General features: G+C 47.4%; 2 protein-coding genes across 3 annotated transcripts; one reads left to right on the top strand and one right to left on the bottom strand.

Moving 5' to 3' along the window:
- Positions 1-3,437: 3,437 nt before the first annotated feature.
- LTO1 (LTO1 maturation factor of ABCE1) lies at positions 3,438-16,661 on the top strand. 2 transcript variants are annotated; one of them, XM_040410331.1, is made up of 6 exons: positions 3,438-3,576; positions 5,784-5,889; positions 9,022-9,092; positions 9,877-9,994; positions 16,195-16,289; positions 16,322-16,661. In XM_040410331.1, the coding sequence occupies exons 1-5, from the start codon at positions 3,524-3,526 to the stop codon at positions 16,261-16,263; spliced, it is 417 nt and encodes a 138-aa protein (XP_040266265.1). In that variant the 5' UTR covers positions 3,438-3,523; the 3' UTR covers positions 16,264-16,289; positions 16,322-16,661. The 2 variants fall into 2 exon arrangements, with proteins under 2 accessions (XP_040266265.1, XP_040266264.1); XM_040410330.1 differs by having other exon boundaries at positions 16,195-16,657.
- Positions 16,662-35,725: 19,064 nt separating this feature from the next.
- Positions 35,726-53,281, bottom strand: CCND1 (cyclin D1). Its single transcript, XM_040409270.1, has 5 exons — positions 52,928-53,281; positions 51,774-51,989; positions 50,759-50,918; positions 43,935-44,083; positions 35,726-40,451 (listed from the first exon to the last, which is right to left on the bottom strand). Exons 1-5 carry the CDS (start codon positions 53,117-53,119, stop codon positions 40,293-40,295), a joined length of 876 nt encoding a protein of 291 aa, XP_040265204.1. The 5' UTR covers positions 53,120-53,281; the 3' UTR covers positions 35,726-40,292.
- Positions 53,282-72,089: the final 18,808 nt, after the last annotated feature.

Consider the following 72,089-nt stretch of genomic DNA (forward strand, 5'->3'; position numbering starts at 1 on the left):
CTCTCTGTGATCTTTTCACTACAAAATCACAGTGAGATAAAGTTGTCACATTGATTTTGTAGTAAAAAGGTCACAGAGAGGCACGGAGCATTGCTGCTGTCCGGAACGGGACTTGGCTCTCTGTCACGCAGAAGATTAACCGCACGGCATCCGCTCGTGTGAAAGAGCCCTAAGGGTGCATTCGCATCACCGTTTAGGAGAAGAGAGAGAGAGAAAAAAAAACAGGATCCTGTAAAAAAAAAACAAAAAAAAACGGATCCTGTTGCATCAGTTGTCATCCGTTTGAGCCATTTCCATCTGAGATGCATTTTTTTTGGGCTACTTCCACATTAGCGGCAGCCTTCTCCGGCAGGCTGTTCCGGCGGGTGAACAGCCTGCTGGATCCGTGCAGCCGCTAGTGCACGCGTACCGCCGAAGGTCCGCTCCATGCAAACATGCCGAGAGGCGGCCGGAATAAAACTACGGCAGTAGAAACTCCCAAAAAAGTGACCCCATTTTGGAAACTACGGGATAAGGTGACAGTTTTAGGCCTCATGCACACGACCGTATTTTGTTTCCTTGTCCGTTCCGTTTTTTTTGCTGATAGGATGCGGACCCATTCATTTCAATGGGTCCGCAAAAAATGCAGACAGCACACCGTGTGCTGTCCGCATCAGTATGTCCGTTCCGTAGCCCTGCAAAAAAAATAGTGCATGTCCTATTTTTTTCTAGTTTGCGGACAAGGATAGGCATTATTACAACGGATCCGCAAAAAAAAAAGGATGCCATACGGACGTCATCCGTTGTTTTTTTTTGCGGATTCGCAACATGGTTATATGGGAAAATAATAGCATTCTGAATACAGAATGAATAGTACAATAGGGCTGGAGGGGTTAAAAATAAAAAATTTAACTCGCCTTAATCCACTTGTTTGCGCAGCCGGCATCTTTTCTGTCATGTTTTGTGAAGAATAGGACCTTTGATGACGTCACTACGTTCATCAGATGGTCCGTCACATGATCCATCACCATAGTGATGGATCATGTGATGGACCAAGTGAAAGTTTGATTTTTGATTATTATTCTGTCCCATTACTTTTGGTCCCGTAACAAGTGGGAGGCACATATGCAAACTGTTGTAATTCCTGCACCGTTCACCTGATTTGGATGTAAATAGCCTCAAATTACAGCTGACAGTCTGCAGGTAAAGCACATCTTGTTTGTTTCATTTCCAATCCATTGTGGTGGTGTATAGAGCCAAAAATGTTACAATTGTGTCTATGTCCCAATATTTATGGACCTGACTGTATGTCATCATCTATCAATTCCCTCCGGGCAGCTCCCGGGTCCTTCCACGCCAAGCTTCTTCCAGCTATGCCCCCATGTATACAGTGCTGCTGAAGATATAATTTCTGAAAGACCAGATATAGTGGGTGAATCCATACAATGATTAGATGCAAATGTATAAAACTGACTCGTACTACTGTCTACTGTGCAGAATCTATGGTGTATTTCTAGGAGATGCAGCTTCACACTGCTCCTCCTGCAAGCATTGACAGGGAGAAACCTATCACAAGCAGGAGGCAGGGGAGACAGGCTGAAGCTGCATCACATATAAATGCACTGAGACCCTGCAGTGTGAGGGGAGAGCAGTTGTAAGTCACTGATCTATCGCTTGCTTGACAAGTGCAGTGTGATCAGACTCTGCCCATATAGGCTTGATTGGGAGAACCATATCAGAGGAAAAAACCCGTAAATCCACTAAAACAGGAGCAGACATGAATAGTTAATAACAGGCTGTGCTGCACTATATAGGAAAAATACAGATTTGCTTGTGTGTGTTTCTAAAACAAGGGTATGAAAGTCTTGTAAACTAGTAGGTATGCCTTGCATATACCCTATTTGGGTGGTTAACTCTGTGGCTGGCATCCAGCTGGAAAGGACATTTCTGAGGAGCATTTTGAGGAGACCCCCCCCCCCCCCCAAACAGATCTGAATGCTCCTCCTCCATTTTGGTTGGATATGAAGCACAGTATACAGTTATACACTGTAGGAGCTGTACGGCCGAACCTCTTGGCGCCCATTAATGTAACCCTTTCTGTTCATATAGTATATGGCTTTAGGTGAGGTGCACTAAGCAGAGTGTGTGCAAGAACTACATATCCCAGCAATTCCTCTACTAACGAGCAGCAGATGAGAGGAGACTGGTGGTACCCGAAGGACAGAGGAAGGTCAGGTGGATTGTGGTCGGCCACGTTTCTTCTATCCACATGAACCTAGACAGAAAAAAAGGAAGTGGATTACTATTAGATCACTACAGCCCCGATGGATGACCATTAGCCCCGAGGCAGGAATAGTCCCCTCTGCAGAGTATCACTGCCCCAACATCAGCACCTCCCCTGTCATTCCAAATGCATCGCATCCGCCTCCACACAGAGCATCCCGCCAGCTGCAGCACATTGGCCCCTGTGTCCCCTCCTCCCCCAGCTCCTAGCACATTGGCCCCTGTGTCCCCTCCTCCTCCTCCCAGCACATTGGCCCCTGCGTCCCCTTATCCAGCTGCCTACACATTGGCCCCTGTGTCCCCTCCTCCAGCTCCCTACACATTGGCCCCTGTGTCCCCTCCTTCAGCTTCCTGCACATTGGCCCCTGCATCCCCTTCTCCAGCTCTCAGCACATTGGCCCTTGTGTCGTCTTCTCCCCCAGCTCCCTACACATTGGCCCCTGTGTCCCCTCCTCCAGCTCACAGCACATTGGCCCCTCTTCCAGCTCCCAGCACATTGGCCCCTCTTCCAGCTCCCAGCACACTGGCCCCTCCTCCAGCTCCCAGCACATTGGCCCCTGTGGCCCCCGCCTCCAGCTCTCTGCACACTGGCCCCTGTGGCCCCTCCTCCAGCTCCCTGCACATTGGCCCCTGTGTCCCCCTCCTCCAGCTCCCAGCACATTGGCCCCTCTTCCAGCACTTTGGCCCCTCCTCCAGCTCCCAGCACATTGGCCTCTGTGGCCCCTCTTCCAGCACTTTGGCCCCTCCTCCAGCTCCCAGCACATTGGCCCCTGTGGCCCCTCTTCCAGCACTTTGGCCCCTGTGTCCCCTCCTCCAGCTCCCAGCACATTGGCCCCTCCTCCAGCTCCATGCACACTGGCCCCTGTGTCCCCTCCTCCAGCTCCCAGCACATTGGCCCCTGTGGCCCCTCTTCCAGCACTTTGGCCCCTGTGGCCCCTCCTCCAGCTCCCAGCACATTGGCTCCTGTGGCCCCTCCTCCAGCTCTCTGCACACGGGCCCCTGTGGCCCCTCCTCTCGCTGTAGCATTACCTCAACACCCGGAAACCAGCAGCTCCTGTTCTCGCCACTAACAATAAACCTCGCCCCTTGCCGACCGTCACGTGACGTGACAACAATCCCATTCTAGCGCGTTAATACATCGAATGTATCGGCTCCTGTGAGGCTTTGGTCACGTGAGGAGGTCATGTGACTCATCTCCGCTCAGATTTGTGTTCCCTCACAACTTGGCTCCGGGATATTCGTTCCTTTTAGGAAATCTTCCATGATGGAGTCTGAAGACGATCTGTTCGGGGGGATTGTGATGTCTGAGGAGAGGCGAGTGTCTGTGTGATGATACAGGGGTGCTGTATGCACGGATATGGATAGTAGGGGCTCCTGCACTGTAGTGTATGGACCCGGGGCACTCACAGGGCCTAGCCGCATGCTTATGTCTAATAGACTTTAAGTTTTGATTTCTCACAACTTTCAAGATCTCTGCTTGCTGTCAGTGGGTTGAGACATTTGTTGTTTACTGCAGAGGCTGAAAACCTTGCACAAACCTCATTTCTTGAAGCTGAGGGTTTGCTACAATTACATCCTAGGCTATTCTACAAGCAGATCATACATTTCACCTGCACTGATGCATTGTAACAAACTATCAGAATAGGATGTGCTGCTGATGTGTTTAGGTGGGATGTAATTGTAGCAAACCCTCAGCTGTGAGGAGGAATAAAAGATCCGAAAGGTTTCCTCTGGTTCCTACCTCCTGGCCCGACTAGACACACAGGGAATGACCATTCAGCCAACTAGGGAGACCCAGGAGACTTCGGAGGACCCGTCCCCTCCCCTGACATCTCTGTTTTAGTAACTACTTGCCTCCCCCATGTAATACCAATTTTGGAGCATCTTTTCTTACGGCTCTATGTTGTGGCATTTCTTTATTATTCCTGCTAGAAGTTATGAAGGAATTGCCAGCAGCTTGTAGTAAAGGTACAGAGGGGTGTACCTGCTCAGTCTGACACCAGCAGCACTGATTGGACACAGACGCTACTGGTAACACCCAGCAGTACCTTTACTGCAGACTGCTGGCGGTTTATCTGTAAACTTCTAGCGGGAATAACACAGGGATAGCACAACATCGCGTCATGAGAAGAGATGCTCCAGAATTATTATTACATGGGTAATGCAAGTAGTAACTAAACCAGACATGTCAGGAGAGGTGACAGGTCCTCCAGCTTTGGGGGCCTCTCTTCCAGACCTGCGCAGAGGTGCGGACTTACCTTCTCCCCGCCACTGGGTTCTGGCTCCTTTGATCCCATTGATACATACTTTATCTGCTCACCACTGCTGGGTTCCGGCTCCTTCGGTCCCCCACTGCCATAACGTGCCCCGGTACCTGCTCATATACATCATGTGTGCTGCGGCAGTCCATGTGCCATGTGACCCAGTGACGTGATGCGTGGCAGTGTCACTTGAGGCCCCCATCAAACCGGTTGTGTATGAGCGGGGACCGTAGCTTGTCAATGGTAGTGGGGAGCTGGTACGTCTGCAAAGTGGATGGTATTTAAAGGGGTTTTCCGAGATTTTTTTTTAATTTTTTTTTACTGATGACCTGTCCTCAGGGTAGGACATCAGTATGTGATGGATGGGGGTCTGAGACACGGGACTCCTGCCGATCAGCTCTGAGCGCCGCAGCCTTCTCTTTGCTATTCCTAGGCCAGTGACATCACATTTATCGGTCACGTGGCCTAGGAGCAGCTCAGTCCCATTGAAGTGAAAGCGGCGCTCACAGTAGCGCTGCTGCCTTCACAAACAGCTGATCGGCAGGAGTCCCGGGTATCTGACCCCCACTAATCTGGAGGATAGGTCATCAGTAAAAAAAAATCTCTGAAAACCTTTTTAGATAAATCAGTTTCCATAGTGGATTTCACCCTTTGCAAACCACATAGGGGAAAGCCTATGTTAGTGCTATGGAGACGAGCATCTCTGTAGTACAGGCATCCTCAAAACTGCGGCCCTCCAGCTGTTGCAAAACTACAACTCCCAGCATGCCCGAACAGCTTACAGGTATCAGTCTACAGCAGGGCATTGTGGGAGTTATAGTTTTACAACAGCTGGAGGGCCGCGGTTTGAGGGTGCCTGCTGTAGTAGATGATGGGAGTTGTAATTTGTCACAACAACTATTGCTGACAAGATATTTCTCTGAACTTGATAACATTTTCTAAATTCCTATTAGGGAGTCAATAGAGGAGGGGGGGGGTCGCTATAAAGAGCATGTCCATGGATGGCCCTATCGATGTCACCGAGCACCTTGTAGTGCTTCATTTCACCTGTGGTGGTGCTGGTGGGTTTCATTAGTTTCATCACAGATTACCACTGATACCTGGGGTCTCCCCCCACCTGGTCAGGATATCGAGGCGTCTGCAGCTACCGTTAACCCATTGCATTAGAACAGGGTTAGTCTGGTTCTATTCACCCAGCCGGTCATTAGTGCACAGACCCGCAGCACATTTAATCTTGTCGTCTCCATGTGATGCCTGTAGGTACCACGGGGAAGGATACGAAGAAGGCTTTGCCGAAGGAAATCGCATCGGTGAGACAGAAGGCAAACAGTACGGAGCCGTGTATGGGGCGAAAATGGGATCTGAGGTAAAAATCTCCATAGGATTGTCGCAACTTCAGTGTGGCGTATCTTGTATTACATACATGCTATAGTGATTCCTCGTCCTCATACAGTGAAGGAGATCGCTGCGCGTAAATGCGCGGTCTCCTTCACTAAATGAGCAGCCGACTGTTGGGAAGGAACGCTTCCTTCCCGACAGTCGGCTGCTAAATCATCTCGTGTAAATAGGCAAAGAACATTGCAGCCCTCCAGAATACCAGTGAAAAGCCAGCAACCTGTTCACTCCTGTGCAGTGCGACATTTCAGACGGCCATGGCGTTTTGCGGTCTGCAAATTGCAGATCCGCAAAACATGGATACCGGCCGTGTGCGTTCCACATTTTGCGGACCGTACATGGCTGGCACTATGATAGAAATGACTATTCTTGTGCGTGATTTCGGACAAGAATAGGACACGCTCTATCTTTATCGCAGGCCGTGGAACAGAAGTGCGGATGCGGACAGCACACTGTGTGCTGTTGACAACTTTTGCGGCCCCGATGAAATGAATGGGTCCGCACCCTTCTGCAAAATTGCGGAACGGATGCGGACTCATTCATACGGTCATCTGAATGAGCCCTAAGATTGTTGAAAAAAGCCCGAATGTGGGACTGAAACGTCGCTCTGAACAGGAGAGAGCAAATTGCTGGATTTTCACTGATATTCTGGACGGCTGACGTAATGTTCTTTGCATAAAGTGATGAGGTCAGTAGGTCAGTGTGGGCTCATGAGTCATGCTGGGTATGATTGGGCGTGACTCGTCCCTTTTGTCATCGAGCCCTACTACTCCCATTATCTCTGAATATCTACTGTCTATCTATAGTATACATATACGTGGGGCGGCCGCTCACACCTCAGGTGACAACTTCAGGAACCTGCACTTTTCACTCCCGTGGTGCATGAGCTCATTATTTCCTCAATTGCCTTTGGTCTTGTGACTCGCAGGTTTAGTGCTTTGACACCAGACGCCGATATCTCGTCAGCACATCTTGTTCCCTCGTCCTGCAGCTAATTACAGCTTCTCCATGACATCCGTGCCTTACCCCGGGCTAACGAATGCTGCGTGATTAGCTCTCCCCAGATCTGGGCCTCAGAGAGCTCATAGATCAGGGATGGCCAACCTGAGGCTCTCCAGCTGTTCCAAAACTACAACTCCCAGCATTCCCAGACTGCCTACAGCTAGCAGCCTACAGCAGGGCATGGTGGGAGTTGTAGTTTTACAACAGCTGGAGAGCCGCAGGTTGGCCATGCCTGTCATAGATGATTGTATGTCTCTGTATAGAAGTGTCCATCTATCCTATCTATCTAATCTATCTCATATCTATCTCTCTCATATCTATCTATCTATCTATCTATCTATCTATCTATCTATCTATCCAGGGGTGGCCAACCTTACATACACAAAGAGCCTAAAAAAAAAAAGTATGACTACCAGGAGCCACAGGCTATACATTTACATACAGTTACCGTATTTTTCGCCCTACAAGATGCACCTAGGTTTTAACAAAGAAAAATAAGATTAAAGAAATAGATTTTTCATCTGATCTGAGGTCTGCTAAAAATATTTTTTCTTATTGTTTATTAGCAGAGAAAAAAATAAATATATTTTTCATCAGACCTCAGACTCCTAAATCGGATCCCCAATCCTTATCTGACCTACAATAAGATCACCAAACCTCATCAGACTTCCAAATCAGACTCCCAATGCTTGGATCAGACAACACAAATCAGACTCCCAGTGTCAGACCCTCAGTGCTCAGATCCCCCCCTCATGCTCAGATCTCCCCCCCATGCTCAGACCTGACCAACCCATGCTCAAACAAGACCGCCATGCTCAGATCTGGACCCCCCATTGCTCAGATCTGGACCCCCCATTGCTCAGATCTGGACCCCCCATTGCTCAGATCTGGACCCCCCATTGCTCAGATCTGGACCCCCCATTGCTCAGATCTGGACCCCCCATTGCTCAGATCTGGACCCCCCATTGCTCAGATCTGGATCCGCCCCCCCATGCTTAGATCAGACCCAAATTCTCAGTTCTATCATTTAAAAAAAATCTCTTCCTCTCCTTCACTGGGCTCCTGCTCGGTCGGGCACCTGCTACTCTGCAGGTCTGACACGCTCTCCACTGTGACCTGATGAGCACAATGTCAGGTCACAGTGCGTGTCTCCATTTACCACGTTCTCACACTGTGTGCATCAGGACGTAGTGGAGAGTGAGCTGGAGCTGCAAAGTAGTTCCTGATCAGGAAAAGAGATCTGAGCCTGGGGTGGAGAGGGGGGCTTCCTGGCTTCACAGCTAGAGCCTCACTTGAAGTAGCAAAGAGCCGCATGTGGCTCAAGAGCCACAGGTTGGCCACCCCTGTATCTATCTATCTATCTATCTATCTGTCTACCTGCACTAAAATTCCTTTAATCCGGTATTCATGGGATCAGAAATTCCAGTTGATAAAATATCCTAGATTATTGTCCATAGAAAAATATATAAAATTTACTAGAGATCCTTCTGGAAGAAAGGTAAAAAAAAAACACCTAAATGTTAGTACAGTCAGTATATGGCATGATAATATGAGGACCGTCCTAATGCGTTCCCTCCAGGTAGATTTACCAGAGATCAACCTGCGGCCCTCCAGCTGTTGTAAAACTACAACTCCCACAATGCCCTGCTGTAGGCTGATACCTGTAGGCTGTTCGGGCATGCTGGGAGTTGTAGTTTTGCAACAGCTGGAGGGCCGCAGTTTGAGGATGCCTGGATTACACAATAGGTCAGATCTATGCTGGATTATCAGACTTTCTGGATTAAGAGTTCTACTGTGTGAATTATATATACATACCTATGTAGAAAAAAAATTTGCGGACAAGAATAGGCAGTTATATTAATGGCTGTCCGTGTGCATTCAACAATTTGCGCAATGGCACGGACGCCATGCGTGTTTTGTGGATCCGCAAGTTGTGGACAGCAAAACACAGAACGGTCGTGTGCATGAGGCCTAAATGATATGAACTACAGTACAATACATGCATCGAGTAGTTCAAATCCAATTCAGATGTAGCCGAAAAATGTGTCTGTCTCTAGCGTTAGTTGTGCCTTTGTAATTTCCCGTTTTCTTCCATTTACAGCTGGGTTGTTATCTTGGATTTGCTTCCACGTGGAGACTCCTCCTCTCGCCCATCACAGATGAAAAACAGAGGTTCGCACCCTTTTTGTGTTATTTTATAAAATGCAAGGTGAACGGTAAGAACCCGATTGTAGCCGAGCAGAAGACTGAGCAAAGGAAACCAGTTAGGTTTCTTAAAGGGGCCGGCTGTTCCAATACTTAAAATAATAATCTATCCCCAGGATAAGAGTCTGAAAGGCGGGGGTCTAACAGGCGGCACCACAGATCACAAGAATGGGGTCTTGTGTCCCACCGTAAAAATGCAGTGACAGTTGAGCACGTGCACTGCCATTCATTCATTCTCTATGGGACTGCCGGAGATAGCCGAGCACCTTTCCCTGCTATCTTCAGCCATTCCTTAGAGCAGGGATCTCAAACTGCGGCCCTCCAGCTGTTGCAAAACTACAACTCCCACAATGCCCGGACAGCCTACAGGTATCAGCCTACAGCAGGGCATTGTGGGAGTTGTAGTTTTGCAACAGCTGGAGGGCCGGAGTTTGAGATCCCTGCCTTAGAGAGTGAATGGAGCGGCTGGGCACACGCTCGGCCTTCCACTCCATCGGGACGGGAATGCGGGACCCCCGTTCTCAGGATCCGACCGCTGCATAGGGGATAACTTTCAGATGAAGAGGTAACACACAGGCTTGAATTGCCTTTCCATTCATACCGTGGGCCCAGCACTTGGACCCTCACTGATCAGACACTTTTTGTATTCTCCTGTGGATAGTGCTGATGTTTTACTGTAAATCGCTCTAATGTCGTATTATTTCATATTTATTTTTTTCAATTCTCATTTTATCTTTACTATTTTGCTCAGCAAAAAAATAAAGACCCTCGACTCCTTGATAAAAATGATTGAGAGCTTTCCATCAGATGACCCAACTAATGAGACGCTCCAGGAGGAACTCTCGAGGATCCGGGGCAAAGTGAAGCAGGTTAGTTCTGCGGGCCAGAATCAGACTTCCACTGGCCCACACCTGGACTCCCAATTTTTTTTTTAAACAGGTCAAAATTCTGCGCTGATTAATTTTCGGATAGATCTTTAGGCTGGATTCACGCACATGTTAGCTGAAGGTCTATGAGAAGGACGCACGCAATTAATTTTTTATTTTTATAATGGTATTTTTTTTGTGTCCATATCCAGCATGTTGTAGTAGTGATGTGTGTTTTTATTTTTTATAAAAAATTTTTTAGCCATTTTGCTATACCCTTCTCTATATAGGGAGGGGGGCATCCTGAAAAAACAGATGTGAAGATAAAATCGCCACTGGAAAACACATGCATTTTTATGTTGTTTTTTTTTAAGCAGCAAAAAAAACACCAGACTATGGCCTCATGCACACGACTGTATGTATTTTACAGTCCACAAAAAACGGATCTGCAAAAATACGGATGACATCGGCATGCATTCCATATTTTGTGGAACTGAACAGCTGGCCCCTGATAGAACAGTCCTATCCTTGTCCGTAATGCGGACGATAATAAGACATGCTCTATTGTTTTGCGAAACCGAAATACGGAAACTGAATGCACACGGAGTAACTTCCTTTTTTTTTTTTTTTTTTGCGGACCCATTGAAATGAATGGTTTTGCATACGGTCCGCCAAAAAAAATGAACGGACACGGAAAGAAAATACGTTCGTGTGCATGAGGCCAATGTGTGAGGAGGCCCTGAAAGGCGGTTTTCTGTCCCTGCATAGACATAGAGTTTAAGAGGTTCTCCGCTTATCCTATTTTGATGACCTATCCTCAAAATAAGTCATCAATATCAGATCATTGGGGGATGACTGCCGACATCGAGCTGTGATCATTACAGCTCCTCCGTCCCATTCACTTCAATGAGACGGCTCTGTCCGAATCAAGTGAAGAAGAGGGAGCCATCCCATTGAAGTGAATGGGACGATGCTGCAATGTCGATGGCAAGCAGGTAAACAGTGAGGAGAACACCGCGCTCGTACGTGTTCTTTTCATACAGCTGATCGGCAGAGGTGTCGGCAGTCATCCCCCAACGATCTGATATTGATAAGTGGGAAAACCCCTTTAGGCTAGGTCTACACAACGACATTTGTCGCACCAATGTCGCGCGACAATTTTAATAATGGCAGTCTATGGTGTTGCGCTGCAACATACTGCGACGCGACAGTCGCAGAAAATTAATTCAAGAGGGATTTTTCTGCGACTGTCGCGTCGCAGCATGTCGCATGTTGCAGTGCGACACCAAATGTTGCAGTGTAGTTGTGCCCTAACTGTCGCATGACTTATTGTCGTTGTGTAGACCTAGCCTTAAAGGGAACAAGGTTGTAGCCCTATAAATCCCTACCCACCACGATGGATGACAAGTAAAATCTGTGGGTCCCCCCGCATAACTTAAAAAATTAAATTTGCAAAACTCCTGTGCCAAATGCTAATTAAAGGGGGTTTCCAAGTGTTTTCTTACTGAACCTTTTAGAGACCAAGTGCCCAAACTGGAACCCAAAACCCGCTTATTTATTGCAAAGTGCCAACACGGCAACCTAATCTGAATAGCAATATAGTATATCTTCCACGTACTTTATAATTTAGCTATAATACCTGCCTACATTCAGTGCGCTGCCTGTGCTGTTCATAGTGCGCCCTGCGCTGATGAATGGCAGGAAAAGTCTAAGGCATATGGGTACAACATAGACCTTTTCCAGGGTGCAGGTGCCTACAGAGTGGGCTCTGAGTGCCGCCTCTAGCACCCGTGCCATAGGTTCGCCACCACTGACTTATCCTCTGGTTGGTGGAGGTCTGACACCTGGGACCCCCGCCGATCAGCTGTTTGAGGAGGCAATGGTGCTCGTAGCAGCGCCGGGGCCTTCTCTCTGTTCACCAAGCACAGCGCTGTAGACCATGTGACTGCATCTGGACCTCCCAAGTGTCTGACAGAATCGGCGCAATTTTTTTTGTGTCATCCGCAGGTAACCTGCGCATGCACAGTGGCTTTTTCCTTTTTATGACCAGAAGAATCAGTTTGTTTTGCACTTTCGCCGGTTTCCATGTAATTTACAGAGTCAGCGGTGGCCAATCAATGACAGTTGATGAACCCAGCCGTTAGGGGGAGACCTGCGCATGTGCAGAACAAAAATGTATCCCTTTGCATGCAAAAGGTAAGAGACCGGCATGTGGCGGTTTTCTGCCACATTAACTAACACTTCTCTTCAGATAATCTAGAGCAGGGGTGTCAAACTCAAATTCATCGGGGGCCGCATCAGCAGTTTGGTCACCCTCAAAGGGCCGGAAAACTTAGTTACTTGGCTTGGCCCTTGGGGATCTCGGACGCCACTTCCACACTTTGGCCGGGGGCTCGGTGGAGCTGATGAGGTGTTTTATCCTAATGAGAAAGATTTCATAATAAGTATTTGGAGAAGGTGCAGAGGGATAGCAGAGCAGGGGGAGGCTGGTGCTGCTACTAGGGGGTCATACTTGGGGGAGTAATAAAGCCCACCATAATGCCCCCCCCCTCGTGCCAGTAATAATAGCCCCCTATGCCAGTAATAGCAGCCCCCCTGTGCCAGTAATAGCAGCCCCCAGTAATAACAGCCCCCGGTAATAACAGCCCCCTGTGCCAGTAATAACAGCCCCCAGTAATAACAGCCCCCAGTAATAACAGCCCCTAGTAATAACAGCCCCCGGTAATAACAGCCCCCTGTGCCAGTAATAACAGCCCCCAGTAATAAGAGCCCCTCTGTGCCAGTAATAACAGCCCCCAGTAATAAGAGCCCCTCTGTGTCAGTAATAACAGCCCCCGGTAATAAGAGCCCCCTGTGCAGTAATAACAGCCCCCAGTAATAACAGCCCCTCTGTGCCAGTAATAACAGCCCCCAGTAATAACAGCCCCTCTGTGCCAGTAATAACAGCCCCCAGTAATAACAGCCCCTCTGTGCCAGTAATAACAGCCCCCAGTAATAAGAGCCCCTCTGTGTCAGTAATAACAGCCCCCAGTAATAAGAGCCCCTCTGTGTCAGTAATAACAGCCCCCAGTAATAAGAGCCCCTCTGTGTCAGTAATAACAGCCCCCAGTAATAACAGCCCCTCTGTGCCAGTAATAACAGCCCCCAGTAATAAGAGCCCCTCTGTGCCAGTAATAACAGCCCCCAGTAATAAGAGCCCCTCTGTGTCAGTAATAACAGCCCCCAGTAATAAGAGCCCCTCTGTGTCAGTAATAACAGCCCCCAGTAATAAGAGCCCCTCTGTGTCAGTAATAACAGCCCCCAGTAATAAGAGCCCCTCTGTGTCAGTAATAACAGCCCCCAGTAATAACAGCCCCTCTGTGCCAGTAATAACAGCCCCCAGTAATAAGAGCCCCTCTGTGCCAGTAATAACAGCCCCCAGTAATAAGAGCCCCTCTGTGCCAGTAATAAGAGCCCCTCTGTGCCAGTAATAAGAGCCCCTCTGTGCCAGTAATAACAGCCCCCAGTAATAACAGCCCCTCTGTGCCAGTAATAACAGCCCCCCCTTTGCCAGTAATAACAGCCCCCCCTTTGCCAGTAATAACAGCCCCCCCCCTTTGCCAGTAATAACAGCCCCCCCCTTTGCCAGTAATAACAGCCCCCCCCTTTGTCAGTAATAACAGCCCCCGCCAGTAATAACAGCCCCCCTTTGCCAGTAATAACAGCCCCCGCCAGTAATAACAAACAGCCCCCCCCTTTGCCAGTAATAACAAACAGCCCCCCCTTTGCCAGTAATAACAAACAGCCCCCCCTTTGCCAGTAATAACAAACAGCCCCCCCTTTGCCAGTAATAACAAACAGCCCCCCCTTTGCCAGTAATAACAAACAGCCCCCCCTTTGCCAGTAATAACAAACAGCCCCCCCTTTGCCAGTAATAACAAACAGCCCCCCCTTTGCCAGTAATAACAAACAGCCCCCCCTTTGCCAGTAATAACAAACAGCCCCCCCCTTTGCCAGTAATAACAAACAGCCCCCCCCTTTGCCAGTAATAACAAACAGCCCCCCCCTTTGCCAGTAATAACAAACAGCCCCCCCCTTTGCCAGTAATAACAAACAGCCCCCCCCTTTGCCAGTAATAACAAACAGCCCCCCCCTTTGCCAGTAATAACAAACAGCCCCCCCTTTGCCAGTAATAACAAACAGCCCCCCCTTTGCCAGTAATAACAAACAGCCCCCCCTTTGCCAGTAATAACAAACAGCCCCCCCTTTGCCAGTAATAACAAACAGCCCCCCCTTTGCCAGTAATAACAAACAGCCCCCCCTTTGCCAGTAATAACAAACAGCCCCCCCTTTGCCAGTAATAACAAACAGCCCCCCCTTTGCCAGTAATAACAGCCCCCACCAGTAATAACAGCCCCCCCTTTGCCAGTAATAACAAACAGCCCCCCCCCCTTTGCCAGTAATAACAGCCCCCACCAGTAATAACAGCCCCCACCAGTAATAACAGCCCCCACCAGTAATAACAGCCCCCACCAGTAATAACAGCCCCCACCAGTAATAACAGCCCCCCCTTTGCCAGTAATAACAAACAGCCCCCCCTTTGCCAGTAATAACAGCCCCCGCCAGTAAAAGTATTGTACATAATAAAAAAAATTAAAAAAACACATACTTACCTCCATGTCAGTGATGCGATGCAGGCCTCTTCCGGCCTGTGTCCCACGCTGTATGGCTCGGGCAGCGCGATGACGGCCTCTGATAGGCTGCAGGCACTAGGCCGGCAGCCTATCAGAGGAAGGGAAAGGGACACGCCTCTCCCTCCCCTACCGCAGCACAGGCAGGCACCTGTATCGCTGTCCTGAGGACGGTGATACAGATGACTGGAGATGAGCGCTTCCACAATGGAAGCGCTCATCTCCCTGTGCCCAGCTGCCGCCGCCAGCTCGCTCACTGCGCGGGCCACATGACGAGGTCTGGCGGGCCGGATTCGGCCCGCGGGCCTTGTGTTTGACACCCGTGATCTAGAGGATAAGGAAAATCCAATCATGGGGTGCAAAAAAAAGGGGCATAGATGCACACGATGAGAACATAGGGCGAGATTTATCATCTACCTGCGCCACTTTTCTGGGCGTAAGAAAGTCGTAAACCTGTGTTTGTGACTTTTTAAATGCTGCTTGGGTCGCAAGTGGCATTTGTATGCCTCCCTCGCCACTTTCCCAAAAAGGAGGTTTTTCAAAAATTGGGCCAGCACGTCCACCACATTTGTCTTCATTTGCGCCAGTTTTCCAGCGGAATTGAAGATTGACATCTACGGCGGCTCAGAGCTTCCTTAGATTTCATTCTGGCACACGGGCTGCTAGAGGATGTGCCTAATTTCTGACTAGCCCTGTGCCTTGCCATAAATTGGGAGCATCCTCCAGCAGCGTCGGGGGCTTTGATAAATCTATCCCATAGTCCAGGGCTGGCCAACCTGCGGCTCTCCAGCTGTTGCAAAACTACAACTCCCAGCATGCCCAGTCTGCCTACAGCTATCAGCCTGCAGCAGGGAATAGTGGGAGTTGTAGTTTTACAACAGCTGGAGAGCCGCAGGTTGGCCAGCCCTGCCATAGTCCTACCACTTTACAAATCATTAGTCAGACCACACATGGAGTACTGTGTACAGTTCTGGGCTCCTGTGAACAAGGCAGACATAGCAGAGCTGGAGAGGGTTCAGAGGAGGGCAACTAAAGTAATAACTGGAATGGGGCAACTACAGTACCCTGAAAGATTATCAACATTAGGGTTATTCACTTTAGAAAAAAGACGACTTATGGGAGATTTAATAACTATGTATAAATATATCAGGGGTCAGTACAGAGATCTCTCCCCTCACCTATTTATCCCCAGGACTGTGACGAGGGGACATCCTCTGCGTCTGGAGGAAAGAAGGTTTGTACACAAACATAGAAAAGGGTTCTTTACGGTAAGAGCAGTGAGACTATGGAGCTCTCTGCCTGAGGAGGTGGTGATGGTGAGTACAATAAAGGAATTCAAGAGGGGCCTGGATGTATTTCTGGAGTGTAATAATATTACAGGCTATAGCTACTAGAGAGGGGTCGTGGATCCAGGGAGTTATTCTGATAATTTGGAGTCATAAAGGATTTTTTTTTTCTTTTTGCCTTTATCTGGATCAACCGTGTTGGATAATAGGCTGAACTGACACAACTTTTTCTTTTTTATAATTCCAGGTGTGTTCTACGCTGAACATCCAGCCAGACTTCAGAATAAACCATGAAAACTCTGGACTCTCGTTCTGATATTGGCAGTGAAGACGGCGAAACGTCTAATGGCGCGCAGAAGGCGCGCTGCCGGTCGGGCGCTGGAGCCATGCTGTGACTGAGTTTGGCTTTGGAGTAGGAAAGACCGAGGAGTAAAAATGCTCAGTGTATTTGCTGTGGGCTGAAATCTCTCGCCCCCACTTACCTGGCTGCTGCCGACAGATTTTCCACCTTCTTGGATTTTGCACGCCCCTGCCAAAGCCTGAGCTCACCCAGTCTCCTCGAGCAGAAGTTCTCATACAAGGGGGAACCTGAAAAGAACTGTTAACCTCCTAGTTCTCAGGGACCACTGGGGGAGTATCCTAAATCTGACCAAGGCCTTAATAACCGTGAGTTTACCCCACGTGTGACTGCTGCATCCAGGAAAAGGACGTTTTTGCAGGTTTTTTTCTAACCACATTCAATAAATGATTCATCTTTGAAATGTGTGATGATTTCATATAGTTAATTTTTTTTTTAAAGGATTTGTGTCACTTCAGGAAACTGCATTTATCACCTAGATAAAGTTCATACGAGTCACTTACTAATGTACTGTGATTATCCATATTGCTTCCTTTGCTGGCTTGATTCATTTTTTTCCCATCCCATTATACACTGCTCGTTTCCATGGGTACGACCACCCTGCAATCCAGCAGAAGTGGTCATGCATGCACTCTAAAGGAAAAAGCGCAGGCCTCTGGTGGCCGGGACCATAGGGACACGCATGGCCAGCAACTCCCGTCCCTGCCACCGCGTGTCTGCGCTGCAGCAGTGGACGTAACCCCTGGATAGGAGCAGTGTATAGTGCAGGGATGGCCAACCTGAGGCTCTCCAGCTGTTGCAAAACTACAACTCCCAGCATGCTCAGTCTGCCTACAGATCTCAGCCCACAGCAGGGCAGGGTGGGAGTTGTAGTTTTACAACAGTTGGAGGTTGGCCATCCCTGCATTATACACTGCTCCTATCCAGGGGTTACATCCACTGCTGCAGCGCAGACACGCGGTGGCAGGGACGGGAGTTGCTGGCCAGGCGTGTCCCTATGGTCCCGGAGAGCCGCAGGTTGGCCAGCCCTGGCATAATGGGATGGAAAAATGAATGAAGCCAGCAAAGGAGGCGATATGGACAATCACAGTACATTAGTAAGTGCCTGGTATTAACTTTCTCTACATGATAAATACCAGCTCTAAAGTGGAGTTTTACCTCTGCACATACTCAGAACGTAGTAGGGTGGGTCTGGTATGTTATGGTACCAAAAAAAATTAAAATCCCATGCAGAGTTCCCTATGAGAGCACATGGACGTCATAGAGAGACGGTATCGCAGTCTGATCAGATGCCTCTTCCAGCTGGCGGAACATATTCTGTTGCAATTACTGGGGGGCACATGTATGTCATCATGTCAACTTAATTTCTCCTATAGTCTATATCAGGGATGGCCAACCTGCGGCTCTCCAGCTGTTGTAAAACTACAACTCCCACCATGCCCTGCTGCAGGCTGATAGCTGTAGGCAGTCTGAGCATGCTGGGAGTTGTAGTTTCTCGCCCATATTCATTGGGGGACACAGAGACCGTGGGTATAGCTCTGTCCTCTAGGAGGCGTTGACACTAGATAAAGCTGTTAGCGCCTGCCCCGGCAGCTATACCCCCTCCAGCCTGGAGAGGGAGCTTCAATAGGAGGCAAGACCTCCCTGCTCTGCAGGGATCTCCTGAAGATTTTTTATTTTAGTTTATTTTTTTCCTTCCTTTTCAGATGGGAAAACAGTGGTCGCCTCGCCTCCCTGTTCTCCCGGGGTCACCCGCACTGCTGCCTCCCCTATAGAAGACAAGGTGGACCAGGGTAGCCTCGCTCCCCTGCATCCCGCCAGCCAAGGGGTCACCTAGGTCCGCCAAAGAGAAGACCCTCCCGCCATACCAGACTCCTGCCACCCCGGTGCCAGCTGCTGAGAAGGTGACCTTATGGGCCCACTTAGGGAGGGTGAAGATGAGGTGAGTACATGGGATTAGGTAAGTATGTTTTATCCCTCTTCCCCCTCCCATAGTTTCCTAGGGTTGGGCACCAGGAACCAGACACAAGGCTTTCTGCCGCAGGATATGGGGCGGCTGCTGTTAATGGGGCCTCACTAGGTTCTGCCTACGTATGAATAGCAGACAGGATCTGGGGGCCCCACATGTTAGGTTGCAGAGACTCTGCCTTGTGGCTAACCGTCTGCGTCCTGTCACATTGTCTGTATAGTAATGTATACTGCTGGTCCAGTGTGAATTGGTTCTATACACGACCCTTCCAGGTGGAGGGACAATCCCTAGGTTGTTGTGGCACCAGGACCCCCTCTTATTTGCCCTCTAGGCTGCCGGCTATGCGGCCACTTAGGGGGGTTAATACCATCCTCTCAGGCGCTGCTTACTCGGCCGCCGGTCCCGCAGCTACCACCATCCACCCTCTCGGGAGCCGGCACCAGCAAGCGCCGCTCCGGAAGAGACTGCGTCCACAGGGTTAACGCCTGTATGATGCCGGCCGCCGCCACCCTCCTGGGTCTGCGATCTTCCCAGTCCGGGCCGGTCCGCTCTCTGTAAATGGCCGCCTGGCCCCCCTGTTGCCATGATATCGGTCCCTCTGCGCCCCGGCTGACCGACAACTCCCGGTCGGCCGTGCGCGAGAACTTAGGCCCGGCCGCAGCTTCATCCGCCGCGGACCGGGACCATGCACCGGTCGTCAGGCAAGGAAGGGAGCGGAGGAGGTCCCTCACTCCCCCATATGCGATCCGCTCGTGTCAGGGCACTTAGGGGGTTAATCACATCTCTGGACAGGGGGTGGGGGTGCGCTGTGGCGCGAATTCTTCCCGCCTCACTTTCCCTCTCCCACAAGTCCGCTAGGCTCCACCCCCGGTCCTCAGGCTTAACCCCTTCTGGCCCAGCCACTTCTGTAACCGACACCAGATATCTGTGCATCTTATCTGAGCAATGTGAAGGGAGGACAGCTCCTTAACGTTCAAACAGTTAACCCCTTCCTGCCTCTCTGCCCACTTGACGCTGGGCATCCTAGTTTAAAAAAATATATATATATATTAAATAAATTAAAAGGTGCGTTCATACGGCCCCCCTCTTCACCGCAGGACCACTCTGTCTGTGTGGTACCAGGCTGGGCCCGTGTCCTATAGCGGACAAAGGAGGACATCTCATAGTTCCCAATCCGCCCTCCTGGGTCGTTGATCGATATTCCTCCACATGCGCAGATCCATGGAGGACAGCTGAAGTATTCCCAATCCACCCTCTGGGTCGTGTGGTTGATAGTTCTCCAGCGCACTACAGTACAAGACCTCTGGATTCCCAATCCGTCCTCCGGGGCCGTTTGGTTGATAATTCGCCACCAGCGCGATCCGGTGCAGAACCTCTGGAAGTTCCCATTCCACCCTCCGGGGTCGTCTGGTTGGTAAGATCCACCTGCGCCATCCAGCGCAGAACCTCTGGAAGTTCCCATTCCATTTTCCGGGGTGGTCTGGGTGATAATCCTCCACCTGCACGATCCAATGGAGAACCTTTGGAAGTTCCCACTCCATCCTCCGGGGTCGTTTGATAAGCTCCACCCTCTGGGTCGTTGGTTGATCTATCCCCACCGGCCCGGCCTACAAGTGCCATAGGCAGTTTCTGAGAGGTAGACCTGCGCGTAAGCGGGTCAGAGCAGAGCAATCTCCTCGGTCACCTGCGCACCCCCAAGGGTCCCGCTCAGACGCACCCTTCCATCCCTGGAGAGGTTCGGTCCGAGGGGGGGGAAATCTGTGATTCGGGCTCTAACTCGAATCCGTTGCGATCTTCCAGAACGGCGTCCACAGTAGCCAGCAGTTCTTGTCGTCTGCATTACCCCCTTCCTTAGGCGGAGTATTTGCACTACTACTGGATGCAGTACTCCCTTGGATATTACCTCCCTCCATTGGGGTCTAACCGCACTAGACCTTTTCAGTGCCGGCAGTAGGCATTCCCCCTTTTAGTAGGTGGCGGAACTGCATTCCCACTGGGGACAGTACTTACTGTAGGCATTAGCCTCTTCCATAGATGGAGCTATATATCCCTGGTTCAGTGTTTACTGTATGTCTTACCCCCTTACGGAGGTGGGGTATTGATACGGGACACTCCTTATGCCCTTTCTGTGAGAGGCGTACTCTCTCTACTTGGATTCAGTTCCTGCTAGATGCATTACTGCATTGCCACCCTTCATGGTGGAGTATGACACTACCACTGAGTGCAGTGCTTGCCGCAAGCATTACCCCCTTTCATTAGTGGGATAATTGCAGCATTGCCCCTTCCACAAGCGATCCACTACCGTGGGGAATGAGTACACATCTTGGATGTTGCACTTCAACTACGCCACGGCCATAGATGCCTTAGCTTCTTCTACAAGTGGAGCGTAGCGAGTATCGATACACGCTGGTGCCCTGTACTCTTCTTCTAATGGTATTTCGGTGCCGCCAGTGGATACTGTGGCTGTTTCCACGTTGTGTCCTTTTCCTTCGGTGCCGGTTTGGGGCATGAATATGACAACCTCTCTCCTCAGGGGGTTGCCCAGCGTCACTCATGTGTCCGAGCGTCCCCAATGTTCATGGCCCTCCACTGTTCCAATATGTGTCTTCAACAATATGTAGTGCGTACACCATGGCACGTAATATTGCGCTTACGTCCCAGCGAGTCTAGTGTCCCACTGACTCTGTATTCTCTATCCACCATTCCTGATGTGGGAAGTGGTTGTGCTGGCACTCTGGTTTAGCTTTGCAGCGTGTTCACCTCCGCTGGTGCGGATTTTACGCTGGTACTAGTGTTCGCAGTCGCTGCAGTGTGGCATTCCCTCAGGTAGGGGTTCTACCCTGACGCTGGCTTGGCGGCTGTTCCTGTTCGACGCCCTTCCCAGGTGGAGTGTTTAAGGTTAGCTCTCCGTCCCTGGGGCAGTATGAGACCATGGCTTCTACCGGATTCCTCTAGTCTGCCCCTCAGTTTGTGCTGGCGGGCACGCTGCGGCTCCTACGGTACGGGGGTCCTGGAGTAGCCATTACATACTCTGGCTCCTCCTGCACTGCTCCTTCGTCAGGTGACGGATTCTTCTAATGCCGAATTCGGTGGCGTACGCTGCGCTGGCCCCCTCCTTGGGCGGAGTATGGCGCCGCCACTATCATCCGGTGGCTACTTCTGTGTAGTGCCAGTCTCAGATGGGGAATGGGCTTCGCTCTGCCCCCTTTTTCCTTCCGTTTTTTTTCCTGCTCTGGCTCAGGGTTCACGGTCACTCCGCAAACCTTGGTAGCTCCTAAGTTACTACTTCCCCTCATCTGCGCTGATGCAGGGTATTGGTTCTGTGTTGGGCTGTGACGTTTTCCATATTCTCCTTCTACAGGTGATTCCTACCCGTTGGTCCTGGGTGTACTACCCGTATCGGCAGCTACCTCTCAAGTCTTGACTAATGACTGCCACGTCAGTCCGATGGTAGTCATGCCTTTTCACTGCACATTCCGTGGCTAGACTACGAGACTCACCACGCCAGACTGAGCGGGGGTGCTGCCACGACTGTTGATGGAGTTTCGTTCCCCTTCTATTCTTCCTCCTTGAGGCAGGAGTTTTTTCTCTCATCTTGGTCGGGTCGAAATTTCCGTCGAGCAGCGTTGCTACACCGTCAATACACGGGCGCTGACGGAACTCCATCGCCGGTGATTCTCATATCCAATGTATCGATTCCTTGGCTTGTGGTTGGACATGCCTCATTCAGGCAGCGCTTCCCTTTAGCAGCGGTGGATCCTGCGGTCCTGGGTTTTTGGTTTGGCCCTTGGTTTCTTGATGGGTCAGGTTCGGCGCTTTCTATCCTTTTCCAGCGTCCTCTGACTCACCCGAGGCCCATAAATAACCGTCCCTCAGGGAATGGCACATGCTGTTCCTCCATACCGTCCTACTTTACCGCCTTGGGATCTGAACTTGGTCCTTTCAGCGCTCCGGAGTTCTCCCCTGGAACCCTTGCGGGAGATGTCACTCCAACTGCGGTCCTGGAATGTAGATTTTTCTTGGGGCTATCACATCCATCAGACGGTGTCCGGGTTGGGGCGCTCTCTTGCAGAGAACCTTCCTGGTTCTTCACAGGGATAAGCGGTTCTCCGGCCAATTCCTTTCCCCGACGGTGGTCTCTGATTTCCATTTCAATGATGAAACTGTCCTTCCATCACGGTGTCCCTCCCCTTCACACCCCAGGGAAAGGGAGTTGCGCCATTTGGACGTTGTCAGGGCTCTGACGATTTATTGGCCGGCCTCCAGTTCCTTCCGGCGTACGGACCCCTCCTTTTTGTCATCCCGGAGGGTCCTCGCAAGGCATTGGCGGCCTCCAGGGTGGCACTTGCACGTCTGCAATTGCTGAAGCGTACTGCACCCGGGGCAGGGTTCCGCCCTTCGGTGTCACGGCTCACTCCACCAGAGCGGTGGGCGCTCTTGGGCTTGGAGGATTCAAGGTTCGACCGCGTAGTTGTGCAAGACGGATACTGTCCTCCTTACGCGCACATTCACAAAATTTTGCCAGGTGCATACTTATGCATCGACGGGCGCTGCCTTGGGCCGCATGGTCTTGCAGGCGGCAGTTCTTAGTGGCCTGCAGGGGTGTTTACTCCATGGATCTGTGGTTTTCCGCTCCCCGTGGACTGCTCTCGGACGTCCCACGGTCTCTGTGTCCCCCAATGAATATGGGCGAGAAAACGAGATTTTTGTAAAACTTACCAGTAAAATCTCTTTCTCGCTCTTCATTGGGGGACACAGCACCCACCCAGTATTGACGTTCGGCCACAGTTGTGGCTGTTGCTGGTTAGAACCCGGTTCGGTTCTCGGCATGGTTGCTGTTCCACGTTATTTCGTTGGGTTACTTGCTTCTCCTACTGCTTCTCACAAACTGAAGCTCTCTCTCCAGGCTGGAGGCAGTATAGCTGCCAGAGGAGGAGTGAACAGCTTTTACTAGTGTCAACGCCTCCTAGAGGACATGGCTATACTCACGGTCTCTGTGTCCCCCAATGAAGAGCGAGAAAGAGATTTTACTGGTAAGTTTTACAAAAATCTCATTTTTGCAACAGCTGGAGAGCCTCAGGTTGGCCATGCCTAGTTTATATATTGCTAAACTGCTTTATATGTGAAGTGAAAAGTCCTATTCAGCTTGGATACTGTTCTCCTTTAGGCCAGGGATCAGTGTGGAGATCTATTTCATCTTGGAAACAGCCGGGATCTTGAAATATCTTTGCCTATTACTGAAAGTACAAGGACATTTTTTATGCATTTTATCTATTCTGCAGTACCGTTATACGACCAGTAGATGTCACTATATGATTACTAATTCTTTTTAGCTAGAATTGGCTGTTTCTTTGACCCACGTGCGCCACCTGCAGGAAAAAAATGGATTTGCAAAAAAAGTGTCATCTCTTTTCAACTGGTGGAGAGCAGAGGTTGTAACTCCAGGGCAGTGGGGCAGATTTACTAATCCTATATAGACAGACCTCCACCAGACTCATCACAGGGGCTCAGGCTGGATGATAAATGTTGTGCAGGGACAGATGCTTTTGTCTATTGGTTGGTTTTATTGTGAGACATAATTTTACCCCAGAATTGTGTTGTAATTTTGGTGCAAAAATGTTGTATCTTAGAACCTGGCCCCTTTCCCATTTCCCAAGTCATGCCCCTTTTATTGGATCTTACGGATATTTTCTGTAAACCTAGATGTACTAAATTGTGCCACGTTTTAGTGCAATTTATGGCAACATCTAGGTGCACTCGCATTAGTAAATGTGAGTCGCTGCTGTGCTTTTATCTATGGCTATTTGGGGGGGGGGGGGGGGTCATTATTCACATTGAGGGTCATGTATAACAGTTCTCAGCGACTAAATCTAGGACACCCCCGTACTCCTCTAGCAGGGCTTCATACATGTCACAAGACCTTATTCAGACAGGCCTCTTGGACCCATGTTCTACAGCACCGTAGGGATCTGATAATTCACTTCAATGGCGCTGAGCTGCAATACCATACACAAACTGTAGTCAGGGGTGGCGCTGTTTTTTTGGATAAAAGCAGCCATGTTATTCTAATCCTGTATTACTGCTTTATTGGCTGTGGCAACAGCTCAGAGATTTTCTAACTTGCAGTACTGGGCATATCCAATAGAGTCGGCTGCGGTGAAACTATAACTCCCAGCATTCTTCGCCGCAGGGAATAGACGTACAGATCGCAGACGCATACATAGGGGATTACTAAAGATGGCATGTCATAGGGCATTCTTAATAAAAAGGGGCATTCCAGGATTTTTACAATCGATGGCCTGTCCACATTGGGCCGATACCCAGGACCCCACTGATCAGCTGCTCCAGCGCCTGAACTGCACCGCTCTGTCCATTATGTGGTGGATGGAACTGGTTACCGCAGTGCTGCTTCCATTCACTTCAATAGGATCAGTAACCAGCTCTGTGCGGTATCCGACCCCCTCCAATCACGTACTGATAGCCTCTAGACCATCAGTAATAAGATTCTGGATAACCCCTTTAAGAGGTGCACACATCTTGAGCTGTTTGTGTGCCTGAAACTGAAATAGGCTGTTGTATATTTAAAGGGGTTGTCCCACGAAAAATATTCTACATTTTTCAAACGCCCGGATCTGAATACTTTTGTAATTACATGTAATTTAAAATTTACTACAGCCCCTGAGCTATTCAATAAAATGTATCTGTATAGCGCCACCTGCTGTTTGCTCTTTTCCTTATTTCTCCGTCCATCTTGCGGATCCGCAAAACACCTACGGACGCGTGAATGGACTCTAAGCCTCATTCACACGTCTGTGTTCTTCACTGACCCCATTCATTTCACACATCATTTTTTTTTTAAACACGGTCCGTGTTTTTAGCACGGATGCATGCTCTGTTTTGTCCGTGTTCACGGATCTATCACGCCCATTATAGTCTGTGGGTCCGTGAAAAACACGGATGCTATCCATGTTTCACGGATCATTAGGAAGAGATGCTTTGGAAAAAAAAATTCAGCTGTGCAGTGTCGGCAAAAAAAGCACCCATCACGGACATCTTCACGGAGGCATTACTCATGGATTAAAGCACAGACGTGTAAATGAGGCTTTACAGAGAGAGAGAGAGAATGAGAGCTGCAGCAGAAAGGACACACCCCTTGAGCTGTGATAGAGAGATGCAGCGGAAAGGACACACCCCTTGAGCTGTGATGACGAGAGAGCTGCAGCAGAAAGGGCACACCCCTTGAGCTTTGACACAGAGAACTGCAGCAGAAAGGACACGCCCCTTGAGCTGTGATAGCAAGAGAGAGAGCTGCAGCAGAAAGGACACAACCCCTTGAGCTGTGATAGCAAGAGAGAGCTGCAGCAGAAAGGACACGCCCCTTGAGCTGTGATAGCAAGAGAGAGAGCTGCAGCAGAAAGGATACAACCCCTTGAGCTGTGATAGCAAGAGAGAGCTGCAGCAGAAAGGACACAACCCCTGAGCTGTGATAGCAAGAGAGAGCTGCAGCAGAAAGGACACGCCCCTTGAGCTGTGATAGCAAGAGAGAGAGAGAGCTGCAGCAGAAAGGACACAACCCCTTGAGCTGTGACAGCAAGAGAGAGCTGCAGCAGAAAGGACACGCCCCTTGAGCTGTGATCGCAAGAGAGAGCTCAGCAGAAAGGACACAACCCCTGAGCTGTGATAGAAAGAGAGAGAGCTGCAGCAGAAAGGACACACCCCTTGAGCTGTGATAGCAAGAGAGAGAGAGAGCTGCAGCAGAAAGGACACAACCCCTTGAGCTGTGACAGCAAGAGAGATCTGCAGCAGAAAGGACACAACCCCTTGAGCTGTGATGACGAGAGAGCTGCAGCAGAAAGGGCACACCCCTTGAGCTTTGACACAGAGAACTGCAGCAGAAAGGACACGCCCCTTGAGCTGTGATAGCAAGAGAGAGAGCTGCAGCAGAAAGGACACAACCCCTTGAGCTGTGATAGCAAGAGAGAGCTGCAGCAGAAAGGACACGCCCCTTGAGCTGTGATAGCAAGAGAGAGAGCTGCAGCAGAAAGGATACAACCCCTTGAGCTGTGATAGCAAGAGAGAGCTGCAGCAGAAAGGACACAACCCCATAGCTGTGATAGCAAGAGAGAGCTGCAGCAGAAAGGACACGCCCCTTGAGCTGTGATAGCAAGAGAGAGAGAGAGCTGCAGCAGAAAGGACACAACCCCTTGAGCTGTGACAGCAAGAGAGAGCTGCAGCAGAAAGGACACGCCCCTTGAGCTGTGATCGCAAGAGAGAGCTCAGCAGAAAGGACACAACCCCTGAGCTGTGATAGAAAGAGAGAGAGCTGCAGCAGAAAGGACACACCCCTTGAGCTGTGATAGCAAGAGAGAGAGAGAGCTGCAGCAGAAAGGACACAACCCCTTGAGCTGTGACAGCAAGAGAGATCTGCAGCAGAAAGGACACAACCCCTTGAGCTGTGATCGCAAGAGAGAGCTCAGCAGAAAGGACACAACCCCTGAGCTGTGATAGAAAGAGAGAGAGAGCTGCAGCAGAAAGGACACACCCCTTGAGCTGTGATGGCAAGAGAGCTGCAGCAGAAAGGATACGCCCCTTGAGCTGTGATAGAGAGGTAGCTGCAGCAGAAAGGACACGCCCCTTGAGCTGTGATAGAGCTGCGGCAGAAAGGACACACCCCTTGAGCTGTGATAGGGAAATGGCTGCAGTTGAAAAGACACGCCCCCCTGAGCTCCAAAGCTTAAAATAAATCTAGCAGAACAATTGGAGCAATAAATGGGGAGATCTCTGGATCCATGTGAGGTACCGGGCCGGTTCTAGGTTTGTTAGAAAGAGATTGTCATGTCCTGTATGATGTCTGATTTTCAAGCATAACCCTTTTAAATTATAATTGACACCAGTTTTATGGCCTATATTACCAAATGTATTGGGCTGTGGAAGCCCAGACTCTTCAATCAAGCCCCACCATGAATGACAAAAACCTTAAAAATTCTCAATGTAAAAAAATGCCATTTGCCTGAGACCCGGAAGCCTCCGCCATGTTTGCAGTAGGATTGCGGTGGGTCCTTCTCTGCGACAGATCTGGGACAATACAGAAGAATCCAGGGAGACGAGGATAAATGGTTGTTTTTCTTTTCCGTCAGTAAAATCTATGTGAAAGCGCAAATCGTACAAAAGACGACATCATAACAACAGTGAACAGACTGAGATTTCTGCCTCCCATGCATTAGACTCCGGCTCTATAAAAACTGCTATGGCCCTATCTAAACAACCTATTCAGCTGGAAATACCGAGATGTCACCCGTGGAATTCCTGCATCAGCTGATAATACGATGACTGATGCTCCGGCGTACCCCATCGCGTCCCTGACATTTCATTGGGTGAAAGTGAAGCTCCGAGTGACAAAACACGCCCCCAAGAGGAAGCGAGGCGAAACGCAGGTCGGGGCGGTTTGCCCTTCCAGGCTCCTGGTCTGTGCTGCTGGATCCATCCAGTGTTTACTTGATGATTGATTCTTTCCACTGTGTTTGGTAAATACACCCTGATGGAGTAGAACTGAACCCCTGTCGGACCGCAGCTCCATGTCCGTTTATGAATTTCCGGGACTTGGCCATAACAGGGATCATATCTAAGATTTGGCATCAAGTGGAGGGAGAGATATATTTATACCTGGATGACTTACTGACTATTTATAATACTACCCTATTTATGTATGTAAAGGGTAGGGGCATTATCATTCATAGCGTTCATCTCTACTGCTATATATGATTGATTTTATGTCGTGTATTGTGCGTCTATTTGATACTATGTAATAAAGAATGTATTCAGATCGTTTTATGAAAGAGTGTAGCTAAATACATTCAGATCCCTACCTTCATTTTGGATGCCCCATATTAATATCACACGCCGTTTCAGACTCCTAAATTACTCCCAGACCAAACCCCTACATTGATTAATTAATTTCAGACCCCTGTTATTAATTTTAGACCGCTTATATTAATATCAGACCATATATTCACACTCCTATATTAATACCAGACCCCAGACTCGACTCCTAATATTAACATCAGACCCCTACATTGATTTCAGACCCCAGACCAGGCCCCTTATAATAATATTAAGACCCCTTATATTATCAGACCCCCAGATCACACCCCTATATTAATATCAGACCTCAGACCAGACCCCTTACATTATATTAGTTGTCAGACCGCAGAGCAGACAGTATACTTACCCTACTCACTCCTGACTCTTGTTCACCTGCAGACAGGGACGGACCATATCTCATCCTGCATCCAGGCTAGAGGCCGTATCTCATCCTGCATACAGGCTAGAGGCCGTATCTCATCCTGCATCCAGGCTAGAGGCCGTATCTCATCTTGCATCCAGGCTAGAGGCCGTATCTCATCTTGCATCCAGGCTAGAGGCCGTATCTCATCTTGCACCCAGGCTAGAGGCCGTATCTCATCTTACACCCAGGCTAGAGGCCGTCTCTCATCCTGCATCCAGGCTAGAAGCCGTATCTCATCTTGTATCCAGGCTAGAGGCCGTATCTCATCCTGCATCCAGGCTAGAGGCCGTATCTCATCCTGCATCCAGGCTAGAGGCCGTATCTCATCCTGCATCCAGGCTAGAGGCCGTATCTCATCTTGCACCCAGGCTAGAGGCCGTATCTCATCTTGCACCCAGGCTAGAGGCCGTATCTCATCTTACACCCAGGCTAGAGGCCGTCTCTCATCCTGCATCCAGGCTAGAAGCCGTATCTCATCTTGTATCCAGGCTAGAGGCCGTATCTCATCCTGCATCCAGGCTAGAGGCCGTATCTCATCCTGCATCCAGGCTAGAGGCCGTATCTCATCTTGCATCCAGGCTAGAGGCCGTATCTCATCTTGCATCCAGGCTAGAGGCCGTATCTCATCTTGCATCCAGGCTAGAGGCCGTATCTCATCTTGCATCCAGGCTAGAGGCCGTATCTCATCTTGCATCCAGGCTAGAGGCCGTATCTCATCTTGCATCCTGGCTAGAGGCCGTATCTCATCCTGCATCCAGGCTAGAGGCCGTATCTCATCCTGCATCCAGGCTAGAGGCCGTATCTCATCTTCCATCCAGGCTAGAGGCCGTATCTCATCTTGCATCCAGGCTAGAGGTGTATCTCATCTTGCATCCAGGCTAGAGGCCGTATCTCATCTTCCATCCAGGCTAGAGGCCGTATCTCATCTTGTATGCAGGCTAGAGGCCGTATCTCATCTTGTATCCAGGCTATAGGCCGTATCTCATCTTACATCCAGGTTAGAGGCCGTATCTCATCCTGCATCCAGGCTAGAGGCCGTATCTCATCCTGCATCCAGGCTAGAGGCCGTATCTCATCTTGCACCCAGGCTAGAGGCCGTATCTCATCTTGCACCCAGGCTAGAGGCAGTATCTCCTCTTGCATCCAGGCTAGAGGCCGTATCTCATCTTGCATCCAGGCTAGAGGCCGTATCTCATCCTGCATCCAGGCTAGAGGCCGTATCTCATCCTGCATCCAGGCTAGAGGCCGTATCTCATCCTGCATCCAGGCTAGAGGCCGTATCTCATCTTCCATCCAGGCTAGAGGCCGTATCTCATCCTGCATCCAGGCTAGAGGCCGTATCTCATCCTGTATCCAGGCTGTAGGCCGTATCTCATCCTGTATCCAGGCTGTAGGCCGTATCTCATCTTGTATCCAGGCTGTAGGCCGTATCTCATCTTGTATCCAGGCTACAGACTGTATCTCATCTTGCATCCAGGCTGGAGGGCGTATCTCATCTTGCATCCAGGCTGTAGGCCGTATCTCATCTTGTATCCAGGCTACAGACTGTATCTCATCTTGCATCCAGGCTGGAGGGCGTATCTCATCTTGCATCCAGGCTGTAGGCCGTATCTCATCTTGTATCCAGGCTACAGACTGTATCTCATCTTGCATCCAGGCTGGAGGGCGTATCTCATCTTGCATCCAGGCTGTAGGCCGTATCTCATCTTGTATCCAGGCTACAGACTGTATCTCATCTTTCATCCAGGCTAGGGACCGTATCTCATCTTGCATCCAGGCTAGGGACCGTATCTCATCTTGCACCCAGGCTAGAGACCGTATCTCATCCTGTATCCAGACTAGAGGCCGTATCTCATCTTGCATCCAGGCTACAGGCCGTATCTCATCTTGCATCCAGGCTGTAGGCCGTATCTCATCTTGTATCCAGGCTACAGACCGTATCTCATCTTGCATCCAGGCTAGAGACCGTATCTCATCTTGCATCCAGGCTAGAGGCCATATCTCATCTTGAGATCTAATGTACTGCAACCATGAGGCACCACGCTCAGTGGTAGCAGCTGCACCTGGGCCCTGAAGCCTAAGGGGGCCCAAAAAGCCCCATTGCCCTAAAGGAATATACCCTGGTTGAGGGCCTTCTAAAAGGTTTGCACTGGGACCCTGGGGGGTCTCGTTCTGCTTTTGACCAGGTGATGATGTGCGGTATTATGCATATGCTACCAGCTGACATTGGGGCGCCTTCATATTGCGGGGTACAGTATAGCGCTCGTTTGCAGCCTCCCCGCAGCGGCGGCGTATAATGAGCCCTGAATGTAAGGCCTGGGAGTCAGGAGCCTGTAATATTTAGGGTCCTATTGTCCCGGCAGAAAGCTTTGCTGCTATTGTCCAGTGTTGGTCCAGCTCACGTTTAGTGGGCTGTGGGAACGGATTAGAGTTTCATGCTTTTTTTCTTCCCCCCTCTTGCATAAACTCCTGATCAAAGGCATTCCTCAGATGACAAAACACTGTATACGGTGTCACATGGCCAGACTGCACTAGCACTGCTTTAAAAACACACGCTGCCATTGTTCTCCAGGCCGTACATCTTACAATGTAATTGCAAGAAAAGTCTTCAGAGGTTCGAGGAAAGAAAGAATTTCTCTTCTCCGAGATGAGCCGGCGAGAGGCTGCAGCTGCTGCATGGCTGGCGGATATGTTAAAAAAAAACGGAATAAGGCCTCATTCACATGATAGGGGTTGTAATACGGACTTATTTCAAATCCTGATTATATCTGCATTGTATCTGAGGCCGTATACAATACAGACCAAACGTTTGGACACACCTTCTCATTCAAAGAGTTTTCTTTATTTTCATGACTATGAAAATTGTAGATTCACACTGAAGGCATCAAAACTATGAATTAACACATGTGGAATTATATACACAACAAACAAGTGTGAAACAACTGAAAATATGTCATATTCTAGGTTCTTCAAAGTAGCCACCTTTTGCTTTGATTACTGCTTTGCACACTCTTGGCATTCTCTTGATGAGCTTCAAGAGGTAGTCCCCTGAAATGGTTTTCACTTCACAGGTGTGCCCTGTCAGGTTTAATAAGTGGGATTTCTTGCCTTATAAATGGGGTTGGGACCATCAGTGGCGTTGAGGAGAAGTCAGGTGGATACACAGCTAATAGTCCTACTGAATAGACTGTTAGAATTTTCATTATGGCAAGAAAAAAGCAGCTAAGTAAAGAAAAACGAGTGGCCATCATTACTTTAAGAAATGAAGGTCAGTCAGTCAGCCGAAAAATTGGGAAAACTTTGAAAGTAAGGGCTATTTGACCATGAAGGAGAGTGATGGGGTGCTGCGCCAGATGACCTGGCCTCCACAGTCACCGGACCTAAACCCAATCGAGATGGTTTGGGGTGAGCTGGACCGCAGAGTGAAGGCAAAAGGGCCAACAAGTGCTAAGCATCTCTGGGAACTCCTTCAAGACTGTTGGAAGACCATTTCAGGGGACTACCTCTTGAAGCTCATCAAGAGAATGCCAAGAGTGTGCAAAGCAGTAATCAAAGCAAAAGGTGGCTACTTTGAAGAACCTAGAATATGACACATTTTCAGTTGTTTCACACTTGTTTGTTATGTATATAATTCCACATGTGGTAATTCATAGTTTTGATGCCTTCATAGTCATGAAAATAAAGAAAACTCTTTGAATGAGAAGGTGTGTATAAACTTTTGGTCTGTACTGTATGTTGAAAATAATGCATTAAGAAAAGCAATAAATGATAATTCAATATGTAAGTTTACAAATTCCAAATACTGGCCAGAAGAGGGAGCCCTGCACCAGTAAAACCAGTAAAACCCTCCCTGTGTCCTGCATGCACCTGCTCAGCAACAGCTGCAGAATTCTGGATCCTAAATAACAGAAGCCAAACACAAATCATGTATGAACATTATGTCAGCAGCACACGTCTCATCGGAGTCACGTGTACGTCCTTGTCATGTCTAAATCTTATCTACGGAGATGATCAAGATCCTTTTTTACCAATCAATATAACTTCTAGAGAGCTCAAAAAGAGCCAGTGATAGAGGGACAGACAGATTGGATGGATGGATGGATGGATAGATAGATATGAGATAGATGGATAAATAGATAATAGACATATTAAAAGGATAGATATTAGAGAGATATCTAGATTGATATTAGGTAAATATAATACTGATAGATATGAGATAGACAGAAAGATATTAAATAGACAATTCATTATTAAATGGATAGATATTAGACAGACAGATATAAGGTGGATAGATGGATAGATCTATAAAGCTTCTCCTATAGATGTGAAGAATGGGGACAGAGTATTTACTAAACTTAGAGGCTTGTGATAAATTATCAATGAAGAAGTTGAACTGGAGCCTTTCCTGCTTTGTCATAGAAATCAAATACTTCTCTAGAACTTGAGGTTTGCCCAGCAACCGAGCCAATCCTCTCTGCAGCTGCACGTTCCAGCACCACAGCTGTTCCAAGACTTTCCTACATAACCCACATGTTTCTGCTAGCGCGCCCCTCGTGCTATGGATGGCGCGTAAAAATGTGCATTCATCCTGTATGGGCACCCGGACAAGAATCCACCAAGAAGAACCTGCTCGCCCGGGACTGTTGTCAGGTCCCGGGTGTGCAATTCGCTTGTCCCTTGCTGCAGTAATAACCCATTGGAGTCCAGCGATTGCGTCACGTGGGTGCCAATGGGGAGACAGAGGTAGCTCCCTGCCTCTCTTTTTTTAAACACCTGAGATCTTGCAGTCGCCATTAACCGTGGCATCTAAGTGGTTAAGCTGCTGGGATAACAGTTGTCATGACTTTTCGCTGTTCTGTCGTAGCTCCAACACCGGAAGTCGCCATCGCGACAATAAAACTGTCTAGTGGTCGGAGACGGTTATTGCAGCTCTGCTCCCATTGAAGTGAATGCAGTAACCAACTCCATCCGTGTCCTTCTGGTGCCAACTTACAGCGCTGGAGCTACCCTGAAAAGGTTAATCAGTGGGGGTACATAGTGTTGGACTCCCGCCGGTCCGAACCTGAGGATAGGTCCTTGACAATCCCTTTACCATAATAAAGAAGCATTACTCCTCTCCACGGATCTCCCGGTGCTCTTCACTTGCCAGTTATTGGTCAACGTGCCAGGAAGAAAAGCTCAGCCAATCACAGGCCTTAGAGGTGACCCACCTCAGCCAGTCATTGGCCAAGTGGTCTTTTCCTGGTGTTTCCGGCGTGTTGAGCCAGTACCAGGAAATGAATAGCAGCAATGTTGCATCCGTGGAGGTGAGTAATGACTCTTTGTTACTCTTTATGACCTTTGTTAACCAAATTTTCTGCCTGGAAAACCCCTTTAAACTGTACCAAAAAGTTAAAACAAAGCTAACTCCATAGCAGCTGAATTACCGTACAAAGAATTTTCCACTGACTTATTCAGTACTGTATCAGCAAATAACACAGCGTAAATCACTCACCACTGCCCACTCAATATACGGAAAAGCATTTCCCCCCTAATTTATGTGGCTATGTAAGTCGAGGAAGAACGTAGCTTGGCGGCTGTCATCCTGTTCTCAGCTCGGCAGCTTGTTGGATGACAAACTGGCCAAAAATTACCAGAGGAGTCTGTTACCAAGCATCTAGACCATCAAAAACACAAGCCAGATCACAACCTGCACTGAACAGGAAGAGGCCAAGTAGTAAAAAATTCCCTTGTGGTGCTTTCACTCATGGTGCCAATTCACAGGATGTTCTGACAAAACAACCTATTAGGCCATTTTCAGTTACAAATGATCTTCATCTCTTCACCAGAGTGGAGAGTAGCTACAAAGAGCGTCTCTCTATGTGGAGGACCTATCCTGTCCTTTATTAGATGGATAACCCATTCATGTGAATGGGCACAGTGTAATACTTCATTTCACCTGTGGAGGCACTGCAGAGAAATTGAACACTTGTTGCGAGGTATCCGGGCGCAGATTTCAACTGGTTGCTGGGATTTCCCAGCAGGACAACCTCCGTTCAACGCTAGGGGAAACTTAAAAAAAAGGGGGGGGGGGTGGGAGGACTTATCCAAATTCTACAATTGCTTCTTAAAATTTATGTACACATTTTTCTATCTTCTGACAATGAGCCAGGTGCTGAGACACCATGATTGCTAAGATGATGAGGCTAAGGTTCCCTTAAAAGGGGTTGTCTCATGAAGATAACCCGTGTTCATATGCCCTTTCAGGGACTGCATAGAGGAGGATCTAACCACAGTTCCCTCTGTCAGAATCGGCTGTTTTCTGCACAGTGGGACTGCCTCTGATGGGTCAACCCTTCATCAGTATCTGATCGGTGGGGGCTCTAACACCTGGGACCCCCGCCGATCAGCTGTTTGAGAAGGCACCGATGCTCCCGTGAGCACCGCGGCCTTCTATCAGCTGACCAAGCACAGCGCCGTACATCGTATAGTGGCTGTGCTTGGTATCGCGCTCAGCCCGATTCACTTCAGTACGGCTGAGCTGCGCCTAGGCCATGTGTTTAATGAAAGTGACGTCACATGGCCTAGGCTAAGCTGCGAGAAGGTTGCGGCGCTACTGCAAGTGCCAATGCCTTGCCAAACAGCTGGTCGGCGGGAGTCCCGGGTGTTGGACCTCCCCCCAATAAGATACTGAAGACCTGCCCTGAGGATAAGTTATAAAAGGATAGGTCATTGGTTTCCCATAGGTTTTAAGGGGTTATCCTATTAAGACAACTTATCCCCTATCCACAGTGCAGGAAGAAGCCCAGTGCCGGAGCCCCCACCGATCACGAGGGCCTGTGCTTCTGTCGCACCTTTGAACTCTATGGCCCAAGTACCAAAGTAGGACCCCCGCCTATCAGACACTTATCCACTAGTTGTCCATAAGTTGTCTTAATGGGACAACCCCATCAAGAGCTCTGTCCCCTTTCAGCTTAGAGAGATTTTCATATGTCTATGCTTTTGGGCTCCCTATTGACTTTAATAGGGACCCCATAAAAATGTTCCACCTTGCCATGTTATCTACTGGCAGAGGACCATTGTCTCTATGACACATCTCAAGACAGGTAAATATGCACACATACTATATACTCTCTCTCTCTATATATGGGACCGCTCTAGAAAGAAATTAAGACCACACAAGACAATGTTTTTGAATGGTTTATTCCTAGTCATTTTTTTTTTGTAATTCAACTCAAGAGTGACATATTACATAACGGTCTGTTGGTGACAATGTGCGTTTCAGACCGGCCATCATGAACAGGATGCACAAGGATGACTGATTGGCTAATTAACAATGAGAAGAAAAAAAAAAAGTCAATAAAGTAACATTACTCATCTATTAGAACATGAACCAATAGACTTTGGCCTTATAGGAGTTACAATAGGTGAGAACAAGAGTTGTTCACATGCTGCCCCAGCAAATACAACAACAAAAAAGTAAAATAAAATAAAAATGAAAATCACCGGGACGTTATCACATTTGGTCCAGGAAAGAAAAGAAAATATGTTTTTCGGTCATATGGACAGAGGAGTTTTTGAGGTAAACAGTAAAAATAAAAGCAAAAATATTCCTGGAATTTTTGGACAGGATTTGCCACATATACGTGGACCCTGGCAACAGAAACGACAAAAAAATTAAATAAATCCATAATTATTTGTAAATTATTACTCCCTACCAATTTGGATTTGGTTTAGCAGCATGCAGAGCCCAGCTGAGCTTTTTTAGATTTTTTTTCCACGTTTTTCCACCTGTGGTGATGTTTTTTGTTTTCAGTAACATTGGTGCATTATTGAGCACCGAGCACCTTCCATTCAGTCCAGATCACGGTACCTATTCTAATGACATTTCAACATGACAAACTTCATCTACAAAAACAAAGGTATCCTTTTCAGTGGTATCAAATGTAAAGTAACGTTCTGTGAACAACCCAACCTCAGCTATATCCCGAAGAGGTGCCATATGGGACTGTAGTTCCTTTGGACTGTGCATAGGCCATTGTCCAACTCACTCTTCTGTTGTCATGTGGTTTTAGTTCCAGCTCACTGACCCACACGGTTCCAAAACATCTAAAAAGTTCATAGGCCCACAATGGTCAATTTTTTTTACTAGCATTGACCCGTAAAGATGACTTTTCCTCATTTGGACTGTGCATAGGTGTTGTCCCAATTCACTCTACTGTAGTCATGTGGCTACTAGGTCCAGCATGTTGACCCACAACATCTAAAAAGTTTATGGGCCCACAATGGTCAATCTAAAAATGTTTTTAACAGCATTGACCCATAATGATGCCAAGTCTTCCTTTGGAACATTCATACTGGCCATATCCAACTCACCCTACTGTTTCAGTGGCTACAAGTTCCAGCATGCTGCCCCACAACATCTAAAAAAAAAAATCATGGGCCCACCATGGTCAGTACTAAAATTCTTAATAGTACTGACCCATAATGATGCCGGTTCTTCCTTTGTATTGTGCATCTAAACCAGCTTACCCTGTGGCCATTGAGTGGCTACAAGTTCCAAGCAAGCTGACCCACACAGTCCTGTAATGTGTCTAAAAATCATAGACCCACCATGGTCAATCCAAAAAGTTTCTAAATAGTACTGACCCATAATGGTGACTTGCACTTGGTTCTGCCATTTCAACCACGCCTCAAAGTTACCAAAGAAACCTCTCGGGGTGTAGGCCTCTGCTACACCTCAAATCAACCAATCAACGACCTACCTAAAGCAGTTAAACCAACTTTACATACACATCCCAACGCAAATCAGAATTCTCCGGAACGTCTGAAATATGTAAAAAACACCAAACTAACAACAATGATCATTCAAGACTCATTATGAACGCAGGGAGGTATTTATCAAATCTGCTACAATTTTGTGGTGTAAAAACATTTTTTACATTTTCTTTGTGACTTTTGGTGAAATTTTGCGACTTTTGATGAGCTTCGCCACGTTCAAAAGTGGAGTGATTACAAATTAGAACACTTTTATATCTCATTTATGATGTGCCACTTTTTAAAAAGTTGCATCTCCAGGCAACCCTCGTGAGCACTTTCACCGACAGTGGCGAAACCACATCACAACTCGCGGCAAATTTAATCAAACCGAGCACCATCTTCATAAAAGTTAGCACAAGTGCGCAAAGCAACTCCAGTCTAAAAAAAAACTAACAAAAATTGTCTCAAACACATAATGATAAATTCCCCCCGTAGTTCTCAAATGCAGGCCTGACAGATAGAAAACCAGGGTGCAATAAAACCTGGACGTGACAACAATGAGACATGAGGTATTGTGAAACAAGAACTTTTTTTTTTTCATCTTTTTGGAATTGAGCAGTAATCACATTAAAGTAAAAACTGACACTTAAAAAAAAAAAATTTAAAATCAAAAACAAAAACATGGAAGTCGACAATATAATTTTCTATGAGAAAATTAAATTCTAGAAAAATGGCAGTATAAGACATGACATAACAAAAAAGGACTACAAAGTAATAGCAGCAAAATAAAACAATGACATACCGTAGATACAGAGAAGCACTGTTTTTTTTTTAAACTTTTCAAAACCATGCTGGGAGTTTCAATCCATAGCAGCTTTAATAAAAACTGGAGAAATCCTCCTTTTTCATATTTTTTTTCCATTTTTTTCCTTATTCTTTTTTAGGTTTTTTTTTTTTCTTTTATCTTTTTGAAACAATCAACACATTAAGGGCATCTTCTCACCTGCACAACTCATCATCAATACATTCTTCCTCCGAAGTCAACCGCTTCCCTTCAAAACAATTCTCATTTTTAATAAAATAACAAGGTTTAGAGGTTCAATGTGCAAAAATTTGATAAGATTTTTTTTTTTTGTCTTTTAGCTAAGAACAAAAATAAAAGTGGTGGTGATGGGGAAAATGGGGGGTGAAGTGGACCTGGGAGAGTGGGGAAAATTTGAGACAGCTAATTTCAAGTACACAATCTCCACGATTAATTTACAGTGCTTTGTGTGGTGACGTTGAAATCGCCAACGTCATTGGAAACCTTATTTTTGTTACGGCCGCGGGAGGGAGGGGGTGGGGCCTACAAAAACTATTTAAAGGGGAAGTTGCATTATTTTCATTTTAAAAAAGGTGATACTGGCCTTTTGAGGATCTCTTGCAATAAATATAAGCCTTAGCGATAAATTATATAGTTTAGTGTTAAAAAAAAACAACAAAAGCTTCTTTAACATCAACATGTGGTAAAGCCTTAATGCTAACTTGCCCTCATGCAAACATAAAAAAACGGACACAGCAGACACCGTAGCATGGGAGAAAGAAAAAAATCCATGTACCGCTGTGTCCCCATTAATGAGTCTAACCATATCTTCTAATACCTGGGTAGGTAACCTGTGGCTCCCGAGATCGTACTCATCACAGACACCAGGCAACGGCAGCCATTTTGTGGACCAGAAACGAGCCCCTTCCGTCCCTTTAAGACAGGCGACTGCCCACAAAACGTCCGCCAAGCACCTGAAACGAACTACAACTCCCAGAACTCTCCGAGCCAGCCGCAGGGCTCCCCCTTGCCCTGATGAGATTTATAGTAGTAATCACTCGCTCCGCTCGAATGCCAATTCCAAACCATTCCATTTTTTGTTGATTTCCCACATCTAACATATTCGCTAAAAACTTAAAAGAAAAAGGACCCAAAGTGCTTTGAAATGGAATGGTTTTAGAATATAACACCAAGAAAACTGGTCTGTGGATTGATTCCTGACATTTTTAGGCTTGGGGGGGAGGGTGGGTTGGGAAATAGGGTGCGGAGGATGGGGCGATGCCAGTTTTTGGAAAAAATTTTAGTTTTTTTCTTTTTTTTTTCTTTCTTTTTCTTTTTTTTTTAACACAGAGGCAGCTACCAAAAAAAAAAGTTATAAAAATATAATATATTACCATCGCTATCTCTCAATAATAGAGCAAAATAGAGGGCGGTAAACTAAGCCTTGAGACGTTGTAAAAACTGGCACCCTACAAGCCGCAGGCAATCCACAGCCGTACATCATGATTAACATATAGTAATGCACTATACTAAACATATACTATGGGTTACATTAACCATTTATAAAGTGAAGAGGATATAAAACTAAAACAAAAAAAAACAAAAAAAACACATAAAGAAAGAATATAAAGTGACTACATGCAATAGCAAGCAGATTATAGAGACGCCAAGACCGCAAAGAGCAACAGGTGGTTTTAGGGAAAGAAAAGAAAAAAATTTAATTTTTTAAAAAACATTTCTAACTAAAAAGCCTCTTCTACGTTAAAAATGGCTGTTTACACATAAGGAACCAAATTTTAGTACCTCCCCTGGAGACATTTGACTTGTGTTAATGTCTATTTTTACAACATACAGACATAAACACGTATAATATAAAAACTAGCTGATTACTGTCTTATAAAAATCCTCTTTTTTTCTAGCACAAACCTGACGTCGGTTTATGCAAATACTATTTTCTCTTTTTGTTTTGTTTTTTTAACAGAGTTTTTTTTTGGGGGGGATTATTATTTTAAGTCACAGGTATATAGGAAAAAAAAGCAGTATTTCTTCCCCGAAGATATATACGTCCATAGGATCGGCTCTTTACATGAGGATCGCGGGAGAAGTTCGTTCCCAGGAGACGTATCCACACCTCACGCTGTCGCCGAAAAGTCACTATTTTTATTTTTTTTTGCGTTTTCCCCAATCCGTAATCAGATGTTGACATCCCTGACATCGGTCGGGGTGCAGGAAAGGTCTGTTTCGTCTATCACGGACTTTGTGTCGGATGAGATATTGATCTGTTGGGAAGCGTGACGCAAACTGGACTCTAGGAGCAGCTCGATCTGTTCTTGGCAAGCCCGCAAGCAGTCCTAAAGAGGGGAGAAAAAGGAGACGAAACCATTAGGATGCATAATTACGTCACATAACACCAAAGTCCATAGCAAAAATGGATTTTGCATTATTGTTAAAGAAAGTCTTTGTTTTTAAATAAAATTTATTGAAAAAAGAAAAAAAAAAAAAAAAGGTGATTTATTAAATGCCTGTCTTTAGTTGCCCATGGCAACCAATCACAGCGCAGCTTTCATTTTTGAAGAGTAGAATATGAAATGAAAGCTGCACTCTGATTGGTTGCCATGGGCAACTAAAGACAGTTTCTCTTTTACACAGTTTTATGGGCCTAAAAGCTACCTACACGTCCTAAGCATATTCAAAGGGCACAGTCCATGTTGCTGCCGTCCCTGAACTCCGTACCAAATCAGTCCGTGACCTATATTACAAACAGGGCTCGTCCCAGTAAACTTTATACGTAAAACGCCAACCTCTTTAGAACATGTTCTCATGAACGTATATATATATAAAGTTCATTGAAAAAGAGACAAATGCTTGTATATTTTTAAGCAAACTTTATTTAAAGCAGGGCCAAATTACACAGAAATCTGATATTGGACTCAAACCTTTTCTATCTAAGAACGGTCTGATTTTCTGGCCACTAGCAAAGTCAAATGGCCCAAGGAGTGGTCTAACTGGTTTGTAAAGTCTATAAAATCTTGGCCAATGCTAATTTATAATGTTCTCGACAGGCCCTTTAATTCTGTATTTAAAGGGCTTCTGTCACCCCCCAAAAGTAATTTTTCATTTTTGGGCTAATTAAAATCATTATAGTGCGATTATTCAATATATAGCGCTCTTACCTTTTTCTGTGTTTCTTTAAAAACCTCACTTTTATAATATGTTACCGTAATTACCTCGCTACCAGCAAGTAGGGCGGTTACTTGCTGGTAGCCGCCCCCTCCTCCTGTTGATTGACAGGGCCAGCGAGCGCTCTCCTCCTCCGGCTGGCCCTGTCAGCAATTCAAATCCCGCGCCTGCGCCTTACGTGTCTTCATTCGGCGCAGGCGCTCTTTGAGAAGGACGCTAGCTTCCTCAGTGCGCCTGCGCCGATGACGTCATCGGCGCACTGAGGGAGTGCTGAGGAATCGAGCGTCTTTCTCTCAGAGCGCCTGCGCCGAATGAAGACACGTAAGGCGCGGGATTTGAATTGTTGACAGGGCCAGCCGGAGGAGGAGAGCGCTCGCTAGCCCTGTCAATCAACAGGAGGAGGGGGCGTTTTTTTTAAAGGAGGATGCGGCGGCTACCAGCAAGTAACCGCCCTACTTGCTGGTAGCGAGGTAATTAACATATTATAAAAGTGCGGTTTTTAAAGAAACACAGAAAAAGGTAAGAGCACTATATATTGAATAATCGCACTATAAGGATTTTAATTAGCCCAAAAATGAAAAATGACTTTTGGGGGGTGACAGAAGCCCTTTAATAAATGGGCAAGACCAAAAAAAATATATGATAAAAAAAAAATGAAAAATTATAAAACAGTAGTCACTGGTATAAGGAAGTCCCATAAACAGAAACAGAGATTCCTAATGGAATCACAGGGCGAATAGCTGATAAGACTGAAGGGACTAGGAACTTTTCTCGTCGACCTGTCCCATTCAAATTTCTACATGACGGCCTAACACGGACCAAATGATAGCCGTAAGATGAGGTTGTATGGGAGAGGATACTGAGATTTAGGTACTAGATAGGGTCGCACGGCCATAAAACCACCAGCTGCACCACATACAGACTGCCCCCTAGTGGCGGCAACACATGTGCCATTTATGATTATTAGGAACAAGGTCTAAATCATTTATGTTGCTTTTTTTTTTTGCTGAAAATTTAACGATAGGTGGCCATTAAAAGGGGATATTTTTCTGGACTCCATATTAACAGGCTGCCTGATAACAGCGAGCAATGTACTTAACCCGTGTAACGAGCGTCCTGCGTCATTAAACCAGGGACAATGATCTTCTCACCACACGGGCCGCTCGGCCCCCCACGTGAGAGAACTATCGTCAGATGGAAACTGCTCGAGGCAGGGAAACAATGGGGCGCTCACTTTACCCTTCACTACTTTCTGCCAAAAAAAATTCCGCTTCACTACTCGGATTTTCGCCGCCCGCGATGCACTCGGTCCCCAAACCCTCTGTAGTTTAATGGCACAACTGAAAACTATCTGTCCAGGACACGGGAGGCCAAGAGCAGCGCGGTAGATTAAGCCCGATAAGTCGGGACACATACAGGAGAGATGGAAAATGGCAAGTGGCGGCCATATTGTGGGGCCGGCCTGAAACGGCCCCTCCATTGGAGGCGCGGGACGCTACGTGCCTCGGGCTGAAGATCGCTTCGGCTCACACTTCCCACAGGTTATTTTTAACAAATGCTACTGTAAGCAGCCCACAGATGGGCCTAAATGATGTTTACCGGTAACGCTGGCTGCACGGCTTAATGTGGAAAAACTGCTTCAGTTCCCAGAAAGAAAGAGACGCAGATTCTGTTGTTTTTCAGCTCAAACGCTTATTGATCATCGGCCGTCAATGTGTCAGGGGTTGGGGATATTGATTAACATCAGCCTTTTCCATTACAATTAATCCTGTCCCATCCTATGTCTCCTAATAGATAAGCGGCGCCATATCTGCTTATTACCATATGGTGTCACTAAGCTGGGCATCAACATAGCAGATCCAGTGGTAAGAGAGCTTCTCAGGACAAGCAAGAATCGGTCAGAATACATTTTATCCTGTCCCATACTTTGCTTCCAAACAGATAAGTGGCGCCATATCTACTTATTACCATATGGGGTCACTAAGTTGAACATCTACATAGCAGATAAAGCAGTAGATGTCAGAAAGACTCCTGACATCTCAGGAGAAGCAAGAATCGGTCATAATACATTTTATCCCATCCTTCGCTTCCCAATAGATAAGTGGCGCCATATCTACTTATTACTATATGGGGTCAGTAAGTTGACCAACAACATAGCAGATCCACCAGTAGGAGATGTCAGATACCCCCAGCATACACACTTCTGAATTGGTTGGGTTACAGTTTATCCTGTCCCATCCTTTGCCTCCCGATAGATAAGCGGTGCCATATGTGCACGGCAGCTGCTTATTACTATATGGGGGTCACTAAGCTGGCCATTGACATAGCAGATTCACAAGTAGGAGATCAGTCAGATAGCCCCGTGACAGCTCAGGAGAAGCAAGAATCGGTCAGGTGATATTCTATCCTGCCCCATCCTTTGTTTCTCAACAGATAAGCGGCGCCATATGTAAATATTAGAATATGCTAGCCACATCATACAGGCCACCGACTATAGACCCTTTAAGCCTCCTGGTCTATTAAGTCACTGAAGTGCCGCACTTAAGGCCGGAGGGCACATGTCGGAGGGCAGGAGTCTCTACCCGTCCATCAAAATGCCAGCCACTGGGGGCTGTAGGCACTCGTCTATAGCAGGTCATCAATCATCTACTTACCGAGTCACATTTGATGACTTGTGATAAGAATAGGGTAAGGCGTTGAGAAGAGAGGATGCTGTCTGTGTTCCCCAAATTGAGGCCCTGTATGGCGGCTGCTACACTCCCAGCTGCGATCATGGAGGGGGGGTTGGATATAAACTTTACATCTGTAAAGAAAGAGACAATAAGGATTAGTTAAAAGGCTAAAAAATCTCGAGGATAAAAAAAATAAGGTTCTATTTTCACAATTTTTTTTTTTAGAAACGGCGCCACTCTCATTTATAGGTCGAGTCTGGTATTGCAGCTCAGCCAGATTTATTTAAAAGGGGTTGTCCGAGATTTGATACTGATGGTCAATCCTCAAAATGGGTCGTCAATATCTGATCGGTGGGGGGCACCACCGCCGATCAGCTGTTTGAAGAGGCCGATGAGCTCTGCCGTCTCTCCGCCGTACATTGTACAGAGGCTGTGCTTGGTATTGCAGCCCAGGCCCATTCACTTGAACAGGACCGAGCTGCGCCTAGGTCGTGTGACCAACGAATGTGAAGTCACTGGCCAGGGACCGGAGCGCCATGGCCTCTTCAAACAGCCCCACCAACGAGATATGGCCTGAAGATAGACCATCAAAATCGCAGCAGACAAACCTTAAATAATGAAGAACTGCAATCCCAGGCACACCCTACGCACAAGTGGGGCGCTGTTTGGAAAAAAAATTGGACAGTTTTGAATTGTATTCGAAGCACATTATAACGGCAGTAAATACCGACATCATTAATTTCAAGATGCTTTTGTTATTGGGAAGGTTGCGGAACCTCAGGCAGATGTCAGATTGTCTTCTAATAGTTTAATCCAACAAAGTGCTGTAACGAGCTTGTCCCCCGACGGTGCCCCCTGCTCTGGGTACAGTAGAAGTCATGTAACACAATCAAGTCACTTTTGGCTTTCCTTGCACAAAAGAATTCACTCCGTGCGGCTTTTCAAAGTGATGCTGGTAATGCTCTCCCGGGCACATTACTGCCGCCGCTTCCAGGATTAAGGGTCTGAATTGTTCCCGGGCTTCCCAAAGAGACAGCAAGCAGTTAGTAATAAAATATCTGGACGCTTTCACAAACCCGGCAATTGCCTATTCCAACCAAGATCACACCTTTAGAAAGCCTTTATCGTGGACTAAGCTGCCAGTCACTGGCCGTCATCCATCACTGCAACAGAGGCTGAATGAAATGTGCCAGAGCTAAGTGCCGGGGGTCCCAACACAGGCGACACTCGGCTCCATTCTGCTGGGACACAATGGTGCCAGGACACTGGGACCCCGTCCAAGCTGCATTGCTGTAGGTCTATACAAAGCCAGTCTCGTGTTTCCTGAAGAGGCCGGACTGCCCCCCCCCCCCCCATTCAGCAGTCGCGCCATTCTCTCAGGAATAATCCGCGTTTTTAAAGCCTCCCTTTTTTTTTTTCCCCCCCCCCCGTTTCGGGCAGCAGATTGCGAGCAGAAAAATCACTAGCAGAAGAGCTTACCATCTAATTCCCACAAACCTACCAGGACCGACCTAGTAAGGAACTAACTAATTAGACTGGGAAAGCTCCCTCTGCAATGCAAGGGTGAGATCTGCGGTTTTGCAGCAGATCTCACCCTTGCATTGCAAAAAGTGAAATCTGCACAAAAAAAAAAAAATGTACATGAGATTTGCCAATCAGAATGCATCCCTTAAAATGGAGATAAGCGGCACCATGGTGCCCCAATAGTGACTCATTCATCGAGACACCCCCTTAGGATTATCTCACCCCATAAGAGCATGTAAATACACACTTCCTCCCACTCTTTATGCAAATTACACAGTCCCGTTTACACCCAGGAATAACTTTGGGGGATGCACAGTTGAAAGGACCATTGAGGCCTTGGACTGTTTGCAGAGTCATTTTCTGAAGTTTGTTTTAGGAACCTGCTCTGAAAAATGAACTGTTGACAAAGGCTCTTCTCTGTGTTATGTTCTGTTTATTTACTGTTCCTTTAAGTCCTTGGATAAAATAATGAACTGCTGGCTTTCATTAATCACAGCGGGCCCTTCACCTAGGAAGAGTGGAGGGTAACCCTTTAGAGGACTTGACTGCTGCCCGATGCCAATCCCTCTCGGATCTCATTCATTCCTATTCAATTCACAAACATGGCTGCCTATATAGTGACCTTCTTCAGAGGGTCCATATAATCCAGTGTCACAATATACGGGTCATACATTATGCTCATACCATTCCCATAGATGGAATGAAAAAGGGCACCATCTAAGAAGCTCATGCACTATATCACTTCATGCGCCATCTAAAAAATGCAGCACCATCTAGGAAACTCAAGTGCTATCTAAGAATCTCATTCACCATCTAAGAACATCTAAAAAGCACATATGCCATCTAAGAAGCCCAGGCATGTTTAAGAATGTCAAGCACCATCCAAGAGGCCCATGTGAAATCCAAGAGGCCCATGCGCCATCCAAGAGACCCATGTGCCATTAAGGGGCCGCATCTATGAATTCCATGCCCCGTTAAGAGGCGGCATTTAAGAAGTCCATGTAACATCTAAGAACTTCATGTAGCATCTAAGAAGCTGATGCATCATCTAAGAAGTTCATATACCATTAAAAAATTTTAAGTTTTTGGGCCATCTAAAAAGAGTACAAGCTAATTCAATCGATACATACTTGTGATTTGTGCCATGCAAGAGGCCCAAGTGCCATCTAAGAAGCCCATGCACCATCTTAGGATCTCAAGCACTATCTAAGAAGCCCATGCACCCTCTAAGTGGTCCATGCACAATCTAAGAAGCCTATGCACCATCACGAGGATCATGCACCATCTAAGAAGTCCATGCACCATCTAAGAAGCCCATGCACCATCAAGAGGACCATATACCATCTAAGAAGCCCATGCACCATCTTAGGATCTCAAGCACTATCTAAGAAGCCCATGCACCCTCTAAGTGGTCCATGCACAATCTAAGAAGCCTATGCACCATCACGAGGATCATGCACCATCTAAGAAGTCCATGCACCATCTAAGAAGCCCATGCACCATCAAGAGGACCATATACCATCTAAGAAGCCCATGTACCATCTAAGAAGCCCATCCACCATCAAGATGACCATGTACCATCTAAGAAGCTGATGCATCATTTAAGAAGATCATACACCATTTAAATAGTTTTTGAGCCATCTAAGAGGCTCATGACACAGCAATTCTCCCTGTAACCCAGGAGTACAAACTAATTCAATCAATACATACTTGTGACAATTGATTGCTGAGGGTCTTGCCGTTGGAAGACCGAATTGGGAGGGGGAAGGGGGGGCAGGAGAGGAGGAACCACATTGTAAATTCAATGGTATTACAGGCAGCTCATTGATATCAATAGGCATCCATTATTTTCAATGGACAACTAGGGTCGTCCACACCCGAGAGGCGTGTTGGACATGGCATCTCCTGCTGATAACGTTTTTTCATGTATTTATAACAATCTAAATAATGAATTAAATAAAAAATAAAGAAACTAATTAATTAAATAAGTGCATAATTAAATATTAAACCTACAGAGGTCACTGGTGTAAGGCAGGCTGACCACAGGGGTCTACTACAAGCCCGTAAGTACTCCAGACAAGGAGCACGTCCAAGGTTTTTTTTGGTTACATTCAGGGTGGAATAATCTGGGCAGAGACCACTAATTTTGGCATATTAATCAAGGGGGCCCCAGCCCTGCAATTGGAGTGTGTCAGTATTGTGAGACTCCATTGCTTCATCTTGCGCTATTGAACGCTCAGGAACAAGAGAGAAGCGGTGAGATGAATTGAACCTGACACGGACACAAAAGAGAAGGGGCCTACACGCATCCCCGGCAGCCTATCTGAGACTTCATCCAAAAAGAATAAACAAGTTCAGCGTTGATAAAGAAAAGAGCGCCAGCCACCATGAAGGGACACAAAGCAGCACCCAGGCTGTGCAACGCTAAAGGAGGGGGGTAAGGAGGAGGGGGGGGGGAGATTCCCATTTTAGTGAGTAACCCCCTCCCCCGCCTTTCTCCTGTAAAAAAGGAACCATTCCATCCGTCTGAGAGCCATGAATGAAAATCCTTTCATGCAGCCAAATCAAACTTGAGGACATCAATCATGGCCAGAAGAGGCAGCAGGCGGGAACTGGCCTCATAACTCAACGCGGAGGTGTGTGCGCGCATGTGTGCGCTGCACGCTGCTTCCCGCGTTTGTTTAGACAGCGCGCGGGACACAATCACCGACCCTTTATTATACAAGCCCCGGCTTCAATGAAAGGTTAAAAGATTCTACATTTTAGTGGCACATGCCAAAAAGAAGAGAACATTCACCACGCAAGTGTAGATAAATGGAGGAACCAATGGTAGAGAGAGAAAGATAGAGATAGATAGATAGAGGTAGAAAGATAGGTATGAGATACATAGGTATGAGATAGATAGACATGAGATAGATTGATAGATATGAGATAGATTGATACGAGATAGATTGATACGAGATAGATTGATACGAGATAGATTGATACGAGATAGATTGATACGAGATAGATTGATACGAGATAGATTGATACGAGATAGATTGATACGAGATAGATTGATACGAGATAGATTGATAGATATGAGATAGATAGATAGATAGATAGATATGAGATAGATAGATAGATATGAGATAGATAGATAGATAGATAGATAGGTATGAGATACATAGATATGAGATACATAGATATGAGATACATAGATAGATACATAGATAGATACATAGATAGATACGAGATAGATTGATACGAGATAGATTGATACGAGATAGATTGATACGAGATAGATTGATACGAGATAGATTGATACGAGATAGATTGATACGAGATAGATTGATACGAGATAGATTGATACGAGATAGATTGATACGAGATAGATTGATACGAGACAGATAGAGACAGATAGATAGATGGATATGAGATCGATAGATGATAGATAGATTGATATGAGATAGAAAGAGAGACATAGATAGATTGAGACAGAGAGAGATAAATAGCTAGAAAGAAAGAAAAGGAAAGACAGACAATTCTTTCGGCCGCTCACAGACGTCCCTATTCCTTGCAGACAGCAGCACAAGACAAAGAAAGAACAATCTATACATAGAAAAGCTGCAGTCTGCGGTGTACAAGTCACTCCAGAATCTACTGCATAATATGACAATCTTCAGTAATTGCAGAACTACAACTCTCAGCATGCCCTAGGAGCGCCAGGCTGGGGGGAGGGGTCCGCTGCTGCATATTACTACTACCCAGTCCAATAACAGTATCCCATTGAAATCAGACTCGGTCACTGCACAGGAGCCTCAGGAAAGTGATGACGCGGTGCGCACCTTAGCCTGAAACAACAGGGAGGCAGATCAAAGTACCGGATTCTTGACAAGCCGAGCCGGCAACCTTTGAACTGCGTGTGCATTCAGCAGTTTCACTGGTCAGAGCCATACAAAAACAGGTCACCCCGGCCGGCCGGGCTTGGTTAACCTAGCAGCGCTCTAGGGCAATGCCATCAAGAGCTGCAGCACTCGAGGGGTTAAACAAAACATACATGATCTCAGGTGCGCTCCACTGGGTTCACCTGGTCCCATCAGACCGTCTGCCGGGGACGTGCTTATTTGGCACCTATCCTCCAAGCGTGTTCTGTGGCATTCCGAAAGGTGGGGGTGGGGCGCTCACATACTTTTGCGACTGGTTTGTCACTTTAAACAGGTCGCAACAACCATACGGCGCATAAATCATTAACGCGCATAGGGTAAAGGAAAGGTTTCGCACAGCACTGGAGGCAAAGTATAGCGAATATTTGACTCACGTGCTATTAACGAGGTTAAGTTCATGGTGTTTGTTGGTGACAACATAGGAACCGGTTACATTGTATCAAGAACACTGGCAACTTTGTATATTTCTTTACAGGTAGTTAAAAAAAAAAAACATGGGTTCGAGGAATTGCTTTCTAAGCGATTGCCCAAAGGTATAAGCATAGGTTTACGACAGATTTGCAATCTTATGTAATCGAGGTGGCGATCTAGGTCACGCCGGCAATTATCTTTAGATCAAACAGTCAACACATGACTCAGTATGGCAGAAGCTTCACCCCCCCCCCCCCCCCCCCCCAGAAACATGCCTCTAGCATAAGGCACAAAGCAGTGGCTGTGCATCTAGCGGAGATGTCAGCGGCAGACGTCAGCAGTGGGTGTCAGTTTCAGGAACACAGTCAGGAGTGTGCGACTGCACAGAATCTCGGCGCTGACCATTAGCGCACCATGATATGCTTGGTTGAACTGACAACTCCCAGCGACTGTGCCGAGCCGTTACAATGCTGCTTATTTGTCCAATACACAATGCGGCGTGGCCTCCAGTTGGCAAAACAACAGCGGCGCCGGCGCTGCCCCGATCCAAAGAAACAAAGCAGCAGCAATATAGGCACAGAGGTAGCAGAGCCGAGTTGGCAATTTGTCATTAGCCACCACTCACAGTGATAGAAGCCTATGACGTGAGCAATTTCAGCCCTGCTACATCTGCAAATTTTAAAAAAACTTAGCTTAGAGGCTGCACGTGAGGTTTGGTTTTTTTTGTATGTGCGCGCGCACCATGGAAGGTGGTTAAACTTACCTTTTTCCAGCACTTTTTTTTTTTTTTTTTTTTAACCCCCATAGTCAGTAATCCACAATACAACATGAAGGGTGGGGTGTTAAAGGTACAATGGGTTCTCTGCATTTACAGTAACAGTGGGAAGAGTAGGGTGAGCATCAGCAATAAGGGCACTTCCAGAACATGCCTTATAACACCCGTACCTGTAGCACAGAGAGCCACAAAAGTCTGGGCGTGTTTGCGGATGATCTGCTTGGTGTCGTCAGTCAGTGACATTTTGTCAAGAAAATGTTCAATAAAGTCATGAGGAGTCACAGAGGCCATGTCCCACTTCAGCTTGTTCAGTATTAACAGCTCCATGATCTGCAAGGAGAGAGAGGGTTAAGAATCCGGTGCAAGATAGTGACAGGAATGGTACAAAAATGAACACTGGGTATATAGAAAATATGCTAGGGGAATATATATATATCATTGTCAGTATATAGAGGACATACTGTGGGTATATAGACAACATACTATGGGTATATATATATATATATAGCCAATATTCTACAGGTATATAGATGACATACTATGGGTATATAGATGACATACTATGGGTATATAGATGACATACTATGGGTATATAGATGACATACTATAAGTGTGTGTGTGTGTATATATATATATAATCATACTGTGAGTATATAGAAAATATACTAATTGTATATAGTTGACATACTATGGGTATATAGATGAGATGTCTATACATAACACAGACACGGTATATCGATATAAAATCTAGGTAAAAGCTTAAGAATTCTGCTAATATAATCTCCAGCTGCCGTGGAACCACAACTCCCAGCAGATGCCTATTAGCTACAGGTTGCTCCATAAAGCAGTGGTGCACTTCCAGCATTCATCCACTGGAGGGCGCCAAATCCAAAGAGAACGCCCCTGCATGTGGTCGAAGCGTGGTGCATAAATGTTACATTGTTCATGATTTCAGAGGAAATTGCATTATATGCTCCTTTTCTTTCGCTCCCAGTTTGCACGAGGCATCGTGACCAACCGCAAATAACCGCAGCACGGCTTTTTTTTTTTTTTTTTTTTTTTAGTGGTGACCTAGAAAGAGTTCTCTCTCTCTCTCTCCCAAGCATAAAATGCCCCATTTATGGCAAAGAAAAGGGTCTCCTAAACATATGTGAGGCCTGTAATGTACAGTAAACAGGAAATTACCAGTAACTCCTCTGGCCTGATGGAATTATCTGTGTAAATACAGAGTTTCTCTGCCGTTAAAGGGATGGTCTCCTTCATTTTGGATGCCAGGAACATGCACGTTGCCCCCAGCAGTTGTAATCTGTTTTTCTTTAGCGGCTCCACAGAAAGGAATCTATCCAAATAGTTCATGGCCAGTGGGAAAACTTCTTCTTCACACTTTTGTTCCTCACAGACCTAAAAAGGAGGGGGGAGAAGAAAAGTTGGTAGCACTGGTTAGAATGGGATTGTCTCATACACATGTAAGAACACTTCAGATGTAGCAGAGCTGGGCTGCAACAAGGGGTTGTTTGTCAATTTGGTGCAATTTAGGGGTGATCCTACTGGTGGCAAAAGGAAGACAAACAGCTCTGCTACACACTATGGTTACAATGTAGACAACCAATAAATAATATTATGCAAAGCAAGTACAAAAATATTTGGCCAGTCTTGCATGGGTTAAATCAATGACTTTGTGAAGTTCTTAGTAAGAACAACAGGCTGCCCACGCATGGCAGACTTGGGTTACAGTTTTTAGTTTTTTTTTGGGGGGGGGGGGGCATCAATGATAAATGGGGACCTAATTCCTCTGGGAAGCCTAAACCTGGCACTATAAGCCTTGTATACCTAGAGAAGGGCACAGAGGTGACCCCAGGGGCAGTCAGGCCCAGGAACTGTACACCAAGAACTTGGGCATGTTACTTGATGGAACTTTCTTAAGAGCCCACACAATGTGCCTGGGCCTCCAACATGTGCACAGAATCCAGCAAGAAGTCTATGACTTGGGCAACTCATGACCACCCATCCAGACGACCTCCAAAGGAGGTAAGATGAAAACCCCTCTGGCTGAGGAACCCCTTGGGCATAGACTATGACTTCGGCAACTGATGACCACCCACCCAGACCTCCAAAGGAGGTAAGATTTCAGAACCCCTTTGGCTGAGGAACCTCCAAGCTTTGGGTTAGTTACCCCCTGGACAAAGTGTGGTGACTGGTGAGGACTATGACTTGGGCAACTAAGTAATGACCACCCACCCAGACCTCCAAAGGAGGTACGATTTAAGACCACTTGGCCTGGGGAAGGTTTGGGTGAGGTACCCCTGGACATGGAGTGGTGGGGAGATCCATGCACGAACCTCCAGCATCCATGTGGCCACGATCTTCCTCATGTAGGGCAGGATCTCCTTCTGCACACACTTGAAGTAGTTGACGGACGGGCAGCAGTTCTCCTCGGCTTTGAGCATGGTCTGCAGCACCCGCTCGGTCAGGAGGTTCCTGTCCAGATGGGCTCTCCTGATAGTGTCCACCTCACAGCAGAGCAGCTCCATGGTGAGTGTCCTGTGCCCGGCCTGGTGTGTGACTGTGCCCCTTCCCTGCAGGAGCCCGTGCAGCCCCGGATCACAGAAAAGAGGGAATGAGAGAAAGAGAAAGAGGAGCAGGGGCCTGGCTGAGCTTAAACATGGCCCAGAGTCCTCCTCCTCCTCAACAATGATGATGCCTGGGGGTGGGAGGAGGAGGAGGCAGCAGCCTAATAGAGATATACCCCTAGTGGGAGACAAAGCATGTGCACCCTGCCTGTATATACTGTGCATCTTGCCTGTATATGCTCTGCACCCTGCCTGTATATGCTCTGCATCCTGACTGTATATACTGTGCACCCTGCCTGTATATACTCTGCACCCTGCCTGTATATACTGTGCATCCTGCCTGTATATACTGTGCATCCTGACTGTATATACTATGCATCCTGCCTGTATATACTCTGCACCCTGTCTGTATATACTGTGCATCCTGCCTGTATATACTGTGCACCCTGCCTGTATATGCTCTGCACCCTGACTGTATATACTGTGCACCCTGCCTGTATATACTGTGCATCCTGCCTGTATATACTGTGCACCCTGACTGTATATACTGTGCACCCTGCCTGTATATACTGTGCACCCTGCCTGTATATACTGTGCACCCTGCCTGTATATACTGTGCACCCTGACTGTATATACTGTGCACCCTGCCTGTATATACTGTGCACCCTGCCTGTATATACTGTGCATCCTGCCTGTATATACTGTGCACCCTGCCTGTATATACTGTGCACCCTGACTGTATATACTGTGCACCCTGCCTGTATATACTGTGCACCCTGACTGTAAATACTGTGCATCCTGCCTGTATATACTGTGCACCCTGCCTGTATATACTGTGCACCCTGACTGTATATACTGTGCATCCTGCCTGTATATACTGTGCATCCTGACTGTATATACTGTGCATCCTGACTGTATATACTGTGCACCCTGCCTGTATATACTCTGCACCCTGCCTGTATATACTCTGCACCCTGCCTGTATATACTGTGCATCCTGCCTGTATATACTGTGCATCCTGACTGTATATACTGTGCACCCTGCCTGTATATACTCTGCACCCTGCCTGTATATACTGTGCATCCTGCCTGTATATACTGTGCATCCTGACTGTATATACTGTGCACCCTGCCTGTATATACTCTGCACCCTGTCTGTATATACTGTGCACCCTGCCTGTATATACTGTGCACCCTGCCTGTATATGCTGTGCACCCTGCCTGTATATACTGTGCACCCTGCTTGTATATACTGTGCACCCTGCCTGTATATACTCTGCACCCTGCCTGTATATACTGTGCATCCTGACTGTATATACTGTGCACCCTGCCTGTATATACTGTGCATCCTGACTGTATATACTGTGCACCCTGACTGTATATACTCTGCACCCTGACTGTATATACTCTGCACCCTGCCTGTATATACTGTGCATCCTGACTGTATATACTGTGCACCCTGCCTGTATATACTGTGCACCCTGCCTGTATATACTCTGCATCCTGACTGTATATACTGTGCACCCTGACTGTATATACTGTGCACCCTGACTGTATATACTCTGCACCCTGACTGTATATACTCTGCACCCTGACTGTATTTACTGTGCACCCTGACTGTATATACTGTGCACCCTGCCTGTATATACTGTGCACCCTGCCTGTATATACTGTGCACCCTGCCTGTATATACTGTGCACCCTGACTGTATATACTGTGCATCCTGCCTGTATATACTGTGCACCCTGCCTGTATATACTGTGCACCCTGACTGTATATACTGTGCATCCTGCCTGTATATACTGTGCATCCTGACTGTATATACTGTGCATCCTGACTGTATATACTGTGCACCCTGCCTGTATATACTCTGCACCCTGCCTGTATATACTCTGCACCCTGCCTGTATATACTGTGCATCCTGCCTGTATATACTGTGCATCCTGACTGTATATACTGTGCACCCTGCCTGTATATACTCTGCACCCTGCCTGTATATACTGTGCATCCTGCCTGTATATACTGTGCATCCTGACTGTATATACTGTGCACCCTGCCTGTATATACTCTGCACCCTGTCTGTATATACTGTGCACCCTGCCTGTATATACTGTGCACCCTGCCTGTATATGCTGTGCACCCTGCCTGTATATACTGTGCACCCTGCCTGTATATACTCTGCACCCTGCCTGTATATACTGTGCATCCTGACTGTATATACTGTGCACCCTGCCTGTATATACTCTGCACCCTGCCTGTATATACTGTGCATCCTGACTGTATATACTGTGCACCCTGCCTGTATATACTGTGCATCCTGACTGTATATACTGTGCACCCTGACTGTATATACTCTGCACCCTGACTGTATATACTGTGCATCCTGCCTGTATATACTGTGCATCCTGACTGTATATACTGTGCACCCTGCCTGTATATACTCTGCACCCTGCCTGTATATACTGTGCATCCTGCCTGTATATACTGTGCATCCTGACTGTATATACTGTGCACCCTGCCTGTATATACTCTGCACCCTGTCTGTATATACTGTGCACCCTGCCTGTATATACTGTGCACCCTGCCTGTATATGCTGTGCACCCTGCCTGTATATACTGTGCACCCTGCCTGTATATACTCTGCACCCTGCCTGTATATGCTGTGCACCCTGCTTGTATATACTGTGCACCCTGCCTGTATATACTCTGCACCCTGCCTGTATATACTGTGCATCCTGACTGTATATACTGTGCACCCTGCCTGTATATACTGTGCATCCTGACTGTATATACTGTGCACCCTGACTGTATATACTCTGCACCCTGACTGTATATACTCTGCACCCTGCCTGTATATACTGTGCATCCTGACTGTATATACTGTGCACCCTGCCTGTATATACTCTGCATCCTGACTGTATATACTGTGCACCCTGACTGTATATACTGTGCACCCTGACTGTATATACTCTGCACCCTGACTGTATATACTCTGCACCCTGACTGTATTTACTGTGCACCCTGACTGTATATACTGTGCACCCTGCCTGTATATACTGTGCACCCTGCCTGTATATACTGTGCACCCTGCCTGTATATACTGTGCACCCTGCCTGTATATACTGTGCATCCTGCCTGTATATACTGTGCATCCTGCCTGTATATACTGTGCACCCTGACTGTATATACTGTGCACCCTGACTGTATATACTGTGCATCCTGCCTGTATATACTGTGCATCCTGACTGTATATACTGTGCACCCTGCCTGTATATACTCTGCACCCTGCCTGTATATACTCTGCACCCTGCCTGTATATACTGTGCATCCTGCCTGTATATACTGTGCATCCTGACTGTATATACTGTGCACCCTGCCTGTATATACTGTGCATCCTGTCTGTATATACTGTGCACCCTGCCTGTATATACTCTGCACCCTGCCTGTATATACTGTGCATCCTGACTGTATATACTGTGCACCCTGCCTGTATATACTGTGCATCCTGACTGTATATACTGTGCACCCTGACTGTATATACTCTGCACCCTGACTGTATATACTCTGCACCCTGCCTGTATATACTGTGCATCCTGCCTGTATATACTGTGCATCCTGACTGTATATACTGTGCACCCTGCCTGTATATACTGTGCACCCTGCCTGTATATACTCTGCACCCTGCCTGTATATACTGTGCATCCTGACTGTATATACTGTGCACCCTGCCTGTATATACTGTGCATCCTGACTGTATATACTGTGCACCCTGACTGTATATACTCTGCACCCTGACTGTATATACTCTGCACCCTGACTGTATATACTCTGCATCCTGACTGTATATACTGTGCACCCTGACTGTATATACTGTGCACCCTGCCTGTATATACTGTGCACCCTGCCTGTATATACTGTGCACCCTGCCTGTATATACTGTGCATCCTGCCTGTATATACTGTGCATCCTGCCTGTATATACTGTGCACCCTGACTGTATATACTGTGCACCCTGCCTGTATATACTGTGCACCCTGACTGTATATACTGTGCATCCTGCCTGTATATACTGTGCATCCTGACTGTATATACTGTGCATCCTGCCTGTATATACTCTGCACCCTGTCTGTATATACTGTGCATCCTGACTGTATATACTGTGCACCCTGCCTGTATATACTGTGCATCCTGACTGTATATACTGTGCACCCTGTCTGTATATACTGTGCATCCTGACTGTATATACTGTGCACCCTGCCTGTATATACTCTGCACCCTGTCTGTATATACTCTGCACCCTGACTGTATATACTCTGCACCCTGACTGTATATACTCTGCACCCTGACTGTATATACTGTGCACCCTGCCTGTATATACTGTGCACCCTGACTGTATATACTGTGCATCCTGCCTGTATATACTGTGCACCCTGACTGTATATACTGTGCACCCTGCCTGTATATACTCTGCACCCTGACTGTATATACTGTGCATCCTGCCTGTATATACTGTGCATCCTGACTGTATATACTGTGCACCCTGCCTGTATATACTGTGCATCCTGACTGTATATACTGTGCACCCTGACTGTATATACTCTGCACCCTGACTGTATATACTCTGCATCCTGACTGTATATACTGTGCACCCTGCCTGTATATACTCTGCACCCTGTCTGTATATACTGTGCACCCTGCCTGTATATACTGTGCACCCTGCCTGTATATACTCTGCACCCTGTCTGTATATACTGTGCACCCTGCCTGTATATACTCTGCACCCTGCCTGTATATACTGTGCATCCTGTCTGTATATACTCTGCACCCTGCCTGTATATACTGTGCATCCTGACTGTATATACTGTGCACCCTGACTGTATATACTGTGCACCCTGCCTGTATATGCTCTGCACCCTGCCTGTATATACTGTGCACCCTGACTGTATATACTGTGCACCCTGCCTGTATATACTCTGCACCCTGACTGTATATACTGTGCATCCTGCCTGTATATACTGTGCATCCTGACTGTATATACTGTGCACCCTGCCTGTATATACTGTGCATCCTGTCTGTATATACTCTGCACCCTGACTGTATTTACTGTGCACCCTGACTGTATATACTGTGCACCCTGCCTGTATATACTGTGCACCCTGCCTGTATATACTGTGCACCCTGCCTGTATATACTGTGCACCCTGCCTGTATATACTGTGCATCCTGCCTGTATATACTGTGCATCCTGCCTGTATATACTGTGCACCCTGACTGTATATACTGTGCACCCTGCCTGTATATACTGTGCACCCTGACTGTATATACTGTGCATCCTGCCTGTATATACTGTGCATCCTGACTGTATATACTGTGCATCCTGCCTGTATATACTCTGCACCCTGTCTGTATATACTGTGCATCCTGACTGTATATACTGTGCACCCTGCCTGTATATACTCTGCACCCTGTCTGTATATACTGTGCACCCTGCCTGTATATACTCTGCACCCTGCCTGTATATACTGTGCATCCTGTCTGTATATACTCTGCACCCTGCCTGTATATACTGTGCATCCTGACTGTATATACTGTGCACCCTGACTATATATACTGTGCACCCTGCCTGTATATGCTGTGCACCCTGCCTGTATATACTGTGCACCCTGACTGTATATACTGTGCACCCTGCCTGTATATACTCTGCACCCTGACTGTATATACTGTGCATCCTGCCTGTATATACTGTGCATCCTGACTGTATATACTGTGCACCCTGCCTGTATATACTGTGCATCCTGTCTGTATATACTCTGCACCCTGCCTGTATATACTGTGCACCCTGACTGTATATACTGTGCATCCTGCCTGTATATGCTGTGCACCCTGCCTGTATATACTGTGCATCCTGCCTGTATATACTGTGCACCCTGCCTGTATATACTCTGCACCCTGACTGTATTTACTGTGCACCCTGCCTGTATATACTGTGCATCCTGACTGTATATACTGTGCACCCTGACTGTATATGCTGTGCACCCTGCCTGTATATACTGTGCACCCTGACTGTATATACTGTGCACCCTGACTGTATATACTCTGCACCCTGACTGTATATACTCTGCACCCTGACTGTATATACTGTGCACCCTGCCTGTATATGCTGTGCACCCTGCCTGTATATACTGTGCATCCTGCCTGTATATACTGTGCACCCTGACTGTATATACTCTGCACCCTGACTGTATATACTGTGCACCCTGCCTGTATATACTGTGCATCCTGACTGTATATACTGTGCACCCTGCTTGTATATACTGTGCATCCTGACTGTATATACTGTGCACCCTGCCTGTATATACTGTGCACCCTGCCTGTATATACTGTGCATGCTGCCTGTATATACTGTGCATCCTGACTGTATATACTGTGCACCCTGCCTGTATATACTGTGCATCCTGCCTGTATATACTGTGCATCCTGCCTGTATATACTGTGCACCCTGCCTGTATATACTCTGCACCCTGCCTGTATATACTGTGCATCCTGACTGTATATACTGTGCACCCTGCCTGTATATACTGTGCATCCTGACTGTATATACTGTGCACCCTGACTGTATATACTCTGCACCCTGACTGTATATACTCTGCATCCTGACTGTATATACTGTGCACCCTGACTGTATATACTGTGCACCCTGACTGTATATACTGTGCACCCTGCCTGTATATGCTGTGCACCCTGCCTGTATATACTGTGCACCCTGACTGTATATACTGTGCACCCTGCCTGTATATACTCTGCACCCTGCCTGTATATACTGTGCATCCTGACTGTATATACTGTGCACCCTGCCTGTATATACTGTGCATCCTGACTGTATATACTGTGCACCCTGACTGTATATACTGTGCATCCTGACTGTATATACTCTGCACCCTGACTGTATTTACTGTGCATCCTGACTGTATATACTGTGCACCCTGCCTGTATATACTGTGCATCCTGACTGTATATACTGTGCACCCTGACTGTATATACTCTGCACCCTGACTGTATTTACTGTGCACCCTGACTGTATATACTGTGCACCCTGACTGTATATACTGTGCACCCTGCCTGTATATACTCTGCACCCTGACTGTATTTACTGTGCACCCTGACTGTATATACTGTGCACCCTGCCTGTATATACTGTGCACCCTGCCTGTATATACTCTGCACTGTGCACCCTGCCTGTATATACTCCGCACTGTGCACCCTGCCTGTATATACTCTGCACTGTGCACCCTGCCTGTATATACTCCGCACTGTGCACCCTGCCTGTATATACTCTGCACTGTGCACCCTGCCTGTATATACTCCGCACTGTGCACCCTGCCTGTATATACTGTGCACCCTGCCTGTATATACTGTGCATCCTGTCTGTATATACTCTGCACCATGCCTGTATATACTGTGCATCCTGACTGTATATACTGTGCACCCTGACTGTATATACTCTGCACCCTGACTGTATATACTGTGCACCCTGCCTGTATATACTGTGCACCCTGCCTGTATATACTCTGCACCCTGTCTGTATATACTGTGCATCCTGCCTGTATATACTCTGCACCCTGCCTGTATATACTGTGCATCCTGACTGTATATACTCTGCACCCTGACTGTATATACTGTGCACCCTGACTGTATATACTCTGCACCCTGACTGTATTTACTGTGCACCCTGACTGTATATACTGTGCACCCTGACTGTATATACTGTGCACCCTGCCTGTATATACTCTGCACCCTGACTGTATTTACTGTGCACCCTGACTGTATATACTGTGCACCCTGCCTGTATATACTCCGCACTGTGCACCCTGCCTGTATATACTCCACACTGTGCACCCTGCCTGTATATACTCTGCACTGTGCACCCTGCCTGTATATACTCTGCACTGTGCACCCTGCCTGTATATACTCCGCACTGTGCACCCTGCCTGTATATACTCCGCACTGTGCACCCTGCCTGTATATACTCCGCACTGTGCACCCTTCCTGTATATACTCCGCACTGTGCACCCTTCCTGTATATACTCCCCACTGTGCACCCTTCCTGTATATACTCCGCACTGTGCACCCTACCTGTATATACTCTGCACTGTGCACCCTGCCTGTATATACTCCGCACTGTGCACCCTGCCTGTATATACTCTGCACTGTGCACCCTTCCTGTATATACTCCGCACTGTGCACCCTGCCTGTATATACTCTGCACTGTCCACCCTGCCTGTATATACTCTGCACTGTCCACCCTGCCTGTATATACTCCGCACTGTGCACCCTGCCTGTATATACTCCGCACTGTGCACCCTGCCTGTATATACTCCGCACTGTGCACCCTTCCTGTATATACTCCGCACTGTGCACCCTGCCTGTATATACTCCGCACTGTGCACCCTGCCTGTATATACTCCGCACTGTGCACCCTGCCTGTATATACTCCGCACTGTGCACCCTGCCTGTATATACTCCGCACTGTGCACCCTGCCTGTATATACTCTGCACTGTGCACCCTGCCTGTATATACTCTGCACTGTGCACCCTTCCTGTATATACTCCGCACTGTGCACCCTGCCTGTATATACTCTGCACTGTGCACCCTTCCTGTATATACTCTGCACTGTGCACCCTTCCTGTATATACTCCGCACTGTGCACCCTTCCTGTATATACTCCGCACTGTGCACCCTGCCTGTATATACTCCGCACTGTGCACCCTGCCTGTATATACTCCGCACTGTGCACCCTGCCTGTATATACTCCGCACTGTGCACCCTGCCTGTATATACTCTGCACTGTGCACCCTGCCTGTATATACTCTGCACTGTGCACCCTTCCTGTATATACTCCGCACTGTGCACCCTGCCTGTATATACTCTGCACTGTGCACCCTGCCTGTATATACTCTGCACTGTGCACCCTTCCTGTATATACTCTGCATCTGCACTGTGCACCCTGTCTGTATATACTCTGCACTGTGCACCCTGCCTGTATATACTCCGCACTGTGCACCCTTCCTGTATATACTCTGCACTGTGCACCCTGCCTGTATATACTCTGCACTGTGCACCCTTCCTGTATATACTCCGCACTGTGCACCCTGCCTGTATATACTCTGCACTGTGCACCCTGCCTGTATATACTCCGCACTGTGCACCCTGCCTGTATATACTCCGCACTGTGCACCCTGCCTGTATATACTCTGCACTGTGCACCCTGCCTGTATATACTCTGCACTGTGCACCCTTCCTGTATATACTCCGCACTGTGCACCCTGCCTGTATATACTCTGCACTGTGCACCCTGCCTGTATATACTTTGCACTGTGCACCCTGCCTGTATATACTCTGCACTGTGCACCCTTCCTGTATATACTCTGCATCTGCACTGTGCACCCTGTCTGTATATACTCCACACTGTGCACCCTTCCTGTATATACTTTGCACTGTGCACCCTTCCTGTATATACTCTGCACTGTGCACCCTGCCTGTATATACTCCGCACTGTGCACCCTGCCTGTATATACTCTGCACTGTGCACCCTGCCTGTATATACTTTGCACTGTGCACCCTGCCTGTATATACTCCGCACTGTGCACCCTGCCTGTATATACTCCACACTGTGCACCCTTCCTGTATATACTTTGCACTGTGCACCCTTCCTGTATATACTCTGCACTGTGCACCCTGCCTGTATATACTCTGCACTGTGCACCCTGCCTGTATATACTCTGCACTGTGCTCCCTGCCTGTATATACTCCGCACTGTGCACCCTGCCTGTATATACTCTGCACTGTGCACCCTGCCTGTATATACTCCGCACTGTGCACCCTGCCTGTATATACTCTGCACTGTGCACCCTGCCTGTATATACTCCGCACTGTGCACCCTGCCTGTATATACTCCGCACTGTGCACCCTGCCTGTATATACTCCGCACTGTGCACCCTGCCTGTATATACTCCGCACTGTGCACCCTGCCTGTATATACTCCGCACTGTGCACCCTGCCTGTATATACTCTGCACTGTGCACCCTTCCTGTATATACTCTGCACTGTGCACCCTGCCTGTATATACTCCGCACTATAAAAGTGCTGATAATTGTGCCCATATAAGCAGGTTTAGGGCTTATAAACCCAAGTGCTTTCATTTTCTGGATTTCATACGCCTACACAAGCAGAACTGGCGGCAACAAGTTACTGTCATCTCTGACACCTGGTATAAAGGTGATGTGGTTTTAAGGCCTGCACCGACCGATGCAGCAGAGCTGGTTCTGTCTTACTTCCTTTGTAAAATGAATGGAACAGGCTTCACCTGCCGTCCTGTGTAAAACTGCACAGTAATGCCAGTCTCTGCTCCACCACAACTGCACAACAAGCCCCGTCTGCATTTTCTAAGGTTTATAACCAAGGCCTTAAAAAAGCGGATCATGTGAAGCGGGCGCGTGGTGTGCAGGAAGGAAGTCAGACTTCTCTGTTTCATTATTTTTGTGAATGAGACAGAGCAGCTTCAATGGCTCCTCCTCTTGTTTCAGCCGCCTGCATCTCCCGGAGGTGAATTTTATTATTATTCCCGGTTCTTAGACGATCGCCCACAGTCACGGCGCCTTCTGCGCTCAGGTGACGAGTTCCTGCAAAACCACCTGCAGTCAAACAGCTCCTCATTGTTGGAGCTTCACCTTACACACCCTACAGAGATATTTGTCATTTAGACAACACATGACTTACCAGGGAGGTAAAGCCCTTCCCAAGGCTTTCCGCAGTCACTGCTAATTCCACTTCAGCCATTACTTTCTCATATCTGTCCCTGGAAAAGCTGGGTGGCCACCGATGTGGACTACTAGGACGGTCATCCAGAATTTCTAGAGCCCTGAAAGCAAATATAGAACCATCCAACAACTCCAAGGTGGACTCATTTTCTGTCCTGGAGCCTAGAAAGGCTGGGTGATTGGTCCACTTTTGCAGGTCGATGGTTCTGTGTTTGCCTTTCGGGATTTGAAAAGTTGGAACAGATGGACAAGCATGCTCCCACGACCACCGACAGCGGTGGTGACCATGAGTGACCTGATGTTTGGCCCCAAGTGCCCCCTGTGTCTGACCAGCTCAACTCATACTGCAGAAACTGGTTTCATTCAGAAAATGCGTTCACATGATCGGTGCCGCTTATCACACGCTGATTACTTTAGATTTGTTTATTTCCTGCCAGCGTTGTGTTCTCTTCAAGGTCAGGGCAAGAAAACGAGGTCCACCTCACACGGCAGAAGAATGGTCGCATTTTAGGGTCTCCCGGAACCTTGTGCTTCTACCGACCCTGTGGAGACGTGGTGGTTCCAGTGTTTGCAACCGCTGGTGGGTCCCATATCTAATGTCCTAGAGAAGACCCTCAGTGGAAACAAGGAAGAGCATAGGAGCTTACAATCACATGGCCTAAGGACACCTTCAGACGAGCGGTTCCATAATAGACGGACAGCGCATGCTCGTATCCATGTGTGCCAAGTCGCAAGGAAAATGGAGGGCGCGTATTGTTTTTGTTTTGACAGACGTGGGAAACGGATGAGCTACTCGTGCCACGTGGACAGAAAGGAGACCAAACTGATTCCACAAAAATGAACGCATTTCACGTCGAGTAAGGCTACTAGCGTTTTTTTTTGCGGATCCGTCATGGATCTGCAAAAACGCTTCCGTTACAATAATACATCCGCATGCATCCGTCATGAACGGATCCGGTTGTATTATGTCTTCTATAGCCAAGAAGGATCCGTCTTGCACACCATTGAAAGCCAATGGGGGACGGATCCGTTTTCTGTTGCGCGACATAAAACGGATCCCCCGTTGACTTACATTGTGTGCCAGGACGGATCCGTTTGGCTCCGCTTCATCAGGCGGACACCAAAGCGCTGGTGTCCGCCTCCAGAGCGGAATGGTGAGTGACTGAACTGATGCCTTCTGAGCGGATCCGTTTCCGCATTAGGGCAAAACTGATCCGTTTTAGGACCGGTGCGCCCTGAACGGATCTCAGAAACGGAAAGCCAAAACGCCAGTGGGAAAGTAGCCTAAGACCTAAGGCACATATGAAATGGCTCTGTATGAGGACGCACTGAACCTCTGATCTTAGACGGAGACGCCTACAGTTGTTTTTAGGGGAGATTACGGTTCCACACCGAGGCACCATATGGCGGCACACAGCTTTGATCACGTGCCTCATTGTAGACCATTGCATTGGATTGGTCATATTTTTCTCGCACCAATTGAATGCACCAAGACCGAATCAAGAAGCCATCAGTGGATGGAAACCATTGTTCCTCATCGTTAAAGGTCATATGGCCCGAATAATCGTCACTTTTGTGGGGCGGGGGGGGGGGGGGGGGGGCGCCATTTTGTGGGAAAACTTTTATTGTATGCTGCAGCAAGAGGCACTCTGCATGTGAACACAGTGACTGTCCAGAGTGTGGAAGCTGGTTATCAGCGGATAAGGATTAGTTATCAGGTCTGGTTATCAGGGTGTGAGTCCTCTCCTCCACCCCCCATGTGTGTGGTCACACATTACAATGAAGGGAACTCCCTATAATGGACGGGGCGGCTGTTCTAGGAACACTCATCTCGAGCGGCCGCCAATGGCAGAGCAGATCTGTTACCAGGCAGATCTCACAGGGGAACGACTCTGCAGAAGTTTGCAAGAAACAGGCTCTGAGCGAAAGGCTGCAAAGTCTGAGGAAGAGGCATTCTCATTCCTGCCTGTTTACACAGCAAGATACCACCAGTTGACGCCCGGGCCGGGGGGTGGGGGGGCATTGCTGAGCCTCATGCATTACGGTGCAAATCATGTTATAATCACCAAGGCTATATTTATAGTTGATCGTAATACGGAGCGCCGAGGCTGCAGTCACACCATGACGTCCCGGTCACATATCTTGCATCGAGCTTACACTTCGGCCCATGCATACTGCGCACCGTCACTTTCCTAACCATTTGGAATAACCTTTTAAAGGGACTGTCCCGAGATTTTGATATTGATGGGTCATCAATGTCAGGTCCGACTCCCGACATCCCCGCCAATCAGCTGCTTGAAGAGACCACTGTGAGTGCCTCGGCCAGTGACGTCGCGTTCATCGGTCACGGGGCCTCAAGTGAATTGGCGCTGTGCTTGGTGAGCTGCGAGGAGGCCGCGGCACCCAAAGTAGTGACCGACCTGCTCAAACAGCTGATCGGCCGGGGTGCCGGATCTCATATTGATGACCTCTACTGAAGATAGGTCATTAATATTAAACAGCTGAACAAAAAAAATACTTTAATTCCTATGTATTTTCCAGGTCAAAGAAGATGGACATTTCAGGGGCTTGAGGCAAAATGAGGGACTGTTCTTCCAAACGTTGGAGGTATGCTTTATAGTCAAGGCAACGGCTGTACATAGACCACTTTTATAGGCAACAACAGGGCGTCAGTCCATGAAGGGCCCAATGAGACACTAATATAATAAATGGCACGTGTTGGCTCTGTTACAGCTTTTGCATTGTCTAAGTCAGTGTTTCCCAACCAGAGTGCCTCCAGCTGTTGCAAAACTACAACTCCCAGCATGCCTGCACAGCCAAAGGCTGTCCGGGCATGCTGGGAGTTGTAGTTTTGCAACAGCTGGAGGCACACTGGTTGGGAAACACTGGTCTAAGTGTCTGGTGCTCACCACCATCAACCATCCTCTGATACGTTAATGCGAGCACAGTCCGAAATGCATATGGACATCGGTAGCTGCTTATAGAGGGGGGCAGGGGCAGACTGGGAGCTTAAAGAGGACCCGTCCCCTCTCCTGACAGGCCTGTATTAATAGCTTTATGCATTCCCTATGAAATAACAATTCTGGAGCCTCTATTCTTACGGCTCTATGATGTGCCATTCCTTTATAATTTAAACTAGAAGTTATGAATGAATTGCTAGCAGTCTGCAGTAAGGGTACAGAGGGGTGAAACCAGTTGGGGGCGTGTCCCTGCACAGACTCACTCTATCCAATCAGTGCTGCCATTTTCAGACAGTGCAGGGACCCCCCCCCCCCCCCCTCTCAACTGGTTACCTCCTCTTTGTACCCTTACTGCAGACTGCTAGCAATAATTTATTCATAACTTCTAGTGCAAATTATAAAGGAATGGCACAACATAGAGCCATAAGAATAGAGGCTCCAGAATTGTTATTTCTTAGGGAATGCATGAAGCTATTAAAACAGACATGTCAGGAGCGGTGAAAGGTCCTCTTTAAAGTGACCTTGTAAAAAATACTAAAAGTAGCCCCGTTTTGTAGTCTGGTCCAAATTGATGGAAGGCACAATCCAATTGATTGTGGCCCATTATACCACCCCAACAGAGCGAAATACCAAAGTCCATCATAAAAAAAACTGCCAGCAGCACAAAATACATCCTAAAAACCTCCACAGGCGGCCCCTTGGGCATCGGTCCACTGGGAAATTTCCCTGTAAGGTCTATGGCCAATCCGCCCCTAGAGGGGGGCACCCAATAAGTCATATAGACAAGAGTTGTCTGGCTATAGACCTTAGGTTAATATACTGCCTATCGATGGTTAGGTTGTTCCTTCATTCTAAACCTGTCACGGCCTCGGTGTTGTGCGCCATGACATCTTGCCGCGCAAAAAAGGGAAAAGGGAGCAGGGCACCTCCTAAAGCCACCCTTATCCTGGCCCATTGGCAGACCCAGATGGTAGGTGGGCTCATACTCCGGTCGTCTCAGCCCTTTCCTTACCTTAGGGTTGTTCAGGGCTTCTCAGGGTCCGAGGTTCTGGAATATGAGCCCACCTACCATCTGGCTCTGCTCATGCGGTTAGGGCCAGGATAAGGCTGGCTTTAGGAGTTGCCCTGCTCCCTCTTCCTAGTGTCCAGGCCTAGTTGCTTCCTTCTTTCTGCCCTCTTTATACGGTGTGGAGTTTTCCCCCACTCCCCACCGTGACAAACCTTAGGACGATTGCTCTGGAGCATGAAATCCATTCACGTGTCCCTTTTATAAATACGATAAATAGAAATAGGACTGTTATTAGGATTTTCGGCCCGTTCCACCCTCTGCCACACCGAGCCTTCTTCGGGCTCTTTTTCCTGCCGTGTGGCAGGATTCTCACCTTGGGTTTGGCCGTGCTACCTGCTGCAGGCAGTGACCCTGCATTCTCACTATTCCTGCTCCTGCTCCGACTTGCTGCCCTCAGGTTGTCAGCAGGTTCCCTCCCTGCCTGCAACACACCAATCCCGAGATCACAAGTGTTACTGACAGCCGCTCAGTTACCAGGCAGAACAACAGGTTTTTATCAATTTTACCACTGCTGCAGATCAAGAAATAGACATTTTTCCAGTGCAACCAAAAATGGGTCATTTGTTACATTTTGGATACCGACAAGTCCCGATGCACACAATGACGCAGACTACGATGGTGATATCAAGGCTGCTTCGGACATGCTTCCATATGCGCACACGCATGTAGTGTCCAATCGGTTGGGCATCAAGTAAAATGAACGATTTGGGGTGGCTCTGTCTATCGTGTTGAAGCCCCAGATCAGGCTGCTTCCAGGATCAGTAGTCCAAATTATACGGACAATGGTAGAGGACCATGGTGACCTTGTGCAGATAAATTGGACGACTCAATGCCAGTGAGTGTCCCTAAAGCCATTGTTTAGATTGGACCATAGGGACGAATCATTGTGACCCTCTGTCTCTTTGTCATGTTTTTTTTTTTTCCTGATGTTTTTGTCTTTTGGATTCACAAGGATGGGTCCAACGCCTTCCCAGTATGAAGACCCTGGGTACGAAGCTGATTCCCATAGGCCCGACTTCTCTATGTTAATGCACACCCTGTGATAACGGCTTCAAATGAATGGGCCACCATGTGAAAGTTGGAAGAAACGAGTCCGGCAAAGTGAGAGTGAGGGGGGGTCCACTCTTTCTGAACCATACACCCCTCGTTTTACACACATAACACTAATGGAAGTTTGGTCGCCCACCGCTTTCAGCTTTGATAGGATCCACGTGGAGGAAAGTGTCTGGCAGCCGCTTACCTCCTTTAGGTCCCTTTCACACGAGCGAGTTTTCCGCGCGGGTGCAATGCGTGACGTGAACGCATTGCACCCGCACTGAATCCTGACCCATTTTATTTCTATAGGTCTGTGCGCATAAGCGTTTTTTTTCACGCATCACTTCTGCGTTGAGTGAAAATCGCAGCACGTTCTATATTCTGCGTTATTCACGCAGCCCTGGCCCCATAGAAGTGAATGGGGCTTCAGTGAAAAACGCAAGCAAGTGCGGAGGCGATGCGTTTTTCACTGATGGTTTCTAAGAGATGTTGTTTGTAAACCTTCCGTTTTTTTATCACGCGCGTGAAAAAGCGTTGCACCCGCGCAATCGCTAACAAAACTGACTGAACTTGCTTGCAAAATGGTGCGAGTCTCACTGAACGCATCCGGAGCCAATCCGTGAAAGAGGCCCTAAATCTTTTGCAAAACTGAAACTCCCGGAACAACCTAACGAGCGCCTGTTGGGAGTTGTAGTCTTGCAACCGCCGGATGCAGGCCCGCTGGTTCACATTAACGGTATTTTTCATTTCTGAGAGCATCCAGTAATTGTAAGCCTCGTACAGTGCGGTCAGCACAGTCCCGGCCTTAGAGGTTTCGCTATCCTCCTGATTACAGGAGCCCTGTACATTCCAGGAATTCCTTCTTGTGTCTCCTCCTGTTCACTTTCCAACAACCTCCAACAGGTGGCAGCAGCGGGCGCAGCCATCAATGGCAGCAGCAGCACGTGTAGCCGGTCACAGGCCCAGCCATGCATGACAGGGTCACACACAGAGAAATGAAAGCGACTCTTAGATGCTGCGCTGATTAATAGAAATAAGGAGACCGACCGGAGGAGACGAATAATTAGGGCGACGAGAAGAAAAGAAGTTGCGTTGCTTTTGGCAATGTTCACATTACGCTTTTAGTTTTTTTTTTATCAGCAGTGTCATAAGGAAATGTGTCCTTGCAAGATAAAAGAGGGAAGCAAGTGAAGGGTGTAGCTGTGCAGTAGTTTGCTGAGCCACGTTGACAAAGAAAAATGTTAAATGCAGGGGCTATATACAGTATAACACAACCCACGTATACTGTACATGGATAAAAATAGATTTAAAGGGGTTGCCTGGTTTCATCATGTTAGTGACCTATCCTCATGTCATAAATATCTGATACGAGGCACCCCTGCCGGTCAGCTGTTTGAAGGCCGTGGTCTATGTACAAGCGTCTAGACCAGGCATGCTCAACCTGCGGCCCTCCAGCTGTTGCAAAACTACAACTCCCAGCATGCCCGAACAGCCTACAGCTATCAGCCTACAGCAGGGCATTGTGGGAGTTGTAGTTTTACAACAGCTGGAGGGCCGCAGGTTGAGCATGCCTGGTCTAGACCGTAGTGGCGATGCAGCGCAATTTCAGCGGTTCGTCGCGTTCAATGGAATGGTAGAGGAATTACACCGCATGGCCGGCGTGCAGGTAAGCATCGAAAAGGACCCGGCGCTCATACCTGCACAGCGCCCCCTTTAAACAGCTGACCATCGGGGGTGCCTTTTGTCGCCCATCAGATATTCATGACCTGTGCTGAGGATAGGTCATCAATATCGTGAAACAGACAAGCCCTCTAAAGGACAGTATAGAAAAAAATGCAATATTAAAGGGGTTTTCCAGTGGTATAATTCATATATATATATTATAATATTTTTTAAGCAAAAGTCAACTCCCAGGCCAGACAACCCCTTTAAAGGGCATCTGTCAGCAGTTTTGTACCTATGACACTGGCTGACCTGTTACATGTGCACTTGGCAGCTGAAGGCGTCTGTGTTGGTCCCATGTTCATATCTGCCCGCATTGCTGAGAAAAATTAGGCTTTAATATATGCGAATGAGCCTTTAGGAGCAACGGGGGCGTTCCCATTACACCTAGAGGCTCTGCTTTCTCTACAAATGCTGCGCCCTCTGCACAGGGCCAAATGTAATGATGTTTTCTCTGCCTGATCCTGTCAAAGTGCAGAGGACACAGCAGCAGTTGCAGAGAGAGCAGAGCCTCTAGGTGTAATGGTAACGCCCCCGTTGCTCCTAGAGGCTCATTTGCATATAATAAAACATGATTTTTCTCAGCAATGCGGGCACATATGAACATGGGACCAACACAGATGTCTTCAGCTGCCAAGTGCACATGTAACCGGTCACCTAGTGTCATAGGTACAAAACTGCTGACAGATGCCCTTTAAATTATTGTTTGACTTGTTAGGAACCCCCCCCCCCCCCCCCCCCCTTCCTCCCTTGTTATGGTTCTTATGAGATTTGGGGATACTTTGCAGTTCTCTGAACTATTAGATCCCAGATTAACAGGATTTCTACTGTATGCTGTTTTTGGAATCTGCGAGAAACACTGAACGAGATAGAAAACCTGAAATGGCAACCAGTGAGACTGCCGTTACCCAGCTTTCCCAGATACCTGAAAGACAAATCCGACTACATATACACGTACAGGACAGGACAAGGTGCATCATTTACAGTGCCAAGGCAAACAACCCTAAGGGTCTGTTCACATGATGCATTATCCATGCAGGACAGCCGTGTGCATTCTGCATCCCATTGTGTCCTGATGTCAATGCTGAGTACTGAGTACTGAACACAACATTTTTAGTAGATTTATTACTGTGCTACAACACGTAAGCGCAGAGATAACGTAAGCTGTATAGACACACCATTTATCAGTATTTTTTTCTCCTACGATAGATTTATCATCCCTATTTTATTCTTATTTATCCTCCCTTCACCCTGGGCGGACTCCTGAGGTTGAAGCATATAAAATGTCGCCCTTTGTTATTTGCAGATACATGCCGCTCTGCATGTGGGT

The sequence above is a fragment of the Bufo bufo genome, chromosome 10 (genome assembly GCF_905171765.1).
Source record: "Bufo bufo chromosome 10, aBufBuf1.1, whole genome shotgun sequence".
Lineage (NCBI taxonomy): Eukaryota > Metazoa > Chordata > Amphibia > Anura > Bufonidae > Bufo > Bufo bufo.

Excerpts from the sequence above, each read along its gene's own strand:
- CCND1 (XM_040409270.1), bottom strand. The coding sequence starts at position 53,119 with ATGGAGCTGCTCTGCTGTGAGGTGGACACTATCAGGAGAGCCCATCTG. Across the intron at positions 50,919-51,773 it reads TCAGGCCAGAGGAGTTACTG|ATCATGGAGCTGTTAATACT; the intron begins GTAATTTCCTGT and ends CTCTCCTTGCAG. Across the intron at positions 40,452-43,934 it reads AAGTCATCAAATGTGACTCG|GACTGCTTGCGGGCTTGCCA; the intron begins GTAAGTAGATGA and ends TCCCCTCTTTAG.
- LTO1 (XM_040410331.1), top strand. The coding sequence starts at position 3,524 with ATGATGGAGTCTGAAGACGATCTGTTCGGGGGGATTGTGATGTCTGAG. Across the intron at positions 3,577-5,783 it reads ATTGTGATGTCTGAGGAGAG|GTACCACGGGGAAGGATACG; the intron begins GCGAGTGTCTGT and ends TGATGCCTGTAG. Across the intron at positions 9,093-9,876 it reads ATCACAGATGAAAAACAGAG|CAAAAAAATAAAGACCCTCG; the intron begins GTTCGCACCCTT and ends TATTTTGCTCAG.